This window comes from Thermobia domestica, chromosome 7, assembly GCF_964235325.1.
Source record: "Thermobia domestica chromosome 7, izTheDome1.hap1.1, whole genome shotgun sequence".
Taxonomy (NCBI): Eukaryota; Metazoa; Arthropoda; class Insecta; order Zygentoma; family Lepismatidae; genus Thermobia; species Thermobia domestica.
Window position 1 is genome coordinate 49169759 of NC_137460.1, and position 72089 is coordinate 49241847.

Here is a 72089-nt window from a genome sequence, read left to right on the forward strand (position 1 = left end):
CCGGAATTTTAAAATCTAGGAACATTGTCGCCTGAACCCAGCTAACGAATTTTATTGCTTGGTAAACAACTATATGCCGTGAAAAATACGACAATTTGGCGTCTTTGAGGTACGAATTCAGACATACTGGCGATGTTTTTCAAACTTTAGGCATTGTGTGAAAATTCCCTGGTATTACCTCTATAGAAAAAGAAAGAAAGAAATATTTCCTTCGATTCGGAAAGATGCCGACAAAGGAAATACCCCAATTCTTTTCTGCTTCTTTGCAGAGTGATGCAATGCTGTATTACAAGGCAAATTCATTTACTTTTTTTTCTCCCCCTATTCCATTCCCCTTATGTTAATGAATAAATAAAAAATATATTATATAAGTGCAGTACACATTTCCTGTATTGACAATCTTGCTTGCGAAGGCTTTTGCGCTTGCTTCTTTAGTGTTTTTCTTGATTTTTTTCTGTGTCTTGTTCAAAGAAGAAGATATCATATTCAAGTAAGTTTTATATTATTATAATTGATTAGATATATTTGCATAAGTATCGAATGGTGGGACTCCCCCTAGAAAATTAACACATATTGTTTTTTCTTATGAAAATAATTAACATAGTGTAGAAACGAACTAAGAGTTTGTCAATATGTTTCAACTTGTGGGGAGCATATCGAGCCCAAACAGGGGAACCGCGTCTGACTTATATCCCCGTCCGTGTTTGCCAAAACCGGGGGGAGGCATACATGGGGGCATAGTGCCCCGAACCTGAGGGAACCGCGTCTGACTTATATCGCCGTCCGTGTTTGCCAAAACCGGGGGAACCATACATGGGGGCATAGTGTCCCGAACCTGAGGGAACCGCGTCTGACTTATATCACCTTCCGTGTTTACCGAAAATTGGGGAAACCATACATGGGGGCATAACGCCCACTGGGTTTACCAACACCGGGAAAAGCTAGCTTCCTGAACGGCCACCACGAAGGAAGGAAATATTTGCTTTTTAAAAAGAGATTAGCGCCTTATGAATTGTTTTACGAATAATTAAACTGTTGTTTGAAGACTATGTTTGAGTTTTGATTCCGTTTCGGTTGCGTTTTTGGACAAGTTGACCACAGGAAAGAGTGAAGAATGGAACTAGCATTATTATTATTATAGTTAAGAATATGTGGGGGAATTTTACACGAAAAATATCTTGGCAGTGTTATTCTTTTTAGAGAAAAATGCGTGGTGACATCCCTTAAGAACCGTCAATGACAGATGGACTTATAGTTTACTGCAGAATTTTTTGGAGGTTTTAGAAATGCGTGTTGACATCCCTTAAGAATCGCCAATGACAGATGGACTTATAGTTTACTGCAGAATTTTTTGGCGTTTTAGAAATGCGTGGTGACATCCCTTAAGAATCGCCAATGACAGATGGACTTATAGTTTACTACATAATAGTTGGTATTTTAGAAATGCGTGGTGACGTCCCTTAAGAGCCGTCAATGAGATACTTTATAGTTTTAGAAATGCGTGGTGACGTCCCTTAAGAGCCGTCAATGAGATACTTTATAGTTTTAGAAATGTTTGGTAATGTGCCTTAAGACCCGCCACTGATGGACTTTACGGCAAAAATCAAGTGTGCAATTTCTTTGAATCTTTATAACTGAAATTGTGATTAAACAGAATTGCGTACTGTCCAATATTTTTTGATGGTAGATTTTATATAAATACATTGTGTCTGAATGATTTGTCATGAATCTGTATTCATATTGGGAAGTCTTTTCGGAAAATAAGCAATTTTCACATAAAGAACACTTTTAGAACACATACATATTCAATATTTACTACAGATAATGTTCAAAATATATTGTTTAGTGTAAAATAATTAAGTTCAACAGAAAAGATAGACATTTGTTTTGCTTGTATCCCTAATATTTAGAAAATCAGTCAGTATTAAGTGCACAGATGTATTCACAAAGTGTTCAGAACTGAACAAAAAGTGTTCAAAACCGAGAAAAAGTGTTTTAATGTGTTTTTATACTGAAAAATGTACTTATATAAAGAGCTCTTAGTTGTAGTGGATGCAATTTTCCAAGAGACATGCGAATATTGCAATTTTTACGTAAATGTGTAGACTTTTCTTTCCCACAGTTAGACTCGAAAGAAAAGAACTACGTTCATTGATTCATTTTGGATCATAACGGTGGACTTCTCCCTTTGAATTCGTGTTAGAATAGCTTGTTCATCACGAAACGTAGTAAATACTCAAACGGTTCTTTTTCCAAGACATGACAAATGAAAGAATGTAATTAAGTGAGAGAAATTTAAGGTAGATGTTCTTTATTTCTGAATAAGTGTTGGGAATATGAACTTGCGTATTTTTAACATGTGTTGCAGTATTCAAAATTTTAATCATATGGTTGTCACATGCTTTTTTTGTATACACTAACTCTATATTGAGCAAGGTAATGAGTGAGAAAAATAAATGAAATGAAATATCTTGTTAGGGGTGCAGAAAGAGAATCCAATGCAGTGTGAACGCAGTCTTTTGCGTAGGGAAGAGGGACTATACCCGGACTGAACTCCCCCTCACAACTTTTCAATTACTGAATGCACTCTTTTGCGTAGGGAAGAGGGACTATACCCGGACTGAATTCCCCCTCATAACTTTTCAATTACTGAATGCACCCTTTTGCGTGGGGAAGAGGGACTATACCCGTCTTTAAGAGTAATGCCTCCCATTACTGAACGTTACTTGTTTTATACATGGATTTTGCAGTGAGAGATCTCGGTTTTACTCCATCTTTTTGGCACTAGGATTTCAATGTAAACGTAATGCAGCAATACTAGTAGAGGGGTCCCTCACTGAAAGACTGGGCTTCATACCCCAGAAATGATGTGGTACCGCACCACTTAAGTAAATATTTGCTCTGTCACTGAAAGACATGGGTTTATATTCCTTATTTAACCCAGTAGTTTTACTTATACGTGTTTGATTTTCAATAGTTTTATAGAATATTAAGACCAACAGAATATACAAGCATATGTATTTGAATGAAGTGAATATGTGCTATGGTTTATTACACATTGAAAACATATATATACTATACTCACCTGAGAAATATACGGAACTCTGTCACTCACGCGTCAGCACTGCTCAACTTTCAACGCACAACTAATCTTTAATTATGACTTTTGCCGCTAGATGTCACTGGTAGTAGTGGTTGTGCAATACATAATAGGACATGATATAACTTGCATTTGGCGTGTGGGGGTATCATTTCCTTTCACGGCAGCGTACGTGTAAGATCAAGGACAAGCTTTAGCGCATCTTAATTAATTAACTATATAGTTTTAACAGTATTAAATAAAGTATAAAGAAATTGATTCAAGCCTATTGCATTCCAGACATTGAAGCTTTGCCGAACCTTGAGTGGTGGTAGCAGCACAAATAGAACACCCAGATATATTGTTGTTCAGCCTTACAGTGACGCAGAGTCAACATTTTTCTTCTTTTTCTGGTTTTGTGAACGAACAACTGAGGCTTGAAAGGTGTGTATTTCTTCACTTATTGTTTTTTTAAAAAAAAGAAAGAAATTATACATATTTGAGCTGTATTTAACCAATATTAATGAACAGAGAGAGACTTATTGTGTCTGGATATTTTAAAAGAATAGTTTACATCTGAATATAAGTGAATATATTTTATTGATTTTTTCATAAATTAAACAAATTGCTTTCTATTTACATATCATTATTTGACTATAGATTGAAAATAAGTGTTTGCTTTTTATGTACATATTATTAAAATATAACTATATGTTGAAAGTAATTGAATGTGCTCTCTCTTTTATTCAAGTAATATATTAACGTCAACTTGATAACTCAAAATAGTTTTTTCTTTGTTTTATTTCTTTCAGATGGATTTCTTCTGCCCGTCCGAAGAATTGAATATGGTTGATGAAATTTATCTCCAGGAATTGGTGCGCGGTTTCAACGACTACCCGAGGGTCTTCAGTACCTGGAAAGCCATCATGGAATTGAACAGGCTGGGATATCGGGGGTCGGGGAGATGCGACGCACTCTTACGCGCCCTTCGTGCCTTCGAAGGTAATGATACATTACTTCTCCAGCACTGCGTAAGCAGTGCTGATATATTAGATTTATTTTTGTATGGATTTTTCCGTACATGTGATACTTACGAATCGGCGCAGTCAAAACTCTTTTATTTATTATCATGTGGGGAAGGTCAGGTGGATAGGATAAAAGATACAGAGTTATCGGACTTTTTTGATTTTGGCAAGCGGTTTGATTTGGAACCGTGCTTAATCCCATCCACAAATAATGCCATAGTCATGCCCCCTCAAGAAAATCATAACTTGAGTCCTAATAATCTATATCAATTAATGAATGAAGATTTAGCTTTCTTAGATGAAGTAAATGGGATTGGCACTCAAAATTCCGATGAAATACCAGCTGAAGAAATGAGGAGTTTGGTTCAAAACGAGGACAATGCTGTGGTTATACCCACGCAACAAGTCCAGGGAGAAAATCCTGTATACAATCCACCTGAATACTGTGTACAGGATAATCATGACTATGGGGACCAAATGTTTGTTACTCCTCACCCTGACCCGTCATATGCCAATGTTCCAGCAATGGTTGGACATGGCAACATAAACAACAATAGTACAACTGGTACTACTAGTAGTCCTAATAGTGGTAGTACAGGTGGTAGTGGTAGTGATAATAATAATGGCGGGGATAATCAAAGAAACAGTAATTTCGAAGTTGTAAGAGAAAGCAGACAAAGGTTTCGTAAGTTCCATCTTACGGGACATGAAATTGCCGTCAGACCTGTGGGTGATGAAAGGAACATTAATAACCCAGAGGCTTATATCGAAAGTTTAATTAATTTTGCGTTGGAACATGTGATCTCCAATGCACGTCCCTCGGACTACATTGGTTTATACATAGAGAGTAGTAATAGTACCAACAACAAACCAGTGTACGTTCCGTTTAGAAGAAAGGGCAATTTCTCTGCTAGGACAGTCCTCACTTCAATCGAACGTGTATTAAATTCGAATGAAGTGTTCCTTTTGGGGCAAGAACTATTGTTTCGATTCCATATCGCTGAGAGTATGCATGGCCAGGGAAGAAATGCAACGAGTGCCGTTGACAAATATGCAAAATATCAAGATTACTTAGAAAAACGATTAATTCGTATTGAAAATAGAAATATTTACTGTCTCCCTATGGCAATAGTATATTGGATAACCAAGCATACATCTAGCAGGCAGAGTTTGCATCTTTTAAGAACAAGAGACCAAGATACATGGCTTCTTAAAGCAGAAGTTCTCTGCGAGATGGCAGGGGTTAACGTTGAAAGTAAGCAAGGTTGTGACTTTTCCGATCTGGACCTCTTTCAAACATATTTGAAAGGGGAATATCAAATCGTAGTTTATGAGGAGCATGAAAAGAATAACCGGGAATATATAGTGCGTTACCCGGGAGAACCGGCAGAAAATAAGATTTTTATCCTTTATCGAAGAGGTAACACTATTGGTCATTTCGAACCCATTCGCAACATTAGAACTTTCCTCAAGGCACGAAAGTATTGTTATTATTGTTTGGAAGCTTATGATGAAAGGTCACGTACACACAAGTGTAAAACTCGTTGTACTTAATGCGAACATACTCACGAACGTGATTATACCGCAAACAGAATTAAATGCAATGCATGCAATAGAGAGTTTGCTGAAGGTGAATGCTTTAATAATCATCTAACACGTAATAAATCGGCTAGATCTGTATGTGATAATGTAAAGCTCTGCATCAATTGCGGCGTCATCTTTGATAAGAGAGGTCGAAAATCTGATCACATGTGTGGTGAACATTTTTGTTCAACGTGCAGTGCCTATGTTGATACAAACCATACATGTTTTGTTCAGAGACAGCGACCTGTTCATACGAAAAGGTTTATGTACATCACCTATGATGTAGAGACGATGTTGAAGGCACCGAATGAGCGCGGTGAAAGGGAACACGAAGCTGTACTGGTGTGTTGTCGTCATGTTTGTCATGCCTGTATAAGAAAAGGTATCGATGAGCCTTGTAAAACGTGCGGTGACAATGTTGGAAATCGTTCGTTTTCTTTTAAGACAATGACGGCTTTTATTAACCATGTGTTAGTAGAGCGTCCTGTCATTCAGAAGATCGTGGCAATCGCCCATAATGGTAGTCGCTACGATGGCCTTTTCTGTCTTAGAACTCTAATAGAAGACCAGCATATTGTACCTAGTGTCCTTATTCAGGGTCAAAAGATTTTTAATATCAGCATAGGTAATCGTATCTTTTTCCGCGACTCTTTCCTTTATATTGGCGTGAAATTATCCAAATTACCAAAACCGTTAGGCCTTAGTCAAAATTTAAAGAAGGGAGATTTCCCATATTTATTCAATACTGAAGAGAATCAAAGTTATGTTGGTCCCTACCCTCCACTTGAGTACTATGACCCTGAAGGGCGAAGCACAGAAGAAAGAAAACAACTGGAAGCCTGGCACCAAGAACGTGCGGAAAGTGGCGAGGAGTTTAACCTGCAGAGGGATATGTTGGCTTATTGTGAGAATGATGTTAGAATTCTAACAGAAGCGGTCATTAAGTTTAGCGATATCATCGAAGAGAAAACGGAGGGTTTGCAATGTTTCATAACATCATCTACCATTGCAAGTCTTGCAATGCGGACATATCGTACCTTGCACTTACCGGAGAATACTATTCCTATCATTCCCGCGTTGGGATTTCATCATAAGAGCAAGTATAGTACAAAAGCTATGCAATGGCTTATGTATATGGAAGACCAATTAGGGATAGAAATCCAGCATCCTAGGAGAGGTGGGGAAAAGTATATTGGTAGGTACAAGGTCGATGGATGGCACGAAGGACTCAACGCTGCCTTCGACTTTTACGGGTGTTATTTCCATGAATGCCGCCTTTGTTTCCCCTTTAACCGTGACGCGGTTTTGCACGATGCCCAGGACTCGTACAATACGATGGAGAAACGATATGAGCAAACCATGCGCCGCCGTAGGTACCTGAAAAGTATAGGTGTAAACCTATACGAAATATGGGAATGTTCTTGGGACAATAAGGTAAAGACGGATAAGGAAGTGCAAAAGTTTGTTCAAGAACGTTGTACTAATCTACCTGATTTTCTTATTCCTAAGAACTGTTACAACGGTGGTCGCACGGAGGTCTTTCGTTCCTACGTCAATTGTGCGAGTGATGAGCGAATTTCCTACGCCGATGTAACTAGTCTTTATCCATGGGTGATGGCACGTAAACCTATGCCGGTTAAATCACCTAAGATTCACACGGGACCGGACTTTCCAGATGTGGAAAGTATTCACGGTGTAGTCAAATGCACAATCGTCCCTGCAAAGGACCTCTACTTTCCGATCTTACCATACGTTGCGGGAGGTCGATTACTTTTCGGCCTTTGCCGCACATGCATGGAAGAAGAAAACACTAGCGAATGTACCCATAGCGATGCTGAGTGTGCTCTTACAGGAACATTTTGTACACCAGAGTTACACCTTGCTCTTAAAAAAAGGTTACAAAATAATCGATATACATGAGATATGGGAATTTGAACTCTTAGATCCTGAAGAGGGGAATTCAGGAGGGCTGTTCGGGACCTATGTGAATTCCTTCCTTCAGATGAAGCAGGAAGCCTCTGGTTTTCCTGCTTACTGTACCACTGAGGAAGACAAACAAAAATATATCGATGAATATTATGCCCATGAAGGCATACGATTAAATTATGACAATATTAGGATGAACCCGGGATTGAGGCAATGTGCGAAACTATACCTCAATTCATTGTATGGAAAGTGGGGGCAACGCACAGACATGTCGCAGAGTATAATCGTTAGTGATGAGGTTACCTTTCTTAGGTATTTAACTACGGCAAGGTATGAAATTCAAAGTGTGGTACCAATTGATGATGACCATCTTATTCTCACGTACAGAGACATTGAAAATGAAAACGTTCCGTTGGAGTTTTCCAATGTGATACTAGCCGCATTTATTACTTCGTGGGCTAGACTTAGACTTTACGAACTACTGACGACTGTAGGACCTGACAGAGTAATCTACTGTGACACTGACAGTATCATGTACTTACAGAAGAAAGATGAGGAACCCTTGTTACCGCTCGGAAACTATTTGGGTGATCTGACGAATGAAATTCCTGAAGGTTGGGAGTTTACAACCTTTATTGGTCTAGGCTGTAAAAATTATGCTATGCGGCTAACAAACGCCCAAGGGGATCGGCATATATACAAAATTAGGGAGATAACACTAAATGATAGGACCTCTCAGAAAGTTAACTTTGAGAGTTTCTATAAAGTAATGTCTGGACAATTAGAGTCCACAGTAATAGAAAACCCAAATAGCATCGTTCGTAGACCGGGGTTCCGTATCTTTAGCTGTAGAGAGACAAAGACACACCGTGAGGTCAACAAAAAACGAAAACGGATTGACGAACCTGACATAGCCGACGATGAACCAATACGAAAACGTGCAAGTGTACCTTACGGTTATAGGCCCACGAATGAGTGAATGTGACTTGTATGATTGCCTCTTTCGTGTAATAAAACCCCGAACCAACATCGAATGTAAAAATATTTATTTTTTAATTTATTCTTAATTTATTCCTAATTTATTTAATTTATTCTTAATTTATTTTATTCTTTTTATATTTTCGTTTGCTGTGCAAACAATGTATAAACTAGTCACTTCAGCTTTTATCTTATATCCCAGTGATTTTTTTATCCATTTCATTACTATGTATACTCCGAACAATCAACGATTGTGAAAATATTAAAATTCCCATGAAAACTTGATATTCAATGTATGAGTGTGAGTGTGTATATATAAAGCAGAGTCTCTATTGTATGCATTCATTTGATTACAAGATGTTAAAGTTTCAACACCCCTCTACTATTTTAATCGCTGGTCCTTCAAGGGCTGGTAAAACTTGTTTTGTAAATCGTTTACTTAATGAACGTGATCAAATGTTTAGTATAAACTTTAATGATATTGTTTGGTGTTATGGTGCAGTAATACCAAAATTAGATGCAAATGCAAAAATACGTTTTGTACAGGGAATACCTGACATGAATAATTTTGAAATTAAAGAAAATTCATTATTAATACTTGATGATTTAATGTCAGAAACTAATGGTGATGTTGCTAATTTATTTACAAAGTTTGCACATCACAAAAAGTTAACTGTAATATTTATTATTCAAAATTTATTTTCAAAAGGAAAACATGCACGTGATATTAGTTTAAATGCACATTATATTATAGTATTTAGAAATCCACGTGATAAATTACAAATACAATATTTAGCAAGGCAAATTATGCCGCGGTATAGTAAAGAAGTCGTGAGTGTGTTCGAAGAAGTAACACGAGAGCCTCACACTTATTTATTATTTGACTTCACACAAAAAACAAACGATGCATTGCGAATACGTACAAATATTTTTCCGAATGAAATCATGTATGTGTACGCTAACGTAAAAGACATGCATACAGAAATTTTTGTTTAGTCAGCATCAAGATGTTGAAGGTGAAACAACACTACAGCACGCTCCGTGCGCTGTGCAAATGCAAAAATACCAAACGAAAACAAATTTTACAAAATGCTTCAGGGGATTTAATAAGAACAATATCTCAAGTAGCTAAAAACACAATAAAAGGAAACATTCCTTTAAATTCTCGTCAGAAGCAACGTTTACGTAGACATAAAAAGATCTTACGTGCTCTATCTCAGCAACATACTGCATTGAATAAAAAGAAAAAGTTGTTACTACAGAAAGGTGGTGCTCTTTTACCGTTAATCTTGGGACCACTTCTTGCAGCAGTGGGAAGCAGTATTTTTAGTCGTTAAGTATGTCAGAATTACGTAAAATGATTTTAGTTCCTGAAAATGCTGTACATGAAATTCAATCGAATCTTAAATCCATAGATTCACATCAGTCACGTTTAGATGAAGAAATGAATAACATCTTAAAACGTCGTGATCTTAGTGTACAACAAAAGTGGAAATTATATCAACAAGCTTTGCATCGTTATTTACAGTATACATCTTCTTCACATAAACCTATTACTTTACCTATCATTCAAGAAGAAGAAGAAGAAAAATCATCATCATCAACAACTTCCAAACAAGATAGCAATACTTCTATTTTACCATTTGTATCAGACATTTTACAATTAGTACCGAAAACACTTCGTAGGAAAACAGATCTATTATTAAAACAGTTGACAAGTTGTAATAAAATTCAGTGGGATAAGTCTGGTACAGTACGTATTCATGAAAAAACAATACCAGGTTCAAATATTATAGATTTAGTAAATGATGTTGTTCATACAAGAAAATATTCAAGAAATCCTATAGGTATTCATGAATTTAAAAATTTATTAGAAGATCTTAATATTCCTAAAGAATTTATTGGTACACCTATTAGCACACCAGCATCAAAAGTGAAAGTAGTAGTAGTAGTAGTAGTAGTAGTAGACAACGTATTCGTAAAGTAAGAAAATCTCCTAGTCCTGCAGTAGTAGCTAATTTATTTAAACATTGGAAAGAATATAGTGTGTAAAATGACAAAATTATCAAAAATATATTATGATTATTCAAATCCTGATTCTTTATCAAGTATACAAACATTACAACGCAAAACAAAGTTATCTAAAAAGAAAATTAAAAAATGGTTAGCTTCTCAAGATGCTTATACATTACATGCACCAGCTCGTAAAGTTTTGAACGTAAAAAGTATTATGTTAGTGCACCAAATGAAACATTACAAATGGATTTAGCAGATATGCAAAATATTGCAAAGTATAATAATAATTATAAATATATATTATGTTGTATTGACATTTTTTCACGTTATGCATATTGTGTTCCGTTAAAAACAAAGAAAGGTCCTGAAATGGTAAAAGCAATAACAAAAATTCTTAAAAATTTCAAGTTACCTGTGTTTAACGTACAAACAGATTTAGGTGGTGAATTTTATAATCGGCATGTAAAACAATTGTTTAAAGAATATGAAATTAATCATTATAGTGTTCATTCCGAAATTAAGTGTGCGTTAGCAGAACGGTTTATACGTACATTAAAAGAAAGATTGTATCGTTATTTTACTGCAAAGAATACTTATCGTTATATTAATGTATTAGATCAAATTGTAAAAAATTATAATCATTCATACCATTCAAGTATTAAAATGGCACCTGCACAAGTAAATGATTCCAATGTGAATCAAGTGTGGGAAACATTATACGGAAATAAAAAGAATAAGAAAAATATAACTTGTAAATTTAGTTCGGGTGATTATGTTCGTGTTAGTAAGTATAAACATAAATTAGAAAAAGGATATTTACCTAAATGGTCACAAGAAATATTTATTGTTGACAAATGTATAAAGTCAGATCCTGTCACTTACAAATTAAAAGATTGGAACGGTGAAGAAATTAAAGGAATATTTTATGCAGAAGAATTACAAAAAGTAATTATAAATTCAAAGAAAACATATCATATTGAAAAAGTATTAAAACGTAAAAATGGATGGATGTATGTAAAATGGTTAGGATATCCATCAAGTATGAATTCGTGGATTAGATCAGATTCTATTCAGTCTGCAAAATGAATTCGAACTTTACACACGACTTTTACGTTACTTTTCCTTCAAATGCAAGTAGCAATCTTTTTGATAATAATACAACATCATCATTTCGAGTTAAATTGGCACAACCTATTGATTTACGTGATGGGGAATGGGGTGTTGCATTAACACAAATTAATATTCCGTGGAGTTTTTACAATGTTGGTGAAAATGAAGAAATTATAATTACTAGTGTTATCGATGGTCGAGTTGAACGCCATCATGTTCCAATAACACCTGGATATTATTTATCAATTGAATCTATTCTAGAATTAATTCCTGAAAATGCTCGTATGTTACACTATTTAAAAAATAAAAATCAAATTGTTATTAAACATTCTTTGAAATTAGAAGATCAATGCATGATTAATGTTACATCAGGATTACAACACATTTTTGGATTTATTAATGAAAATACGTATGATGTTAAAAAAGTTATATACACAAAAGTTAAAAATGTTGATTTAATATTAGCACGTGGAAAATTTCCATGTGATTTAGATTATAATATTCCCAATACAATTAATGTTTGCATTGATATTGTAAAACAACAACAAAATATAGGACCATTAGTTCGAAAACTTAGTGTATATAATGTGCAACACGGCCATGTAAAATCTTTTGTGTTTCACTCACCACATTATGTTAAAGTTGAAAAGAAATATTTTGATACGATAGAAGTAAACTTAAAAGATGAACACGGGTTAAAATTACCATTTCGTTTTGGAACTTCAAACCTAACACTTCACTTTAAACGAAAATGATTTCTGAAAGTATTGATGATAGTTTTTACATTACACTAGTTTCAAATGCTAGTGCAGGTGTATATCCTACAAATAGTCCAACACATTTTATTAATCAATTAAAAAATAATATTCGTTTATTAGAATCCGATTGGTATGTAGGATTAAGTGAAGTACATATTCCATTAACATGTTATAATGTTACTGAAGGTGAAAATGTTATATGGTACAAATTTAAAAATGCAGAACCTATGAAAAGTAAAATTCTTGTTGGATATTATCCATCCATTCATCATTTACTAGAGGAATTAAACGCGATATCAAGTTTTATAAAATTTAGTTTTTCAAATGTTGTGCATGTTGAATGTGATGAACGTGTAGAATCAGTTACATTGTCGCCTACATTAGCTTTACAATTAGGTTTTTCTGAAAAATCAGATCTTGTTAAAGAATCTCGTGGATTCAAACAACCATATGTAGATATCGGATATCCACATCAAATTTTTATTTATACAGATATTATACAATATCAATTTTTAGGTGATACAAAAGCACCATTATTACGTATAGCAACAATCTCTGATATTAAATACGGAAAAGTTCAAACAATTACCTTTGAAGATATTCATTATATGCCACTTGCAAAATTTTGTTTTAACACAATTGAAATACTATTAAAAGATCATGCAGGGCGAAATTTGCCATTTCGTTCTGGGACACTGACCGTAACACTACATTTTAAACGCTCTCCTGCATCTGCTAAATAATAATTATAGAAAAAGATGAGAGCAAGACGTGTTACTTATCACCGTGGACGCGGAATACCATATTTTTCAGGACCTGTATATCAAAGGGGACATGGTATAGGTAGTTTCTTTAAAGGATTATTTCGTTTTGCTTTACCATTTCTTAAACAAGGTGCAAAAACTGTAGGACGTCAAGTGTTACAAACCGGTATGCAAGTTGCGGGTGATGTATTAGAAAATCGACCATTTAAAGAATCTGTTCGTGCGCGTGTAAAAGAAGCTGGTAATAGTTTAAAGACAAAAGCAATTAATAAAGTTGGGCAGTTGCTAACTGGTAACGGCAAGAGACGGTCACGCAAGAGGAAAGCTCCTGCAATTGTAAAGTTTGGACCACCAATAAAACTTAAACATATACACGACATCTTTTCATAATGGCACTCCTAAATTCAAGTAGTTTTGAATGTTGTACCAATGAATTTGATTTCTTTTCTATACCAATGACACAAACAGCTATTGAAGCAACTACAAATGCTGAATATCGTCCTATTTCCACATTAACCTCAGAAGGACCTATTGAATTTGTTATTCGAGGAGAAACAGGGGAATTTATTCATCCTGCATATCTATATCTTTATGTACGTTGTAAAATTACTAAAGCTGATGGTACAACTTTAGCTAATGATGATACTGTTGCACCAGTAAATAATTTCTTACATTCTTTATTTAGTCAAATTGATATTTCGTTAAATGATAAATTAATTAGTTCCTCATCAGGATCTTATCCTTATCGTGCATACATTGAAACATTATTAAATTATTCTCATGATGCTTCTCAAACACATTTAGCATGTGGATTGTGGCATAAAGATACTGCAAAAAATTTTAATAAATTAGATAATACAAATGCTGGTTTTCAAAAACGTGCTAATAAGGTGAAAAATAGTAAATCTTTTGAAATGTATGGACGTCTTCATACTGATATTGTAAGTTTAGATCGTATGCTTCCTAACAAAGTAAGTTTACGTGTAAAACTACATCGTAGTAAAGATAATTTTTGCTTAATGTCTCCTGGAAATACAAGTTATAAAGTTGCACTTGAGGAAGTTATTCTTCATGTACGACGTATTGATGTAGCTGCAGATTTAGCTATGCAATTAAATACACGAATGGGTTCGGAAACGGCCAAGTTACCTCTGACGAGAGTGGAGACAAGATCTTATACTATACCTGCACAAGTAAAGTCTTACAACATTGATAATCTTTTCCTGGGTAATGTTCCTAAAGGCCTGGTTATTGGTTTCATCTCCAACACAGCCTTCAATGGGAAATCACATCTTAATCCCTTTGAATTTCGAAACTTTAACGTTAACAAACTGCAATTACAAGTCGGCTCAAAATCATTTCCTCCCAACCCCCTCACTCCTGATTTTAATAACAATTTATATCTTCTAAGTTACTATACTTTGATTTCAGGTACTGGTATATATTATCAAAATTATTCACATACTGTTACTCTTGATGAGTATCCAAAGGGATATGCTCTGTATGCTTTTATTCTATCTCCAACAGGAACTTTAGACGATAACACGTGGGATGTGGTACGCGATTCCCCTGTAAATTTAAAAGTATCACTTTCAGAAACTTTAACTGAACCTGTTACATGCATTGTGTACGCACAATTCGATTCTTTAGCACAAGTAGACAAAGATAGAAATATTTATACTGATAACACCTTCTAATTTATTCAGTTGAGTACGATGAGGGTTGTTGTACACTTCTCGGCGTATCATGATAACGAAGATGACTTTATTGTAAAAGAATTAGCCATTGTAAATCCTGACGTTCCCTTTCTCCAAAATTGGATTTTTAAACCACCATTTCCTTTAAATAAGTTAGCTGAGCCGATCGTAAGTACAAACAAATATCTAGGTGAGAATGTGTATGGCATTACCTGGCACGAAGGCGATGTAGAATATTCCCATCTTAAGGAAATACTTCAATCATATTGTTCAAATACTACAACAATATACACCTACGGAATAAATAGAAAGTGTTTTCTTCAAGAAATTCTTCAAAGAGAAGTTACAAATTTAGAAGAAATAAACTGTCCAAAGTATACTGCATTAAGTTTTCACGTTCATCGGTGTGCACATAATAAGCATCGTTTCGGACAATATAGGTGCAGTGTTCATGAAGCATTACTGTATAGTGAATATGTAAAAGTGTATGACTATGTCTTACATGTGAATAACAGTGATAGTTACATACCTACTACAATTAAAAATAATAATCTTCATCATGTATAGTGACGAATTGTTAAAAGTGTTACTAAGTGATAAAGTGACTGGTGCAAGTGTTACTGGAATTTACCCTATTGACAGACTTCCTGTAACGGTAGAACCTCTTGCTGCACTTGTGATTAATCTTGATACATCTGATTCTGCTGGTTCCCACTGGGTCGCAGTGTACATCAATAAGAAAAAACATGGGTACTACTTTGACAGTCTTGCTATGGACATTCCCAAAGAAATAAAAAACTTTTTGTCGAAAAATACTAAAATGTACTTTACGAATAATCATCAATATCAACATGATAATTCTGTATTGTGCGGGTATTTTGTGTTGTTCTTTTTGCATCATATTATCCGCACTCAATCATTTCAAAAGTGTTTAAAAATGTTTAACAAGAAAAATTGGAAAAAGAATGATGATATCGTTTATAAACATGTGAACAAATTTTTTTAAAAAAGAAAACAGAAATAATTTTTTTTTATTTTTTTATTTTTTTTTCTTATAATATGTTTACAATTTTTTATTTTTTTATTATATATACAATTTTTTTTCTTAAATTTTCAATAAATTTTTTTTTAAAACTTACATCCCTGCATTTTATTTACAATTCCTAAGAAAAAACATTACAATCTTGATAATGCATTAGTTAATGCTGTTGATCTTTCATATTTCCACCAATAATTCAACTGTTGTGCATTATGATATGTACATCCTGATTTCTTTACAATATTTGTATGAAAATTACAATAATCATTAAATGTGTTTCCACATAATTCACTTAATGGTGGACAATGTTTTGTTTCTAAATCAATGACATTATCTAATGCAAATATTCTTTTAATCCAAAGAGATTTCTCTAAACCTTTACAATAAAAGGATGAATTCTTTGAACATAATTGATATATAAGGTTTCGTATGCATGATACAGTATATCCAGTTTTGCTATTCCATTTCAAACCGTGTAAATTTAAAGTTAACCAATCAATTTGTTTTTGACATCCTAATGATAATAAATTATAATCTATTGGTGATTTTACCAAGCAATGGAAATTTACTGTATCATCGCATGCAGTTAAACAAAACTCACGAATGATAAATTCATTATCAGACATTTTAAAAGCTTGAATATCGATAATATATTGATTTACACATGGTGAAATTTCATTTGTGTGATAAATGAAAAACGGAATAATCTGTCCAACAAATTCTGTATTTTTTAAAAGATCACAAATTTTACGCATAAACCATATAAATGAGGTTTCACTATGTTCTTGTTCAAAAACTTCAAAAAGTTCACTAAGAGTTTTATCAAGAGATAAGTACTTCGTTGCAAATGTTCCAGTATTATGAAGATGAGTACAATCATGAGGAAGATTTAACTTGCATTCCATGCATTCAATTGGATTGGTGTTACGTAAGTATACTTTTATAGTTTTTAATACACAGTTCACATTAATGTTTTCATCATTGCATAACACACATGAAACACTAGCACTATTCGAATACATTTTCTCAATCTGAAATATTCGCTTTCCGTTTGTCTTTTCTTATGAAAATGTCCAGTAATTCCGGAAGATAGTCTGTATCACTTAATAATTCCACATACGTTTCATAGAACTTTTCTCTTGTTAATATTCCAATAATATGGGTGTTTGCATACAAGTAAAACATATCTTCTTCAACACTAGGACTTGCAATAATACTCCATGCACGGGTTTCCAATGACTCTGGGTGTACATTCATACAATCATGCGCAAAATCATGAGGAGCTCCTTCTCTACATCCATCGCATATTAATGTATCGTTGAAATCCCATTTTTCAATAGCCTTCTTTATACATTCACGGTCCACCTTTTGACTATTACAACAACAATCTAAACCCCAAAATCATGATGTTCTTGATAATACTGCTGGAGATGACGGTGGTGTTGGTGAAACTGTTGTTAGCACTGGTGAATCTATTGCATCAAAATCATATTCTTCATCTGACGATGACTCGTATATTTCTGTTTCAGCATCGGATATTGCTTCAGTGTTAACCTCGTAGTGTTCTTCTTTCTCAAAGAGATGCATGGTGTCTCTATATATATTTTCCGCTATGACCCGTATTTAAAGTATTTTCATAGCCACAAGGTAATCACGTGTTCATGATTCGCCGCGCAAAACTTCTTTTCTATTACCAATTAGCATAGGGGCATGATTCAACATGTTTACCTGCCACAACCTCAATCTTCTTTGTATTCTTCGCCGACAATGTCTTGTGTTCACCTACCCTGGCGCCAAACTTGTTTTTATTACTCTGTCGGCACTCTGTGATGTGTACTAAACGTGTCGTCGGTTTTCCTTTGTATTTGTCTTCATGTTTTAACACGCACCTGTTACCCAACAACGCCATCTTTCCCTCTTGCCCAACCAGTTTCCAAAAAGCGCGCGAAAAGTTCAGTTCATGTCTTAAGTTTACCAGCGAAAGACGTACGAGAACCACGCTCTGTATATGTACCGGCATTGCATATCGTACCGCAGTATACATACATATTCTATACACGACGTCTTTCAGACGGAGAATCCACAATGTGTCCCGCATGAATAAAGTTTATTCCCTCCACCATTTTAATATGATCACAATCAAAGATTGTTCTGAATTTGCTATGCAAATGGTCAAATTAATTAATATATAATCACAATCAAATTTAACAACGTGTATGCTTTAGCATACGATCCAATAAATAAGGAGCTTGCAGGGCAAGCAATCCAATAGAAATTGTTCCGATTAATTTATTAAGAGAATGCAAATAAGAATGAGCTTCTAATGAAGCGATCCAATAAATAAGAAGCTTGCTTAGCAAGCAATCCAATACAAATTGTTCCGAGTAATTTATTAAGAGAATGCAAATAAGAATGAGCTTCTAATGAAGCGAATTAATTAATATAATCACAATCAGAGATTGTTCTATGGACTATGCTTTAGCATACGATTTGGGAAAAAGCGATCTAATAAATAAGGAGCTTGCTTAGCAAGCGAACCAATACAATTGCTCCGAGTAATTTATTAGGAGAATACAAATAAGAATAAGTTTCCTATAAAATAAAAGAATAATTAATTTGATCATAGCATAGCTGTTAGAAACAACCCTATCAAAATCACGTGATACAAGTCCTTCAACCTCTTTTCTAGAAACTACTCCATCCCTCCTAACACTCAACCTTTTCCAGGAACCCGTCTAACCACCTAACAAACAGGGTAATAAAACCACCTCCCCTAAAACCTCCCCAAGGCCGACACGGCCATATTGACATCAAAAGTATACAGCCATAAAAGCAATTAAGAGGGCAATAAAAGCTATTGTTGTTGACAAATCTAGACATTCCTACTTTCGGGTAAGTTTTTATTGAGAAACTTCTTGATAAGATGACGGTAGTGGGCAAGGGCGCATCCACGGGAGAGTGGGGTCCACCGTGTCCGGACACCCCCCCAAAAAAACTTGCTATCTCAAAATACATTTGTACACTTTCTCATATAATTATAATTGTTTAACAGAGAAATTATTGGAAATTTGATCTGACACTTCATCTGTGCAGTTTCTCTTATAAAAAAACTCTATTGTGCTGCCAAAATGTCTTGAGGCGTGGCAAAAATGCGAACTAAAGCTCACACCTCGACACACCCACGCGTTGAGCCAATAAGGGTTTAGCAGCTGCTAAGCGAGAGAGTCTTAGCGAAAGAGAGTGGAATTCCTTCAGCCGATAGCAGCGCCTGAAACGGAAGACTGGGTGTCAAGTCAATGTGGTATATTTATAGTTCTGCCATTTTTTTAAAAATATAAGTAAAAGTATTTTACAATTACTTATCGTCTTTTTGGGTACAGAATAATACCCGTTCAATACTACATAGACGTAGTGGCTTGTAATATTGGACCCGCCAACAAATATTTTGGGTGCGCGTGTGGTAGTGGGGTAGTGCACTATCTTGTTGGATATAAAACCTTTCTTTCCCATAGAAGTCTCTGATGGCATGCAAAATGGATGTCTCTAGCATCTGGAAATACTCCTCACCTGCAATTGTGCCCGCAAAGAAGAACGGCCTAATTAAACCACGATAAGATAACGCACACCATACAATCACCTCCGGTTAAATGTGCTAGTTTGTCCATGTAGATTTTCGAAATTAGAGCGGACCAGTACACACAATTGTGTCGGTTTACCGTACCACTGAGTTTGAATGTAGCCTCATCAAACCACACAATCATCTCTGGAAAGTCCCTTTGTTGTTGCTTGCAGCCACGTTGCATCACTTATGCACAAAAAAATGAAAATGAAACTATTATCGAGATGTAATGTAATATCAGAAAATCAAAGATTATGGTATCAGGTCAGATGCTCAAGTATGTTTTGCCCAACCATTAAAATGTGGGACATTTCCTCAAGTATCTTATCTAGCTATTGATCATGAACTGGAAATCCATCACAGGCGTGAAAATCTTGGCTAATGGCCAGAACGGGGGTTGAGATTTTAATATATGATAAAATATATGCAAGGTTGCCACAAGTTAGATATCATATTTTCCATATTACGAAGGCAAAACACTGTATCTGAGCAATTCAAGGTACAAAATGGATTTCTTTTATTGCTTAAAAGACTACAGACGATACACAGTATATACGAATTCTTAAATAAATAACATTAATTTATCAGGTTATGTCAGTATAATTCAAATGAACTGTATTGAAGGAGATTATATTAAATGTTCCATTGTTTGAAACAAAATGTTTTATGCGTAGAGTATAACAACGATTAAGAATAGTATTAGCCAAGAGAAGAGATTTAAGGCTGTTTCGTCTTGAAAAGGAGGCTTGAAAGTGTTGTCTTTAAAAATGAGTTTTTGGAAGAGTTCGGTGTCATCTCGAAAATTCTCTCTCGACATTATGTTGGGTAACACTAATTCCATAATCTATATAGCACTATTATATAAAAGATTGGAAGTGATTCGCTGATCATCGCCTAGATCAGCGTTTCCCAACCTTTTTCAACTTGCGGCACACTACGGGTGTAACTTGAATTTTCGCGGCACACTCATAGATATTATTACTATTATTTGCAAATATAAAATACCATGGTATTTTTTTTCTATGATTACTGATCTGCTCACAGAGATGAAAGTTCGTTCACTGGTTTTCCCTTATGCTAATTCATTATGCTTATTTTTATTCTAATTTTAAAATAGAAAACAATTGCAATGAAATATAGGACTCAGATTTTTAAAAATATGCATTCTTTTTCGAAAACTGTATCCAACCTTTCACTAACAAGCAAGGTCCACAACGAGGCACACTCAGATCCGACTCAAACTTCGCCCAGAGGACACATAATGGAAAAGAAGAAAAAATGAAAGGACGAGAAGCACCGAGATGATATCAAGATACCTGATATGGTATAACACAGACTTGGCCGCCATCTTGAAAGTCGTTATCGTGAATATGTCGTAAGGTATTGAAACGTGAAGGATGTCTTGTGAAAGATCGATGTCGGGTAGAATTAGAAACTGAAACCAATGCACAAACTCTAATAACGTATCGAGCATGGTATTAACGTGAAGAGGAATTCATGCGAGCAGAGTATGGAAAAACAGCTGAAGTTATGTTGTTAACGCGATGAAACATAACCAAATAACATAATATAATAACCAAATCAATATCCTCCTTGTCGCGTACATACTTCATTGTGACATATGACGTGATTTTACGGCTCACGATATTGTTTTGTTGTTTGAGTGCCCCAATCCATGCGTGACTAGCATTGAACGTACGGAGACTACACTTTAGAGCCTGCTCCTTTGCCCATAATTTAAGATCACTGTCATGGACAATGCGGTTAGCACGCGTCGCGCAGCTATAAATTGTTGCAGCACATGTTCTGTGATTTCGAGATACACTTCGCGTTTTGTTTTCAATAAGCCTTTGTCGCGTTGTTCTTTCCATTTAAACAGTGTTCTCACCGAGGGACAGTTGCGGAATCTGTGTTTCATCGAGCGATATGAACGATGTGCGAATGTTTGACGCCCTTTGCCTTTTACGTCAAGCCAGTAGTGTAGCATGTTAACTTTGTCCTATAGCGCATAATATTTTCTATTACCTTCGTTTCCATTCGGCTCATAGTCACTGTCGGACGAGAACGGTGTTGCCTGTGGTTCTGGCGAAGAATCACTCCAAGGCAGCGTGCTGTCACCACTATCCGCGGCATCCTCTTCACCTGTTTGGGTCGGACCGGGTTCGTATTCATCAATGTCGAGAGTCTCATCCACATTTACTTCTGTTACATCGTAGTTGTTCAAAAACTCCAGCATGTGTTCAGCTGCTTTTCGTTCCGCCACTGTCGGTTCTGTCGATTGAACGTACCCTTGTTTTGAAAGCTCCCTTTGCACAACTAACACCACATTGAGAGGGTTCATATTGCTGGTCTACACTGGCGTTTTTAGATGAACAATAGTGCGGGCACATTCACTATACAGAATATTGCGCGTTTTGACTCGCGTATGCCACAAACACACTATCACTTCTCACGGGCTAGCACCTGCTGTCACGCTCACTTCGTTCCATCTGTGCCAGTGAAACCCGTAAACACAATTCGAGTGGTCTCACTGTGTGGTAAATTAGCCCTCTCGTGGGAGATTGCAACAACTCATGGAACTCGACTCCGCAGTGCTGCCTTTCACTGATATTGTAATTCTGTTTGGGACCGTAGAAAAATAAAAAATGAAATGAAATCTTTGAGCTTTACGTCCCACGGTTATGCCGGTTAGGCTAAAGGAGACAGTGATGATGAGAGATGAGTGAAATGGTGGAATGAAGAAAGTGGGAGGAAACGGGAGAATCCCGAGATAACCCACGAACACGGTGTTTGTCCACCACAAAGTCCACACGGCGCGAGCTGGGATCGAACCAGGGACCCCAAGCACCAGAGGTGGCCGCTCTACCACAGAGTCACCGCGTCTCCCGTCGGAAAACAGTGTAGCACATTGCGCAAAAGAAAAGAAACATTCGTAAAGAAATGTCAGCTAGAACATGGCTGGGCCTTATCACCCATGCATACTTTGTTTCAAGTCCTTTGTTCTCACGAAACAGCAGGAAAAGTGAATAAGAAACGTACAAAACGTTGCCCAGGAGTGAGTTTCAATCCCAGGTAGGTCCTGCTTTTGGTAACCAATCCAATATCATATTACCTACTCTCCCGATGGAGCTGCCTTCATGCTGTTTCACAATAGATAGCCCTTTGTAGTTCCTGTAGTCTTCAAACGAACGCTCGTATCGCGGGTGCAACTGTGGTTTTTACTGTACCAAGCCGGGTCCCAATATCCTTGAAAGACATAATGCGCCACTGCGGAGACACTTCAATGTACAGACACTATTACGTTTACTTGTCGCGTACCATAGCCGTGGCATGTTACCCAATGCCGTGGCGTCTTCTGTCCTTCGCATACACGTTTGTTTTACCCGAGTCTTCTACACTTTCATCATTCCAACATTTCATTCATTTCTCATAATCACCGTCTCCTTTAGCCTGGTCGGCATAACCGCGGGACGTAAAACTAAAAAATTTCATTTTTTCTTCTACACTTCATCACGTCCTCACCATTACACATATGTTTTTCGCGATTACATCTTTGATTTTCATTTTGCATTTTACCTTACATTGATATATCACACATCCCACTTCTCATTTCAATACCTTACGCTATATGCAAGATCGTGGCTTTCAAGATGGCCGCCAAAACATTGTAATAACATAACAGGTATTTTTTTGATATCATCCCGGTGCTTCTCGCCCTTTCTGTTTTCGACATAAACGGGTATCTTGCGACGTTTAACTTAGAACATATTGTCGCGTTGTGCGTTATGTTGGGGAGCATAACTCCGGTGTTTCTGGCATTGGGCAGCTCCAATTTGGCATTTTTTCTTCTTTTCCATTATGTGTTCTCTGGGCGAAGTTTGAGTCGGATCTGAGTGTGCCTCGTTGTGGACCTTGCTTGTAAGAACGAAGATCACTAAATAACGAACTAACAAACAAATTTCTTGTACTTTAACTTTGCTGTTTTAACCAAAATCGGTGCATATTATTGCAATCACACAGCTTGCGATGTGTCGGTCAAAACACAGCTGTTGAATAAAGTGTTGTTCTGTCATTCACGTGCGAATGAGTGTTCTACGAACGTTCACATGACATGTATCGTACAAGTGCTTCCATTTGTCGGTGTTAGTATGACTCTCAATTGAAGCGCAGGGATTTATTTGTAACCAGGGAAGCCTGGGAATTTCCCCCCTTCTAAGTTTTGGCTTCCCTGTCCCTAGCTTTAATTCAGTCTTCCCAGCCAGGGAAGATATTTTCTCCGTTCCTTAGGCTATACAATCTGTTTTAAAGTACAAACCTATCACTGTTCTTCCCAAAGAAAACTCTTACCTTTTGTTGTATTTATTGCTCGGGCGAGGAATTTGGTCTTTGGACTTGTTATGGTAAGTTGGGCATGCAGGGTGTCTACTGACCTGGAAAACCTTGAAAACCTGGAATTAGCCTGGATTTTACTTTTGGACCTGGAAAACCTGGAAATAGACTGGAATTGGACCTGGAAATAGCCTGGAATTGGACCTGGAAGTTTTAAAATTGTTTCTAAAATATTGTTTTTGGTATTGGTATGGAATAAGTATATTTTTGTTAAATGCAAAAAAGTTATATACTACAGTATAAGTTAAAAGCAAATAATAACTTATTCAGTGGAGACGTAGTTGTGAAAGATAGATAGACACGTGAGCAGAGTGCAGGCAGTGAACGTTTTTGGAAAGTATGTTGAGGGTACAAGAAGTGACTGAATAAGATTTTATTTGTTTGAAATGGTCGTTGTGAATAACAGTGATTACAAAAAGAGCTAAATTAGTCCCCGATAATGAGAGTAAGATAATTGAAAAAAGTTAAATTTCATGATCTATTAAGTTTGTTGAGTTCAGTTGATTTTGAGTTTAATGTTCCGTTCAGCAGCGAGGCTATATGAGACGTGGACCTACTGAATAACGTGGAATCCGAACCATATGAGCTCCCGCCGGGAATCGAACCCGGGTCTCCCACGCCAAAGGCGCGTATGCTAACCGCTTAGCCATGAAGGAGCTCTCTATTAAGTTTGTGTCTTATACTGAGGGAATACTGGCACACAAACCAGAAGCTTTCTCTATAGTTGCTGCTTATTTGCATAGTATGAATTAAGATTATTTGCTGCTTTGTGAAGACGTTGGTTTACATGTTTCTGTATCAAGAGTAGAAGACAGGTCTGGAACAACATTCCGCTTATACTCCTGTGCCGAAGCATTTTAACAGGAGTCCAAGCCCACATAGTCCGGCACCTTTTAGCTCGGAAACTATGCGCCCTAGAGAAGAGTTAAAGAAGATTTTTTTTTTTTTTTTTGTTTGGGTGCCGAGAATCATTTCCCGAAGTTTGTCGGTTATATAAGGTTCACCCCTGTATGATATTCCTACATTAGGATATTTAAAGCTACTGCACATTTTTCTTAACCGGCCTTCTGGTAGGGTATATTTTAATAAAACCTTTTCTTGAGTAAAATGTTTTGAGAACCTACATTTCAATCAGTTCTTTTTTCATCTTGTCACTTAAAGAAACTATCACTTGCCATATGCATTCTCTAATTATTACTAGTTTTTGTTAAGAACTATATAAAATTGCTTTAACTTATACGTACGTATTACAATAAATGTCACTCTACTGAATAGACCTGGAAAAAAGGAAAAATAAACCTTGAAAGCCTTGATAAAACCTGGAAATTGAAAATGAACATTTAGTAGACACCCTGGCATGTTACAATGATACTATAGGGCTTTTACTGGATGCTGCACACGTCCTCAGTAGTAGGATGAAAAGTAGCAAGGTAAGTAGCGCATGTAATCTAACCAAATCTTATCTAACATACCTACCCGTATTTATCATAAATTTTTTTCTAAAAAAATGAAAAAATAATGAACTTGGGACCGTCTGCCAAAGTAGTATCATAATTGCAAAATAGGTAGGTTTAAAAATAACGTTATCCCAACCCAACTTTCAAATTGTTCTGTTATACGGAACACAGTCTTGCATAAATATTCCCCCTTTCTACAAAATCCACAAATAAATCACTGTTGAAGCGTAACATAGCAGCTAACTGTGGAAATGTGTACGAACCGAAATACTGTCTGCTACACAGTATAGATGTAGAATAATATATTACAATTACAGTAATTACAGTAATTAATTTTTTCCATGGTAGAAATTCATAGTAATGTGAAATACAAAAATATACATTTTTTTCCTATGTCTTGCAATTTGGTTGCTGTAGAATTAATAATTTTGTTTCGATTTCCTCGCGGTACACCAGCGGTCTATTCGCGGCACACTGGTTGGGAAACGCTGGCCTAGATCATGCTTCTTTAGGTAAAAATAAACGTGAATTTTTTGACAGAATATTCCTCGGGTGTACTCCACTAGCGCACACAGAAATGAAATAAAGTGCTTATGGTATCGCGAGCACACGATATTCGATATTGCGTTGTCATGTTTAGATTTGTTTTACAAATTAGGGTTATATAAGAGATTGTTCCTGTTACATAGAGAGGCAAATATCAAGAAATATAATAGACGTTTATTATAACACTATTAATTGCCACATTTTGATTTGTGAAAAATACGGGAAGATGTTTTGTATGAAAAGATAAATAGCAAGAAGTATAACATATACGTAATATTGTTATATAGTAAATTTTATAACCATGATATGTCTTTAATTGACATTTACCCATTTTTAGTTAACACCTATAAAAAAGAAAAAAATGAACATCACCGGTTAGCACCACAGTATAAGTGCCGCTAAATGTGTAACTTTCGTTAAGGGGAAGATTTAAGTTTGTTTGTGTACCAGTTTTAGACAATTTAAAATAGGATTCTTGAATTTCATTTATGCACAATTATTCTTTCTGTTTACTTTGAAAATGATACCATATGTTAATATTAGCAGTTTACTTTTTTAAAGTATATGCTGACAATATGAAAGTATAAAGACGTGACACGTAATATGTTGACTTATCTCCAAATTCTGTTTTCTTCTCCAGCGCGAAATAAATTAACTAATCTTGTGTTCAGTGATAATGGAATATTTGTTTCGAGGGTGGAGGATGGTGATTTTGAAAAAAAAAAATCACTATTTTTACAAAAACTGTTTTACACAATGGAGTATCATTGCATCATATTTTGTGCACTCGAGGTTTCTTATTTATGTCATGATCGCACAGAGGCCTTTATTTGTGCACTCCCGGCCTACGGCCTATCCCTTTTATTGCGGAGGTAAGAGATAAGAAAGGATTTTTAAAGCATGTATTCCAAGGGAAATAAAGAGGTTTTTAAAGTTTTTTCTTTTTTTTTAAGAATTTAGTATCTCACACATTCATGAAATTAGAGAGATGAAACTCAGCATATAAACTCTTTTTTATAATAAGAGATTACGTACTTTTAGCGCTTTCAAAAATGCCGCTTCTAACGGAGACATTTCTATAATATTCAAACTTCTCTCCCTTTCTTCAGAGACTGTCGAATGTGAAGATTCGCTTAAGTTGGATGTGAAATTCAGTACATGGATTTTTAATTAAAAATAAGGGAACACATGTTTCAAGAGCAAAAAGAAGGTCATATTTATTATATTGAAAATTCCTTTTATTTATGCATAAAGTGCCGAGTGTGACAATTTAAATTTCCGGTATTATATTTATCACACGTTATCTTCCTGTCAGGAAAACGGAAACTTCTGCTACTGTATGTATAATCAGAATACGATAAAAATATGTATTTAATATCTAGCCTTCGGTTGTCTGGGGACTTCACCCAAAAATTGCCGTGTTTCTTCAGCCTACGACCTCACACCTCATACACCTGCAAGCATACCGATTTTCAGTTCAAACATCAAGTTTCATGTTTCTAACTTTCGGGATCCCTAGATATGAATGTATTATTATAATCCGTAAAGAGGATTACGTAATATTTTATCATTTAATATTGAATATGGAAGTTATAGTATGGTTCTTTCAATTCCGGTTTGAGTAGAAAGATTAGTGTTGAAATGAAATATAGGCTATTCTTGGGACACTTAATTGATTAAAGAAAATTGCTTCTCGCTATCTATTACCATTTTTAATTTATAGTGATCAACATTATAACTGGAAGAGAGTAATTTCTACTTCCGGTTATTCTAGAATGTTAAGGATGAAGATGAATGTTGTACTTGAAACGTTTAATCGATTACGAAAACAGGTTTTCGCTATATATTACTGTTTTTGTTATATAGTGATCAACGTTAAAACAAGATGTGCCTGATTTCTACAACTTGCGGTTTCACTAGGGTGTTAAGGATGAAGATGAAAGTTGTCCTTGAAATTTGTAATTGATTTCCGAAAACAGTTTATCTTTGTCTATTTCCGTTTTCCCTCTATAAATGTGGAAACCGGAAATGGCTCATTTCTACTACTTCCGGTAGGCAAATCACCTCCATCAACGAACTCCTTCGAGATAATCACTCTATCTATCTATGGCAAAAAAACAGAATTTAAAAATTCGCATTTGTTCAAAAGTTATCGTGTGGAGTAACGGACGTATGTACTAACATTGTAATCTTATAAGTACCATTACGTGACTTCGACTAGCTAGGTGTTTTGCCCTCAGACTCTTGCATTTGTTCAGCCTACTGTCTCGCACCTCATAAACGTACAAGCACACCGAATTTCAGTTCAAATACTTTCATTTCTCTAACCGTCCTGAATGCCGAAATACACTGATAATTTCAAGTATCATTAGACTTTGTCCCCAAACCTGCGTTCGATCGGCCTACGGGTTTGCATCCCATGAACCTATAGAGTACCGAATTTCAGTTCAAATACCAAGTTTCATGCCTCTAATCTTCAGGGATCCAAAAATATGAACATCTTATTGTAATTGTGATTCTCACCTTTTTTCATTCCTTCTAAGCCAAATGTAAAAAAATACGTATAGTGACATCTTATTATAATAATTGCATTCCCTACCTTTTCCCCCACCATTTTTCTTCCTCTTTTTACTAAAATATCAGATGTTTTTGACCTTCAGAGATTCGAAATATCGATATATAATAATTGCAAACCTCCACTTCTTTTTCTCTTTCCATTTCTTTTCTTACCCTTTTAGTAAAATACCAGAAAACGCTGGAAAAAACGTATCACATTATTTTAAATGAGAAATCTCAATACCAAATTTCAAATCTGCAACTTTAAGGAATTCGGAAATATGGCCATCTTATTAAATTAATTTCCATCCCTATATTCCCCCCTTCCCCGTCGAATTTCCAAAAATTATTTTTAGTAGTACCCTATGTCATAAATCTTACATATTGTCCAAATGTCAAGTTTATAGTTTGAGCAGTTTGGTCTGTGGGTTGATACATATTTGAGAAGTTTACTTAAGTGCAAACTTTTCAGTCCAGTATGTAGGGGTCTGAACTCGAAAAAAAATTAGTAACTTGATTAAACTTGCAGGGCAGCTTCCTTCCATCAAGTATAGGCATATCCTGGAAGTGCGCTTTAAGCTTCACCAAATATGGCTGCCATACCTAATTTGGCCGCCTTCGTCTATAGAAGAATGATGCTTTCCTTGATTTCTTGCCTTACGTTCAATTCTACGGTCTTGAAAGTTATAACAAAATATTTTGGAAGTAAAATTTCATTTTGTTTGATATATAATACATCTCAGTAGGCTAGATAGATATGAAGTTACAAATGATAGAGTAGGCTTGTGTCTGTTTCTTTCAAGAGTAAATTCAGAATTTTCTGATTTTTTAAAACTCTTTCATAAAGAAGGCAGATTTCATCAACCAGTCAAAATGTATAAATACATGAAATTACAGGAGGAAGTATGGGTGATGTGATACTGTTTTCACATTAATTTTCAGGAAGTGACACGACTTTGTCTCTGTTCCAGAAAGGGAAGAAGACTTGTTAGAAATTACTTGGGAAAAAGTTAATTGCAATAATTTGTGAGTATATTCAACAAATGTACTTCGAATCCGAAATAACATTTCCAATTACACTTTTGTGCATCTATGATGAAAACGCACTGGCTTTGTATCTATATTTCGTATACAGAAGATTTATTTCACACCAGTCACCCATTCCTCAGTTTTTACCTATAAGAGCAAGTTCGAGCAGACGACACGTATTGAAGGTGTACCATCAGGAGAAAACTTGACTAGAGCAAGATATTCCAGCAATTGATTGTAGATCGGAGGAGTAAATGAAGAATATACTCAATTACTTGTTTGGACACACCAGCACCGAACTTTTTTTTCTGAAGCTTGTGTATTGCAAGTGTAATACTCTCATGCACTTAATCCAACTATTATGTTAGTAATCTTCGAGATTGTACATGTCGGCGTTTCATTCAGACATGTTGGCGCTATATTAGTGTTGAACTACCCTCGAATTATACGTTACTTTTATGGATCTTTCGAAGTTCCTTCTTTCTTTTTCTTTTTAATTTTTCAGAGTAATAGATAATTTTCCTGTTCTGAAAGAAGCAGAATTTATTATATGAAACCTAACTTACTAAAATAGAAACGCTCTGCTTAAAACTCGTCGTTTCAACAACTTTTTCCATTTGAAACAGCAGTGGGTCTGATCCAACTCAACTGTACCGCTTATGTCCCAGCAGTGCACCTTACCAGAGATTGGTTAATTTATGTGTCTCTTATGTACTACAGACACTTTTGTAGTTTATAAAAAACTGAATTTTGCTTAAATAACGTTTTCTCTTCGGACTATTTGCTAGATAAGTTTATAGAAATTTTCGCATAATACAACATTATTTTCAAATGTATCCTCGTCGCCAAAAGTGCCTTTACATCGCTGTGACGGGTATGTGATCGCGCAGTACTGCAAGGAAGGGATGGTTGCATAAGAAATTGTGATTAATTTTGAAGAGTTTTTATTTTGACTAGGGAATTAACATAGGTGAAGGGAGAAAAGACACAGATTTGAAGCATCAGTGCACTGTTATTGAAGCATCAGTGCACGAAAAGATTCGTATTCTCAGTTTTTCTATTTATTGTTTTATATGTTAAGTTAAACACCACAATATGTATCACTGATATCGCAGATCGTATTATTTTTAAAATCGTGTTTGTAACCTATTGTCAAAACATTCATCTCCAGACATGATGTAGAGAGAAGAGAAAGAGATACGACATCTGTAATATATGTATATGTGATTCACTAAGTAACTGTAGAAATTAGTTCAAGGACACATAAGAGAGCGAAAAGCAGGTCTAGAAGTCTGAACTTTTTAAAAACGTCCTAGATAGGTGAAAATATAGTTAAAAATTGCGAAAGGTATCATGTAATTTACCTTTCTTTTCTAGTATACTTTTTCTTTCACATCTAAACATCTCTATTCAGAATTACGAGATAAAGGTGAGGAGAGAAACATTTCCATTTCAAGAATTATATCAGGAAAAAAATATTTTGACTTAAACTAGTTTCGAACTCGCAACCCTTGAATCCATAGCTCAGCGCTATACCGATTGAGCTAACAACTTCTGCAGCAAAAGCTTGATTTCTACAACTACCGGTTGCTGAATGGTGTGTATTAACCAAGTTGGCCGAGATAATTGCTTCATATAGCTATTGCAATGATAATAATAATAATAATAATAATAATAATAATAATAATAATAATAATAATAATAATAATAATAATAATAATAATAATAATAATAATAATATAAAGCAGAAGAACAGAATTTAAAAAGTCGCATATGTTAAAAGTTTGACGTGCAGAGTAAGTCCTAATATGAGATTTTATTAATTATATATAATCAATGTAAGCGTGGTTTATTCGTGCATGCTACTCAAACTGCGCAACTCACTACCGTAGTCCCATAAGGGTTGTACGCGCATGGTACCGTAGCCTTGCGTCCTCCAACAGTGAAGAATGTTTCGGTTCGAACCTATGCGTATCCTAAGAGGAAGGAGGAGATTGAAAGAAAGAAAAGTGGTTTAGAAATTATGCATACGTAGAATATCTCACGAGGTGAGGTGATATAGAGTTCAGCGTGTCTTTCAGCTACTACTCTATACAAGACATGCATCTACGACTTAACGTGAAACCCGAACCACACGACTCCTGACGAGAATCGAAACGCGTATCACCTCTAATTCTATTATGGGAGACACACGAACATGTAAAAATAATCGAAAATGAACTATATTAATGTTAAATCCATAGCTTTGAAGTACCAAATTTCTCAAAATTAAATCCCCACGTTAAGCGGATTTGCATATCCAGGCTCCTAACTATGAAAACATTTACGATCACTCTAACCCCAATCATTTCACAGATTCAACCTGTTGTATATAAGTTATTAGGACGTAAAATTGAACATAATTTATACGAAAAAGACTTTTATGCATTGCAAGACCTGTAACTGCCAAATATTCACCACAAACTTATAGTCGTATCGACATAAACAAAAAGAAGTGTGAAGCAGGAAACTACTTTACCCAAAAGTCAAAAGAGACGCACTGAAGACATAGGAACGGGTCGAGCGGTTTGGGTCATTCTTCTTTCAATACAAGTTTATGTGTTCAAACCGTGAAGTGTGTATTCGTTTTTTTTTTCTTTCTTTTTTTTTAAGGTGTGTTCCTATTTTCATGAGAGAACTGAGAACATTTCTTTAAATAAATCTTTGGCAACTACTTTTCTCTCAAATTCCATTAGAAGGGAACATTATATGAATTGCAAATCTAAAATCCACAGCTGAGAACAAAATATTATGTTCAATATTTCATTATTATCCTTTGATTTGTAATGAAAAACTAACTATAAGCATTGACGATTTCAGAAGATTCTCCCCCGGTAATGGTCAATATATGAATGAGAGAAAACTGATAAAACATTATTAGTCCACTTTGAGCATGATCGAAGATAACTTATGGCCACGAAGGGGGAAATTTATGTCGACAGAGTCTCAAATTCTCCCACAGGTCATGCCCTGAAATCATCACTGTTTGAAAGGTTTCCTTAACAAATAGAATATTACATTTATTTCTCGTTCTACGTTTTGAAATGGAAAAAGGATAATTTTAAAGTGAATTATAATACGATAAACATAAAGATTTATAGAACTAATGAAGTAAATATTCTTGTGTAAGTTATCGATTTCTAATCAGATTAAAACTCGAATATTCGTTTGCATCTCACTTTAAAGTAAATCCTCTCTATATATAATTCTTACTGGAAAGTATGTTTAACTCCAATTACTTAATCAATATTTTTAATAATATATTTTTATTGTAATACTTTTACTATTCAATGTTGTATACACTACATTTCCCAAAGCAAAATCTCGCAAATGTATAGTAGACTAGTGAATATTATCAAATAAATTATCATTTTGTTTACGTAAATACTTCATCGTCTCATTTGCAACTTCGTACTTTAAATAAAAATAATAATAATAATAATAATAATAATAATAATAATAATAATAATAATAATAATAATAATAATAATAAAATCATAACCATACCTTTATCAGAATTTCAGGCTTAGTCAATAAATGAATTCAACGTGGTCTCTATTCGAAGTTCTATTTAATCGAAACCGCTAGAAATACAGAGAGAAACTTCGAGAACAGATTATAAGAGGAGTTTGTTTACGTGACGAAAGCCAGATATAATAATACTGGGATTCGAACCTTGGATCTCTCAAAGTCTCCTTTGCAATTTCATTGAAATACACAAATTAGTAAAATGACATAAAAGACTGGCAATAAACAAGTATATTCACTCCTCCACGGTCCTAGGATTCGAGCGTAGCACTAACTAGAGGCATAGGCCGTTTACCCACCGTCGCTGCTGAGTCAGCTACAAGGTATACCAGTTAATACCTGTGAAGGAATACAAGGTGGGGTGGCCATTTGAAATTTACGCCAGATGGATAGTGGGAGACGAAAGTAATATTTGTTCTCCACTGCTTAGAAATACCTTACCTGTTGATAAACACTTTATGCCGCATACACTTTAACTTATACACATTTTAACCGCTAAAAGAAAACATGACTTGTTAAACACATCTGGTTAACACTATCATCGCTTTCGGAAATGAGAACAAGAATTGTAAATAATTTTGTATTAAAATTCACTTCACTTTGATTACATCAACCACATATAATATAAAACAATACTAATATTTTCAAAGGATTGATAATTTTTTTTCACTTGGCCCTTTTTAGAATGATTTCGATACGATATTAGAACGCGCGCGATGACCACGCCGGAACATACGAAATCAGATTTACGAATGTATCGTTGAATAATGATGAGTTTGTGCGTCGTCTTCAAGTTTCAAGTGCATTAAATTTCTTCCATGGGCTTCTTCAGTCAAGCTTGTCAACTACGATTATTGAAAATATTTCACTAACTTGAAATCGCAAAAGTTATAAAATAACTATCGGCGTTTTATATTCCATGTTGTTAATGTGGTTTGCACATATGTGAGAGTGAGTGTTCAATATATCCAAGTTATTTGACAGGTGTCGACGCTCTCTCTTACATTACAATGAATACTCTCTCCCTTTTTGCTTTGAGGATATATACACTTGTTGTTTCACATATTCAGAGAGAGAGTGAATGTCCTCTCTCCGGTCCTCTTCCTGCGTTGCACTTTGCATTTGATATACACAAAACTCAAATACTATTCACATTTGTCGTAAACTTTGAAATCAACTTATTTCGAGCATATCTTGAATACGTTCAATGTACTTGGTGGGAAGTGACGCTCTCCTCTTTTCTTCGCACATCACACCGTTGCCAGATCATAGCGCAAGAATACACTGACTAAACTAAAATATAGTTCGTAGAGAGCATTGAGTTTTTGCATTATTATAATGTTAATAATATATAATGAATGGTTCATAGGCTAACAGAAATCACATTAAAAACACTGATTGTTCCAATAAGTTATGGAACTGACGATTTTTGGTAATTCCTACATTGTCACATAAAAATCTATCATCATCATGAGAGTTCACTGCGTGGGCGTTTCTTTCGAGGGTAGCGAAACTCCTCAACCATATATGGGCTGACGGGAGGAAGCAGAGCTGTCTGGATAAGTGAGGTACCTTTTGGGTGAGAAATTCCTAAGCATTGTTCTCTTCCAACTGTTCGCTGGCTGCTTTCATTTCTAAGAATTGAGGCTGGGGAAATACGAGGGTTGATTTAAAAATTCATGCCAATCCATACCGTTACAACTGGCGGCGAACGGACTGTCCACTGAAGGTATCACAGAAGTGGGCAAGAACCCTGGAATCCAAATCCTCCTAACCATACTGCAACACAACAGCAATCACAGCACTCCATTAGTCTGTAGAGGGTTAATGTCATTTTGAGTTCGTTCTCACTGAAGAATAACAGTTTGTAGCTTCACTCGAACGCACATAATCGCGAAATTCGAAAAATAACGAACGCGAGGGCCATTTACGATAACACAAGGGCCATTTCGTAAATGTCTTTTGAGTCCTTTCATTTTTATTATTTGTTTATATTTTTTGTTTATTTCAATTATTCCTTGAAATATAAACACAAGATAGTTTCAATATTTGAATATAAATCAATAGTTGTTTGTAATTCAAAATACTATTCAACATTATACTTCATAATATTTTTCAAAATTCAAACTAAATTACACAAACATATTAATATATTCAATAAAACATATTGGTAAGGTATTATATTCAATAAGGTATCGTATTCAATGCCGTATGTAAAATGCACAATAACACAAACTAAATGTATACCAATAAATTTGAAATAGTAGAATTACTTAAAATTCTGCAATAATACTTCTTAATTCTCGGATAAAATACATAGTATCATTCAAAAATAGCATATACCATTAAGTAATTCAACTTATCATAATATTATTTTTTACGAAAATGAGATATTCCTTCCTACTATATGTGTAGAGAATTTGTTATATTTGAAACATCAATATTACTCATAAAATTCAAAAGTGTATGTTCATTGACATATTAACACAAATTATTCACTAGAACCATTCAAAATAACACAACACAACTAAAACATGAACAAAGTTATTATTATTATTTTCTTTCAAAATATCACCTTTACTAGTTGAATAACTAATTACTGGTATTGTTTACGACCGAACACAAAAATATTGTCTTTACAAATATGTTTGATAATTATTGTAATCTAAAATATTTACTAATATAGTGCCTTGTACTCTTAAACGTAACTTGAATTAATTATCTGACTTTTATCAAAAAACATTCATTTTCAATATTTACTTTCATTGAAAACTACTTCTAACATTCTTGAAAACTAACACAATAACTGTATATCTGTTTTCATTTATTATTATTATTAGTAGTAGTATTATTTCAATTATCATTACTACTAGGAGTCGAATATATGGCACACAAGTTAAATTCAAATGCAAGCACACATAAATATTTTTAAAATATTGGTTACTGTATGAAAATTATGACTTAATTCTACGGTAACACTCAATATTACGATGTTTACATTTATTACATTCTGGTTAAAACTTGACCAAGAATGGACTGAGCAGTGGATGGTTTGTCAGACCATTACACTTTTCAAAGTGTCTGCCCTCCGAAATTTCGAAGATACCAACCCACATTAAAATATCATTTATTTCCATCCCCGAAGCAAAGTGAAAAGATAGGACGTTTGGGTAAAATTTAAAAATAATACAGAGGGGACTAATAAGAAAATTGCCTACTCCGGGCATTACATAATATGGATAACCCATAATAGTGGAGGAACCTTTGCTTCAATGCCTTCAAGTATTACCTGAAATGTTTTCGTATTCAACGAAAAGATTACTACAAAGTGAATGCAACAATAGTTGCTAATAATTATCACATACACAACTTACTTGGTACTCCTTTATAATAAGATGTCTCATTATATATTCGTTTCATCTGAACGACGCGTCATGAAGGTGGGTACAGGTAACTACCATAACTTACCACACCAAAATTCAAGTATCCTCAGCTGATTAGTAATCCCAGAGGCATACTGATTGGTTAAAACAAATAAATTGGCGTAACACATCGTAAGTATACATTACTATTAATTGATGCATGATTGTGGTTTAAAAGTTGAAATCTTTACTGCATTAATTTAAAATATGCTTATTCAAGTTTATTTCCGAATGGTTTCTCACCAAAATATTTAAATTTATGATTCAAAACATTTTAATTTTGAAAAATTGCAACACTGTGATGGAATATTCTGTAAAGATTTCCCACATCTTCACTATATATGAAATTTTCACTGCGCAAATTTACTCTTGCACTTCGAAAAGAAACACTATATTTTCCATGATTCAAAAATTAAATTTCGTGGTGAAGCATTAACGAAAAAATATGCTATTACAAATGATTTCATAGCAGGTATTTTAGAAATATCAAAATTTTAAAAATGGTATCTCTCCTTCAACATTTTCAATATATTATGAGGTGCAACAATATATGAAATGAAAAAAATTAATATTCAAAATTTTTCCTGAATCTATCGGCTACAGCCATTAACGTGATACATACAATAAAATATTATTGGTTTTATTTAAACATTCAAAATTTTGTAAACACTAACAGTGTTAAAAAATATTTATGGTATGAAAAATAATTACTAACAACAAAAGAAATTTGTATAAAATTTTCTGCAATGTGACCAGAATTTATTTTCATTGCCATGTTAAAAATATGGAAAATGGGCAATCCGGCTATGTAATAATGTCGTTTACCCTATTCCTTTTCGTATTGGATTTAGTACAACATCGTAGAGTAAAATTCTCATGCATTCAAAAATTCTGAGTTTAACTTCCATACTCGGCATCCACTTATTTTTGTTAATATGAAAACGCAACATTCTGTAAGCAGTAGATTTTTGTGTTACCTTACTATGAGAACTAGCAGTTACCTTACGAATGGTTTGTACACTCGGGACATTCATTATTTGAGTGTCATTACAAATGTTGGTAGCAAAGAATTTACACTTTCTACGTATGTGTAATATCTTACTTACTTTACGCACCTTTCTGCGAATCTTCAAGTTATTTTTCATTTTTGCACGGTGGAAAAACCGTTGCTTACCTTGTTTACTTTCCAAGCAAAAATTTCTGTTTCTAAATTTCTTAGTAACATTTCGAGTTGAGTACAGAATATTGGTTGGTGGATAATCAATCTGAACGTTTTGACTTAATTTAATACACTTTTTCTTACCTCTTCTGAATCTCAATTTCATAGATTTACTAGTTGCACGATGTTTGCCAAGCGAACATGGAATGGTTTCATTTCTGTTAAAACATACAATTACGAATATGCATACTGTACCTTTCAGCAACACTAAGGATATATTACCACTGGAAAAATAATGCAACTCACCAATCTGAATTGGTTGCCTAATACAGCTTACTTTAGGGTAATTCGTAACATGCCGTGTATACACCATAAAAATTACAGGACTTACAGACAAACATTTTTTATAAGCAGGTAGCATTGAGCTGGGGGGGGAAACAGCTGATCCACCCACTTCCTATCACATAAGGGACAAGTGCAGACATTAATCTTGTCTGAAAATACTACAACAGTATCACCTTTTATTTCCCTAGTGGTGGTTACGTTAACCACGCTCGTACTACTATTGGAGGTAGCCTCCATGAAGTCAACCTGCACGGCGTTTACATTTACACTGACATTTTCATTACTTACTTCATTCCCTTGAAAAAAGACATCATTACTCTGTAGAACAGACATATTTTCCAATTGGCTTTTGATGCTTTGTAATTGTACGGAATTATTATCCAACAACTGAAACAATTCATTCCACTTAATGTTTTCACTTTCATTAATTTGAACAAAATATGATTCTTGGACTTCAGATAACCTACCTTTCTTGACAAGATTTGGATATAAATCAATATCATCGGCAACATTTTCCAATTTCCTCTTACACCTTTTAGTTCTAACCTCAGAAGGACTACTATGACAAACATGTGCTAACGGGTACACGTTAAATTCATCAGTAAATCTAACCTTTTTAGAGATTTTATTTTCCTTTTCGGTTTGATCCACATTACATGACATAGTATGTAAACTAACATCCTTACTACGTTTTTTGAGGATAGGTTTAATACCACCAAGAGCATTTTGAGGAGATTTTTCAACATTATTTGAAAATAATTCTTTTTCCTCTTCATTGAACGTACTATCATAATCACTAAGAGAGCTGACATCATTGGAATACTTTTTCTGTAGCCGTTGGACTATTATTTCAATAACCTTATTCTTGACATTAACGTCATCACACTGGAGTTTCAATTTTTTTGCTACATACTGAAAATATACATTTTTGCCGCGAGCACATTTATCTTTCAATTTTTGGTACTGGGCAGTTTTTCTAATACCACGTACGCGGAGATTAACCTCCTTTTCTAGGTTTTTCCTATATTCACAATTAAAATTGAATACATATTCGCAAATAGCAAGTTTCGCTACTCTATTGAAACTATGAGTTTCTACATCAAGGCCTAAAACATTTTGAAACTCTTCTAAGGAAAATGGATCAGTACTATACTTATATTCATTTATTACGTTAGCGTACTGTAATTCTATCTGTGCCCTAACATTCATTAAATTTAGCGCTAGCATTTTGTACGTGGATTTATGAATTATATATTCTAAAATGAACACAAAAATGTAAAAATGTAAATAACACTACATGTGAAAAAAATGCAAGGAACTGTTTCTTTCGAAAAACATTAATTGCTAGGTTTACAATTTAACTTTTCAGTGGTTGTTTCGCATTCTTGTATGCATAAACTGGAACCTACCTGCGCTTGTTCAGCAGTGTTTGGCTGACTTAACAGCTCCTGAGAATTAATTGCAACCTTTTTGTGCGTTTCATACTTTTCTCGTAATTCAACTACATCTGCTTTTATGTTCTCAAATAGTTTAGTCAACACTTCATGATTTGATTTTAATATTTGGTTAGTTGCAGCCAAATCTGCAGATAACTTTTGTACTGCTTCAAGGAGTGTTTCCATTTCACTAAGCGTTGACATTGTAAAATATTATACTACAAAACACAACACGCAAATTATTATGATGGCATTGAATACAACAGTGAAGTTCAAAGATTTGCTTTCTTCCCACTAAAACATCTGTCCCTGTTCGGGCGCCATATATAAGAGGAGTTTGTTTACGTGACGAAAGCCAGATATAATAATACTGGGATTCGAACCTTGGATCTCTCAAAGTCTCCTTTGCAATTTCATTCAAATACACAAATTAGTAAAATGACATAAAAGACTGGCAATAAACAAGTATATTCACTCCTCCACGGTCCTAGGATTCGAGCGTAGCACTAACTAGAGGCATAGGCCGTTTACCCACCGTCGCTGCTGAGTCAGCTACAAGGTATACCAGTTAATACCTGTGAAGGAATACAAGGTGGGGTGGCCATTTGAAATTTACGCCAGATGGATAGTGGGAGACGAAAGTAATATTTGTTCTCCACTGCTTAGAAATACCTTACCTGTTGATAAACACTTTATGCCGCATACACTTTAACTTATACACATTTTAACCGCTAAAAGAAAACATGACTTGTTAAACACATCTGGTTAACACTATCATCGCTTTCGGAAATGAGAACAAGAATTGTAAATAATTTTGTATTAAAATTCACTTCACTTTGATTACATCAACCACATATAATATAAAACAATACTAATATTTTCAAAGGATTGATAATTTTTTTCACTTGGCCCTTTTTAGAATGATTTCGATACGATATTAGAACGCGCGCGATGACCACGCCGGAACATACGAAATCAGATTTACGAATGTATCGTTGAATAATGATGAGTTTGTGCGTCGTCTTCAAGTTTCAAGTGCATTAAATTTCTTCCATGGGCTTCTTCAGTCAAGCTTGTCAACTACGATTATTGAAAATATTTCACTAACTTGAAATCGCAAAAGTTATAAAATAACTATCGGCGTTTTATATTCCATGTTGTTAATGTGGTTTGCACATATGTGAGAGTGAGTGTTCAATATATCCAAGTTATTTGACAGGTGTCGACGCTCTCTCTTACATTACAATGAATACTCTCTCCCTTTTTGCTTTGAGGATATATACACTTGTTGTTTCACATATTCAGAGAGAGAGTGAATGTCCTCTCTCCGGTCCTCTTCCTGCGTTGCACTTTGCATTTGATATACACAAAACTCAAATACTATTCACATTTGTCGTAAACTTTGAAATCAACTTATTTCGAGCATATCTTGAATACGTTCAATGTACTTGGTGGGAAGTGACGCTCTCCTCTTTTCTTCGCACATCACACCGTTGCCAGATCATAGCGCAAGAATACACTGACTAAACTAAAATATAGTTCGTAGAGAGCATTGAGTTTTTGCATTATTATAATGTTAATAATATATAATGAATGGTTCATAGGCTAACAGAAATCACATTAAAAACACTGATTGTTCCAATAAGTTATGGAACTGACGATTTTTGGTAATTCCTACATTGTCACATAAAAATCTATCATCATCATGAGAGTTCACTGCGTGGGCGTTTCTTTCGAGGGTAGCGAAACTCCTCAACCATATATGGGCTGACGGGAGGAAGCAGAGCTGTCTGGATAAGTGAGGTACCTTTTGGGTGAGAAATTCCTAAGCATTGTTCTCTTCCAACTGTTCGCTGGCTGCTTTCATTTCTAAGAATTGAGGCTGGGGAAATACGAGGGTTGATTTAAAAATTCATGCCAATCCATACCGTTACAAGATAAAAGAAAAATGTTACCTTGGTGGGACTGGAACTAACCTTTAAGAGTTCCTTTCAATTTACAGACAAATGCCTTAAGCACTTTGTTTCTTTTCTTTAAGTTAACTGATTCACCGAATGTATCTGAGTAACTTGTCTCGATTTTCTGGTCGGTTATATACGTTTTATAATCATTTCCGTTAATCTTGAACGACAGGAACACGAATACAAAAACATCTAAGAGAATTAAAAATCCAAACTCCCCCACCGGGAATCGAACCCGAGACCCCATATACCTAACGCACACGTGCTAGCCGCTAGACCAGCGGGGAAAGCTAGTGAAATGTATTTTGTAGTGTCTGAAGTTTACACCTATTTCATCCTGCTGTAATAATGTTTACCGTATTCGTTACTTTGAGGAATGATATATGTTATTCATATAGGTTCTCTTACGTATTCGTCCGTAAATATTATATAAATTATCAGAATTATTCATGGTCTTCCATGGAAATTCACTGGCGCATGCACAGTAGACAGGCAGTGTAATTGAAAGGTGAGTTCAACAGATATTATATATTTCGCCGACATTATTTAATAGCTATGTAGAAGAGATAGCAAAAAATGAGTTTTCATAATGAAGATGGAATTTCGGTAGGAGATAGAATGATGAGGTGTATACGGTTTGGGGTTGATATGATAGTTGTTGCAGAATCTACAAAGAAAATTAATAAGATGTAGAAAACTTGAGAAAGGCTTCTGAAGAATATGGAATGAAAATAAATGTTAGAAAGACAAAATCCATAGTGATAGAAACGAAGCGATCGGTGTCAAATATAGAAGTAGGAGCGAAAAAAAACAGGTGACTAGTTTTTGATGTCTGAATAGTATTCTTAGTGATATGACATGCGAACGTGAAATAAAAGCAAAGATAGAAATGGTGAAAGAAGCTTTTAGGATGAAGAAAATACTATTTTGTGGGGCCTTAGAGTTGAAAAGAAAAGACTCATAAAATGCTTCGGGTACTGTATTTATAGGACAGAAACATTGACATTACGCAGAAATGATGAGAAACAATTGGAGGCTTTCGAAATATGTGCGTGGAGAAGAATGGAGAGAAATAGCTGGGTCGAGAGGAAGACGAATGAGATGGTTGGAAATGGAAGGAGAAAAATATTATTAAGAAGAGGAAGAGAAACTGGTTGGAATATTGGTTAGGAAGGAACTGTATCATGAGGGATGTGCTGGAGATGGAGGGGACGAATTAGACTATATAGAAACACAATTAGGCTATTGGCGATATCAAAACAGAAAAATCGTATGTGAAGATGGAGAGGTTAACAGAAGATTGTGGAGCATGGCAGCTTCTCAGCTACGGTAAGTGACCGCTGGTAATGGCGGAATACTTCTGATATAATGATTCTGATTATGCACAGAAGAAACAGGAAGATCCACTTTACTGTCATTGCTAATACGAATCACAATGCAAATTTCTACAAGTTGTCAAAATGCCTAGCTCTAAAGGCTGTAGAGAACTATCTGTTAGTCTGCGAGGAGAAATTATTGTCGAGTAAAAGTGGAACAAACTCTCATTCAGATCGCTTGGGTTTTGGGCTGCGACGAGAAAGCAGTGAAGAAAGTGATTTAGTGGTATGAAAAATAATAATAATAATAATAATAATAATAATAATAATAATAATAATAATAATAATAGTAATAATAATAATAATAATGATAATAATAATAATAATAATTTATTTCACAATTCATTTCTGCCAGTAGCTTTCGCCCTCTTACTCCCACTTCATGCTTACTCAGGAGGAAGCTGCGTGTCCCCAGGTTGGGAACCACTACTTTCCAATAAGAAATTCTGATAGCCTGTTAGAAATTTGCATTCTGACTAATATCAGTAAACTGCATTCTTCTGTTTCTACTGCGCATTCACCAGTGAATTTCCATGGAAGATCATGAATAATTCTGATAATTTATATAATATTTACAGACGAATACGTAAGAGAACCTACGGTAAACATTACTACAGCAGGATGAAATAGGTGTAAACTTCAGATACTACAAAATGCATTTCACTTGCTTTCCCCGCTGGTCTAGTGGCTAGCACGTGTGCCTTAGATGTATGGGGTCCCGGGTTCGATTCCCGGTGGGGGAGTTTGGAATTTTAATTCTCTTAGATGTTTTTGTATTCGTGTTCCTGTCGTTCAAGATTAACGGAAATGATTGTAAAACATATATAACCGAGTAGAAAATAGAGACAAGTTACTCAGATACGTTCGGTGAATAAGTTAACTTAAAGAAAAGAAAAAGCTGTCTAAGGCATTTGTTTGTAAATTGTAAAGAACTCCTACAGTCGGCGAGAACTATCTTGGCAGTGACGTCAACGCTCTCAGTTGCAAGGCTACCAACTTACGCTATTCACAGATAGTGCTTAGATGGTACGCCCCGTCGTAACTACAGTTTAAAATAATGCTGGTAGCGAACCAGAGAGAATTTAGATAACAATGTATTTGAATAATGCTAGCATATATATGTGCATTGTTACGACAAAGAAAGAAAAAGTAAGATTAGATCCTATATTTATGTCGTCAAACGACAATATCTTTCCTTTTAAAAAGCAGTTTTCTATTTCCAATAGATTTTTTTTTAAACCTAAATCCCAACATGCGCAGTATTTGTTGTAATGCCCACTCAAAACCTTTGAAGTCAATGCTTTTCTTAAGTTCGCACAATAATTTATTTAAGGTGGCGACAATGTCTTCAGCATAGAGATTGTGAATTGTTCTACGAACTACTACTTCATCGAAAGAATCTAAATTTATTTGTCTTTTCTGTATATTTGGCCTTGCTTTACAGGGTGTTACGACGGGTTGTCCAGACTTTACTCCTTCTCTTTCACAATTCGCCACACGGATCTCTCACTGACACATGTTGCTCGAGAGGTTTCATGAACACTGTCAGATTTATTATTGTTTGCTGCAAGAAAAGTTGTAAACATTAAAAACAATGTCTCCTGCATCACAATGCAACGGCTTGCCTTTCTTTAAGGTACTATCACCCATTCTTATACACTAAATGTCGAGAACGAGAATAAAACAAAGGATTGACAACTTTCACCAGTCAGCATAGACTGTACAGCCCTACACAAAGAAAACACGCGCTTTTCAGTTCATTTCATTTCGCTTTTGTTTTTTAATTTGTTTGTGTGTTTTTCCTGGAATGCTGTTCTTATGTCCTATTGGTAAATGTTATACTTTTCGAAGCTACACTCACTAACCCCCACGCTCTGTTTCCGCGACCAGGAAATATATTCATATATCATCCTCTAACTCAAGAACCGTGATAGGTAAAGACATGGGAGTTTCTTTAAAATAAACTTTGGACTCCCCCTTCTCATTTCGTCCACAGCATGTTTGTGTCTATCTTCAATAGAATGAAAGTTTGTAGCATGTTGAAATCTGAGTATTATTAGAACAGAATAAACATAAATGGCAATCATTTAAAATTATTTTCTACGTACTTATAATATAACATTCAAATATAAAATAACCATGTTCTTCATGAAAATTATATAAATATAATAGCAAAAAATGTAGCATTTATGTCTCCTCGAACTCCAGTTATCGTTATACAAAGATGAGAAGTATATTTATCAAAAACGAATCTCCCATTTCGGTTCATTTCCTTTCGCTTTCCTGTTGTAGAGAACGGAGCGTGCTTTTAAGTTGGTATTTCTGTTCGCGCATTTTCTCTTTCCTGGGATTGGACGTTAAATTGAACGAAGCGTCTGCTTTAACCAATGGGATAGCATTTGAACAAGAGCGAAGTCTACATCACTGCCAGGATAATTCTCGGGCACTGTAAAAGTTACTTCCAATCCCACCAAAGTAACATTTTTTTTTTTTTTTTTTACTTGTTCTCGAAGTTTCTCTCTGTATTCCTATCGGTTTCGATTAAATAGAACTTCGAATAGAGACCACGTTGAATTCACTTATTGACTAAGCCTGAAATTCTGATAAAGGTATGGCTATGATTTTATTATTATTATTATTATTATTATTATTATTATTATTATTATTATTATTATTATTATTATTATTATTATTATTATTATTATTTAAAGTACGAAGTTGCAAATGAGGCGATGAAGTATTTACGTAAACAAAATAATAATTTATTTGATAATATTCACTAGTCCACTATACATTTGCGAGATTTTGCTTTGGGAAATGTAGTGTATACAACATTGAATAGTAAAAGTATTACAATAAAAATATATTATTAAAAATATTGATTAAGTAATTGGAGTTAAACATACTTTCCAGTAAGAATTATATATAGAGAGGATTTACTTTAAAGTGAGATGCAAACGAATATTCGAGTTTTAATCTGATTAGAAATCGATAACTTACACAAGAATATTTACTTCATTAGTTCTATAAATCTTTATGTTTATCGTATTATAATTCACTTTAAAATTATCCTTTTTCCATTTCAAAACGTAGAACGAGAAATAAATGTAATATTCTATTTGTTAAGGAAACCTTTCAAACAGTGATGATTTCAGGGCATGACCTGTGGGAGAATTTGAGACTCTGTCGACATAAATTTCCCCCTTCGTGGCCATAAGTTATCTTCGATCATGCTCAAAGTGGACTAATAATGTTTTATCAGTTTTCTCTCATTCATATATTGACCATTACCGGGGGAGAATCTTCTGAAATCGTCAATGCTTATAGTTAGTTTTTCATTACAAATCAAAGGATAATAATGAAATATTGAACATAATATTTTGTTCTCAGCTGTGGATTTTAGATTTGCAATTCATATAATGTTCCCTTCTAATGGAATTTGAGAGAAAAGTAGTTGCCAAAGATTTATTTAAAGAAATGTTCTCAGTTCTCTCATGAAAATAGGAACACACCTTAAAAAAAAAAAGAAAGAAAAAAAAAAAACGAATACACACTTCACGGTTTGAACACATAAACTTGTATTGAAAGAAGAATGACCCAAACCGCTCGACCCGTTCCTATGTCTTCAGTGCGTCTCTTTTGACTTTTGGGTAAAGTAGTTTCCTGCTTCACACTTCTTTTTGTTTATGTCGATACGACTATAAGTTTGTGGTGAATATTTGGCAGTTACAGGTCTTGCAATGCATAAAAGTCTTTTTCGTATAAATTATGTTCAATTTTACGTCCTAATAACTTATATACAACAGGTTGAATCTGTGAAATGATTGGGGTTAGAGTGATCGTAAATGTTTTCATAGTTAGGAGCCTGGATATGCAAATCCGCTTAACGTGGGGATTTAATTTTGAGAAATTTGGTACTTCAAAGCTATGGATTTAACATTAATATAGTTCATTTTCGATTATTTTTACATGTTCGTGTGTCTCCCATAATAGAATTAGAGGTGATACGCGTTTCGATTCTCGTCAGGAGTCGTGTGGTTCGGGTTTCACGTTAAGTCGTAGATGCACGTCTTGTATAGAGTAGTAGCTGAAAGACACGCTGAACTCTATATCACCTCACCTCGTGAGATATTCTACGTATGCATAATTTCTAAACCACTTTTCTTTCTTTCAATCTCCTCCTTCCTCTTAGGACACGCATAGGTTCAAACCGAAACATTCTTCACTGTTGGAGGACGCAAGGCTACGGTACCATGCGCGTACAACCCTTATGGGACTACGGTAGTGAGTTGCGCAGTTTGAGTAGCATGCACGAATAAACCACGCTTACATTGATTATATATAATTAATAAAATCTCATATTAGGACTTACTCTGCACGTCAAACTTTTAACATATGCGACTTTTTAAATTCTGTTCTTCTGCTTTATATTATTATTATTATTATTATTATTATTATTATTATTATTATTATTATTATTATTATTATTATTATTATTATTATCATTGCAATAGCTATATGAAGCAATTATCTCGGCCAACTTGGTTAATACACACCATTCAGCAACCGGTAGTTGTAGAAATCAGGCTTTTGCTGCAGAAGTTGTTAGCTCAATCGGTATAGCGCTGAGCTATGGATTCAAGGGTTGCGAGTTCGAAACTAGTTTAAGTCAAAATATTTTTTTCCTGATATAATTCTTGAAATGGAAATGTTTCTCTCCTCACCTTTATCTCGTAATTCTGAATAGAGATGTTTAGATGTGAAAGAAAAAGTATACTAGAAAGGAAAGGTAAATTACATGATACCTTTCGCAATTTTTAACTATATTTTCACCTATCTAGGACGTTTTTAAAAAGTTCAGACTTCTAAACCTGCTTTTCGCTCTCTTATGTGTCCTTGAACTAATTTCTACAGTTACTTAGTGAATCACATATACATATATTACAGATGTCGTATCTCTTTCTCTTCTCTCTACATCATGTCTGGAGATGAATGTTTTGACAATAGGTTACAAACACGATTTTAAAAATAATACGATCTGCGATATCAGTGATACATATTGTGGTGTTTAACTTAACATATAAAACAATAAATAGAAAAACTGAGAATACGAATCTTTTCGTGCACTGATGCTTCAATAACAGTGCACTGATGCTTCAAATCTGTGTCTTTTCTCCCTTCACCTATGTTAATTCCCTAGTCAAAATAAAAACTCTTCAAAATTAATCACAATTTCTTATGCAACCATCCCTTCCTTGCAGTACTGCGCGATCACATACCCGTCACAGCGATGTAAAGGCACTTTTGGCGACGAGGATACCATATTTTTTATATATAAATTCTAATTATGGCATGTTTCTTTCATTCTTTAATTCATCAATGTCTCCTATAGCCTTTGAGCGTAATTGAGAGAAGTTAAATTTGACTATAGGCTTATATACTACATAGGCTTTGGCAGAAATATTCGATGAGAGGGGATATGTAATAACTGTGATAATAATAATATCTTCCTATTGTGTTTCGTAGAGCGCATGTTCACTTCTCTTCCTGACACTCCCCCTCTCCACATAAATATGAAGAGTACGTGGGACGAAGTCTGAAAATCATATTTTCACATTTCTGAGATACTGTTTTTTTTATTTAATAATAATAATAATAATAATAATAATAATAATAATAATAATAATAATAATAATAATAATAATAAAACTGACTTATCCAGCATATATTTGAAAACTTGGTCCTAACGGCGTCAACCCTCTGGTTCGTGGGGTCCCTGATTCAATTCCAGCCCGAGCAAAGTAGGCTTTGTTGTGGACAGCGTGTGCGTTAGTTTTCTCGGATCCTACCGTTTTCTCCAACTACCTTTACTCCAGCATTGTAATCCGTCTCATGCTTGTGTCCTTTAGCCTAGGTGCATAATCATAAGACGTTAGGATAAAAAATAAAATAACGGCGTCAATAGAAATTCGATACTTAATCAATATAACTTTTGTTTTTGCTTCGTTTTCACATTGAGATGATTTAGTCAGTACTTTTAGGTTGTGATTTGTTTTTAAAGAAACGTCCAGTGAATTTATTGTAATACAGACATTTTATATTGTAAAGTCTTAGTTTATGCTTCTTTTTCAGTTGAACTGGTTTCAGCTATGCTTAGTTTACCATATTTTTAAAAGCAACACAATTTTATGTGACACTCTGCAACCCTGTCTATCGGAGATATTTCATAACAGCCTGCAGCGAAACCACCCATCCCCTTTCTGGTATTTGCTACGAATGCAGCAGGTGTCCCTTCTGTTTCAGTTGATGATCATCAGATTAAGAAAAAAGATAACCACTGTAGGAAATGACTCTGGTTTAGAGACTTGAGGAAATAGACACTTGGGCAAATGACCCTATTTCAAGATTATAACACCACCGAAAATGAGAGTTGCTATTCACAATACATGATTCTCAATTAAACAGTGTATACATTTTTGAGTCACCAGAAAGCAATTATAATAAATAACATGAGAAAAAGAAGAAGACCATTTTCATTTTGAAATTTATCTCCAATTACATAAATGCCACTGGTCTCTTGAGCTTTCCTTTATTTGAAGTTTGCAATCTTAACTGTGCACTACATACTTACAGATCAACAATAAAATCCGTTTCTCATACCACAGGTATGTATCCTCGTCGCCATAAGTGCCTTTACATCGCAGTGACGGGTATGTGACCGCGCAGTACTCCAAGGAAGGGATGGTTGTATAAGAATTTGTGATTAATTTTGAAGAGTTTTTATTTTGACTAGGGAATTAACATAGGTGGAGGGAGTAAAGACACAGATTTGAAGCATCAGTTCACTGTTATTGAAGCATCAGTGCACGAAAAGATTCGTATTCTCAGTTTTTCTATTTATTGTTTTATATGTTAAGTTAAACACCACAATATGTATCACTGATATCGCAGATCGTATTATTTTTTAAAATCGTGTTTGTAACCTATTGTCAAAACATTCATCTCCAGACATGATGTAGAGAGAAGAGAAAGAGATATGACATCTGTATATATGTATATGTGATTCACTAAGTAACTGTAGAAATTAATTAAAGGACACATAAGAGAGCGAAAAGGAGCTCTAGAAGTCTGAACTTTTTAGAAACGTCCTAGATAGGTGAAAATATAGTTAAAAATTGCAGAAGGTATCATGTAAATTACCTCTCTTTTCTTATATTCTAGTATACTTTTTCTTTCACATCCAAACATCTCTATTCAGAATTACGAGATAAAGGTGAAGAGAGAAACATTTCCATTTCAAGAATTATATCAGGAAAAAAATCTTTTGACTTAGACTAGATTCGAACTCGCAACCCTTGAATCCATGGTTCAGCACTCTACCGATTGAGCTAACAACTACTGTTGGAAGAGCCAGATTTCTACAACTACCAGTTGCTGAATGGTGTGTATTAACCAAGTTTGCCGAGATAATTGCTTCATATAGCTATAATAATAATAATAATAATAATAATAATAATAATAATAATAATAATAATAATAATAATAATAATAATAATAGTAATAATAATAATAATAATAATAATAATAATAATAATAATAATAATAATAATAATAATAATAATAATAATAATAATAATAATAATAATAAAGCAGAAGAAGAACAGAATCTAAAAAGTCACATATGTTGAAAGTTTGACGTGCACAGTAAGTCCTAATATGAGATTTTATTAATTATATATAATAAATGTAAGCGTGGTTTATTCGTGCGTGCTACTCAAACTGCGCAACTCACTACCTAGTCCCATAAGGGTTGTACGCATATGGTACAGTAGCCTTGCGTCCTCCAACCGTAAAGAATGTTTCTGTTTGAACCTATGCGTGTCCTAAGAGGAAGGAGGAGATTGAAAGAAAGAAAAGTGGTTTAGAAATTATGCATACGTAGAATATCTCACGAGGCGAGGTGATATAGAGTTCAGCGTGTCTTTCAGCTACTACTCTATACAAGACGTACATCTACGACTTAACGTGGAACCCGAACCACACGACTCCTGACGGGAATCGAAACCCATATCACCTCTAGTTCTATCATGGGAGACACAGGAACATGTAAAAATAATCGAAAATGAACGATATTAATGTTAAATCCATAGCTTTTGACTGCATGAATTATGTATGATACACTCTATATCGTTCACATCAAATTTTAGCATTATCTGCATGGAGGTTTAATGGGAGGGGTGAAAATTAAAAATTCCTAATTGAAATATATGAGTGTCTATTCAATAGCTTTCGGGGTCGCTGAAATGCATAATTACACTCCCGATACTATTAAAGCCCAAAGCTTTACTCTTTCGTTGGTAGGAAGTTTATTCATTTACTTAACTCAGGACACCTTAAAGTTAAGGATATGAAACTCGATGCATATATTTCTAATTCAAAATTATTAGATAAGTATTGTAGCTTAGACTTCTAAGGAGGGGAAGGGACAATTTAGGCAATGATTTCCTTCACATTCGAATAAAATACTGCCCCATTATATTGCAAAAACTCATTTCGAGTGGTGTCATTGCTAATAGTTTTCCGTATTTGTTTATATCCCTACTCATTTATAACAGTATCTCACTTTTCCTGTGACGGGAGCAACACCTAAGCGAGCATTCAGTAAAGTAAATGCCATTAAAATCTATATTCATAGCACAGTGGTGCAAATAAAGTTGAGCTCTTTGGCAATCTTTAGCATGGGAAGCGAATAAAGCCACCACATTGGAAAAGCAACTAATGAATTCCTCTCCGAAAAAGATCACCCGCACATTTATTTTACAGGTGCTGGTTTATAGCTATACTTAAGTTTGTTGAAATTGCTCCAGTGAGGCGAGACACTGAAGTCATTCGTAATAAGGGGGAAGGGACATGTAAAAGTAGTCAAATATGAACAATATTAGTATCGAAATCATAGTTTTCGTGGTCGCAGATGAATAGTGACGCTCTCGATGTTGCTTAGGTAGAAGTTAAGCCTTGGTTGGCATGGAGGTCAGAGTGGGAGGGTGACAGGCAAAAAATAAACAAAATAAAATCGAAACATCCTATATTTGTGTCAAATATATATTTTTCGGTATATCTGACATAAATAGTAATATTCCAGATGTGGTATATGACCAAGGTCGGCCCCATTCGCATGCGGTTTCAGAGGAGAGAATCGGTGAAGATTTCAGAACAGTTCCTTTGACTTAAGTTTCAGTACACTGAGAGGGAAGAGTGGTAACACACAAATACTGGTGTCACATCCGGACCTATCAGAGGTATGATTTCTGGGGAACTGTCGTTGCTCCAGGGAGGCATTACCCCCTGATCAGTCCCTAACATTCTTACTGCTTTACAGGGGCGTAGGCAGGAATTTATTTCAGTGATCGAAAGCATTTTTAGGGGTAAATTGTGCACCCTCCAGGAGCCCATGTAGCATCGTACGTTCAACAGTACTTTTTCTGAGTCAAAACTTTGTCTCTCTCTCTCTCTCTCTTTATATATATATATATATATATATATATATATATATATATATATATATATATATATATATATATATATATATATATATATATATATATATAACAGTAACAGGGTCGGTTGTAGACATTTCGTAACTGTAAGCAAATAATATTTAGGCGCCCCGCCTATATGATAATAAAAGAATTGAATGCTGTAATGCACAAAAATTCTTCAGATAATTGTTACAATTACAAATTTCTTCAATATATAATAATTCAGTCTTCCAGTGAGTATTAAAGGAAAATGGCAAAATTAAACCTAATTAACTGTGGATGAATCATGACCAAAGTTCCAGTTTTAATAATTCATTATTATTATTATTAAATAAGCACAGGAAACAACTAAAATGTATACCTAAGATGTATTTTGACAAATACAGTTGAAACATAAAAGTCGAAATAGAATAAAACTAATGAGCTTCAAGTCTAACATCATCACAGGTTTGATTTTGACAAAGAGATATGCTCTTACACTTCATTAAAAGCATATTTAAATAGTGTTTTCTAGTGATACAAATATGGTAATTAGCTTAATTTCTCGTTTTCTTTGTTACTGTAAAGTTCATGTTATAAAGACACTTTTCTGGCTTTCAATTTGGCAAAATCTCTTATTATTGCATCCATATCAATTTCATTCAGAATGTCATCTTCAATGGCCATCAAAGCTAGTCCATTTAATCGTTCTTGAGATATACTTGATTTCAAATAATTCTTTATTAATTTTAGTTAAACTAGTTCAATGCACAACAAATGACAAAAGTGTGTCTTAATTTATATGTAATTTGTCCCCGATCAGTGGCAGAACTTTAAAATCAGGTTTCTCCGCAAAAATTCTTTTCAGGGCCCCTTATGCCTATAGAACAATTCAATTCTTTCATGTTTCTTTCCAACATAGACGTTCGAAATCAGGCAGTAACACAATGTAAACACAAGTAATGATGCACCCATTGAGGTCCGAAGATTTTTTCGGAATAGCCTACAAAATGCAAATAATTTTGTGTATTTGCCCCCTGAAATTATGCTAATTGGGGGATCCAGACTCTCAGACTGCCTGTTCAGTGTTTCGTCCACACATATTTTAGGGGGCCACTCCCCCCGGGAGGAGATCAAAATAATACGTCTATAAAATAATAATAAATAAAAGAGTACTAGCAGTGGCCCTACTAAGTGTGCTCCCCGGAAGATGTTTTCTGAATAGAAAACTGCACCTATTAGGGATGCGCACGATACAAGATTTGTGGCTGTCTCGTCTCGAAAATGTGCTGTAAAAGTGATGGCTCGACTCGAAAAATGTATATTTCTCTATTGGAAGAGCCGTGTCTCGACTCGAATTTTGTCTGGAAAATTCTGTCTCGACCTGGCCCCTTGCGCATCCGTAGCACCTATGTCGGTACATCCCTGAACACAAGTAACTAATAATCAAAACTCTACTTTGCATTAGAATTATTACTAATTTAAAATATCGCTCCATCTAAATTTATTAGCAGAGAATGGATTAATAATTATTGTTATCTGTCATAATAAAACGAGCATCTGTATACGCTGCTGTGATTGAAAGTGAGAGTACTGAAAAAAAAAATACTTGTCATCCAAATGACCTTTCGTCGCTTTCGATTATATCCTTTCAAGTTCTATACTTATATGCCACGTGAAAACTAATTGTATTCAAACAAATTTTGAAATACATGAAATTTAATTCAGACCCATAACCGAAATGACCGTATCGTTCCATTTTAATTCAACAATTAAATTACTGCAATCAGGTTAAAATAAATTTGTCAGCTTCAAAAGAATGTCGACCTGCAAATGCTTCGTTAACAGTGACTGATATTGACAACTCCCCACCTCAATATTTGTCTAATTTTGTCCAGCACTCGAAAGAAACTCTTTTAGAGCCTTCGGTTGCCTCTTATCTTCTTTCACGTATTGTAGCTTTCTTTTCCGATAAAATGCTCACTTGGTTTTATATTGTTGGTCATTATTATTACATGAAAAACAAAGTACTATTAAAAAGTGAAAGCACACATCATTATAAATTAAAAATATAAACAAAAACGAAATGACTTAGGATATAAATGAAAATGTTGACGAATGACAAATGACTAATAGATATTAACAAAGTGAGCATTAAGCACTGGACAGCGATTGTGAGTCATTAGGAACTTAAGTTAAAATTTCCCTCAGAAATGATTTTTAAAGAACCCATTTGTACCGCCCGTCTTTTCTTAGTATTCGCTCCACTCCCTGGACGAATGGACAAGAAAGGCTACTTGCTTGCATGGGGGCCCGAAGAATGTTTTTAGGGTGGTCATCTCCCTCGTTACTATATTACGTTTGGTATTTTTATTTGTATTAAGAAAATCTTAAGAAATTATACATATACATTATACTTGTCGTAAGCCAGGTGGGGCCTGGCCCTTTCGTCCCCTTTTGGGTGCCCATGCTTGCTTCAACTTTGATAATGTGCATTTTATTTACGGTGATCTTTCTCAACCCTTAACTGTTGAGAAAGGAATGAAGAGTCTGTTATATTTGTATTTTGTGCATATGGTGGGATTGTGGAAAGAATACCAGTCTTTAGCTCTACGGTCATAGTGCTTAATACAACATCTATTGGAAAGCTAAATTTACATTGATTTTATCTCATATTCGTAAAATATCCCTTTTCCCTCTTTAAAAGATCTATCCTGTGCCATGGAAATTTTCCTCAAACTAGCATCTCTTGTGAGTGTCGCATTGGCATCAATTTCTAGAGGATATCAGGCTTAGCGCCTATTTTGAATTCTCCCTGTATGTTGTTATTGTTCTTCAAACAAGAAATTGTAATTATTAAATAATAAAGAAGAGACTTCCCTATGTTGTCACCTCATCCCAATACAAATTCATGCTTACCATTCTCTTTCTAGTTTCCGTAACTTCATCAAAACAAGCTCAGCCACGCCGTTTCAGCAATTAACAAACTTCCCTATTGACCTAGATAATTGTGATGAGCTAGTCATCCACGTGCGGAGCACCAGGAAGAAGCGAAAGCAAAGAAGTAGAACAAAACCAGGGGACACGGGACCCTCGAGGTGAGAAGTGTGACAGAAGCCGCCAGAAACACACTTTGGACCCCTATTCAGAAGAGTCGTCGTAGCAGCAATTGAAAGACGGTCGGCACGCCTGGGCCCTCACCAACCATTGCATGACAGAGGTGTCATTCTGAAGAGGCCAGGACATCTGGGAGCTGTTGCCCTGAGGTCGAGAGGTTCTTCACTCTCGAACGTGAGGTCCGGGATCGATACCAGACGGAAACACTCAACGAATTGGAGGATAAGGCTTCACCCGATATTTGAAGAGGCTCATCATATCGAAATGGCTGAGGTACAGTAAAACCCTTTCCTTTCCTAACCTTTGTGTCTGTGATTTCTTCTATTAGAAAACATGCATTTCATTTCATTCATCCCCAATTAATTACTTCAGCGCTGTACTACTCAGATCCCCACGTACTTTCTCTCTTGCCATGCGAAGTGCTATCCCCACATTCTTTCAGTAAAGAACTGATAATTGAGCAAATAACTGTAGTTGTAACTCCACAGTACAGTACAGCAAGACATTGATGTGCGAGTCCATTTCATTTGTAAAGGGGTGTTTTACAGCCAACCAAGCGAAGATTCGACTTTATTGTCCTTTTGATGTATTTTATCTGTATCTCAGTCTGTACAATATTTATTCGAAGCTATATGAGGAAAATTTTTCATCATAACATTTTTAAAATGAATATTTACATTTAAAACAAAATTCATTTTTCTAATTTGGCGCCCTGTTCACCTGGCGCCTCCTGCGAACGCGTAGTTCGCAGGATTCAAGATCCGGCCCTGCAGTAACAATGGAATTCTGTATTACCGCCCGACTATCGTTGTTGTGAAAACATTCATCATAATATGACGTAGGAAAATGAGTTACATTAAGGTCTAAGATCTAATATCAAAGTTGAAACATCGCAAGTAAAACAAAAACATATAATAGCAAAAAGTTTTGAAAATAATTTCAGTTTAAACTAGCTGCGACTACATTTAATTCAAAATTGAACTTCTGGAGCGCAACATATGAGCGTAACTAAAAGAAAAAATCAATAAGAACAGTCGGGATTTGAACCTAAAGAAAACAAGTAGGAGTCCCTTATACTAACCATTCATCTACTATATTTTGTTTACTAAAAATATTTTCCATGCAGCAAAATGCCATTTCACACTGAAACATTAACAACATAAGAACAAAGTTTTCATGAAAATTTGGCAAAGCTTATGTATTAAAAGTATCCCGGTATTCGCCCAGTGGTACTGCAAAATCACTAGTCAGGATACCTCGTATCGAAATTTGAACCTGGAGACTCCCAATTACAAAGGTCAACGCTAACCAGTAACCTACGTTCGCTCAGTAAATGTCATGAAATTACTTTTCTGTAATTATTTTTGGAAAATGTTTATTATTTTCATGAAGCAAAAAGTGCATCTTCTACTTGGGTTGAGAACTATATACTATACTTCTAAGAGTCAACTAATAGTTGATGTTTATTATTTCCGTCGATTTTCTACGTCTGCTAAGTTATTTCAATTTTTTTTTAAGTTTTCCCTTCCGGTTATGACAATGATTAGAAATGAAGAGTCCTCTTCTTATACAATTCTTGATCATTGTAACATTTTTTAGTCTAAATTCTGAATTATTGAAAATATTTAAATTAGTTAGAATGAAGAGGATAATACTAAGAAACATGATTAGAAAAAAAAGAAACATTGTTGTTTAACGAATTGATAGAATCAAGCTTTTTCAAAACATAAAAAATACTGTATGGTATGGGATGGTCATGGAAAAAGTAAAAATAGCCATCGAGGACACACTAACCAACCACTGTACGCAGGTAAGTCAAGGTTCGTTAACTTGAAAATGAAATGAAATGAAATCTTTGAGTTTTACGTCCCGCGGTTATGCCGATTAGGCTAAAGGAGACGGTGATGATGAATAATGAATGAAATGGTGGAATGAAGAAAGTGGGAGGAAACGGGAGAACTCCGAGAAAACCCATGCACACGGTGTTTATCCACCACAAAGTTCACTTGGCGGGGACTGGGATCGAACCCGTGACCCCAAGCACCAGAGGTGAACGTTCTATCACTGATTCGTTAACTTGGTAGACGTATATGAAGAAATCAGTAACAGAAAATAGCTGATAGCTTTACGCCTAACCATCTCAGCGACCTCGAAACTATGAACTCTACATGAACATCGGTTGTCGTTTCCGATCATTTTATATGTTACTACCTTTCAAGGTCGCAAGGTGTCTTGCCCCTTATCCCAATGCATGAAAAGCAAATGATATTTTCGCCAGAAAGGGGCAGGGAAGGAAGAACGCACACAACTCGCTGTATAGCTTTAGGGCAAATGCCTAAAGGCACAAGCAATAAACCACTTGACCAAGAGCAATGTTGCAAAACATAAGACAAGGTGAGCCCACGCTCAGCCTGTTCGACACAAAATCACTGACCCTTCGAACAAGATAACATTATTGCGCTCTCAGAGTCAGGTTTTAATTGCATTTGTGTTGAAGTTTGTTTTCTTTGATTTTTAAACATTTGATGAATTTCTTACACACTGTTGTGTATGATATTTTCTATGTGGAATATTATTGAATATTTTCTACTGTACACATTGTGTAAATAGAACTCATCTGTATTTCTTACATTGACTTTGAAAACTTTAGCAATGCCCTCATGCGCTGTGTACGGCTTTAAAATGAACACACGAAATAGAAAAGTTGGTGAAGCGAATGTCAAGTTCCGTTCATTTCCAAAGCAGGGAGATTTACAGCAATTGTAAAGCAATAGGGGTGTAATTTGTCATCTGTGGTTGGACCCAAAAAGCCGTAGGTCCACGCTGCTTATGCCCTTAGCAGAGCTGAGCTGATTTTGAGTTTAACATCCCGTTCAGCAGCGAGGCTATATGATATGTAGACCTAATGGTTAACGTGGAATCCGAATCACATGAGCTCCCACCGGGAATCGAACCTGGGTCTCCCACGCCAAACGCGCGTACGCTAAGCTTGTGCCCTTAGTTTTATGAATTTTACCAAATGAATGAATATCTACATATTTTAACACAGTATATGAGTTCTTTGCTATATTGCTTTTGTAGTAATATTTTTGTCATTAATTTGCTTATTATGTATCTTTCTATATAAAATAACAAGTTCTGGCTGGCTGATTGATCAACGCTAGGCCAAACCGCTTAAGCTAGAAACTTGAAGTTTAGAAAGGGCATATGATTTGTAATGTAAGGTCCCACTAAAAGAAGAATATTTGGAAATTTGAAGGGAAAAGGGAGAATGCCCATACCTTGGAATCTTTGAGTGTTAACGACATGAAATTTGGTATATGGACTTCTCATTTAAAATAATTAGATATGTATGTAAGCGTTTTTATGATATTTGCCCTAGAAAGGAAGAAAATAGGGTAAAGTTATAATTGTTATAATTGGATGGTCATAACTCGAAAATCTTTAAGGTTATTGACATGAAAATTGGTTGAGTTGATTTTGAGTTTAACGTCCCATTCAGTAGCGAAGCTATATGAAACGTTAACCTACTGATTAACATGGAATTCGAAATATATGAGCTCCCGCCAGGAATGAAAATTGGTGTTTAGGTTTTGCAAGTAAACCAAACCGCTTAAGCTAGACATTAAAGACATGTTTCTGCGTTTTTTCATTTTTCCATAGAAAAAAAAGGTTTAAATTGTAATTGGTAAAATAGAATGGCCATATTCCAAAATCCCTTAAGAGTAGAAACATCTTGATTAAAGATGTATTTCAGCGTTTTAGATATATATATATATTACAGTTAGAAGAAAAACAGCAGGAAGACAAAGTTGGGAGTTGAAATTGTTACAATAAGATAGCCATATCTCGAAACCACTTAAGATCAGAGGTGTTAGGGATGTGAGAAGTGAGAGGTCGGAGAATGAGCAAATGCAAGCGTCTGGGGGCGGACTCCCCGCCTAGCCCAAAGCAAGTTATGCAATAAAAAAAATTTGCATCAGTTAGACTTTACACGGCGGTTTCTGGGTGTTGGTTTTTGAAGCTCCAAGTTAATCACATAACTTCAATTTACATGTCTTTATTTTCTAAAATTCAGCAGTTGTTTATAAGTGGGTATTTTGGACTCAAATTTTACATTTAAATTCATATGTTTTTTCGTTATTTATATCTGGTATCAACTTTGTTTTCTTTATCAGAAAGATAGAAGAAATTTTCGATTATTTTTACATGTTCCTGTGTCTCCCATGATAGAACTAGAGGTGATACGGGTTTCGATTCCCGTCAGGAGTCGTGTGGTTCGGGTTCCACGTTAAGTCGTAGATGCACGTCTTGTATAGAGTAGTAGCTGAAAGACACGCTGAATTCTATATCACCTCACCTCGTGACATATTCTAAGTTTGCATAATTTCTAAACCACTTTTCTTTCTTTCAATCTCCTCCTTCCTCTTAGGACACGCATAGGTTCAAGCGGAAACATTCTTCACGGTTGGAGGACGCAAGGCTACTGTACCATATGCGTACAACCCTTATGGGACTAGGTAGTGAGTTGCGCAGTTTGAGTAGCACGCACGAATAAACCACGCTTACATTTATTATATAATTAATAAAATCTCATATTAGGACTTACTCTGCACGTCAAACTTTCAACATATGTGACTTTTTAGATTCTGTTCTTCTTCTGCTTTATTATTATTATTATTATTATTATTATTATTATTATTATTATTATTATTATTATTATTATTATTATTATTATTATTATTATTATTATTATAGCTATATGAAGCAATTATCTCGGCCAACTTGGTTAATACACACCATTCAGCAACCGGTAGTTGTAGAAATCTGGCTTTTCCGACAGTAGTTGTTAGCTCAATCGGTAGAGCGCTCAGCCATGGATTCAACGGTTGCGAGTTCGAATCTAGTCTAAGTCAAAAGATTTTTTTCCTGATATAATTCTTGAAATGGAAATGTTTCTCTCTTCGCCTTTATCTCGTAATTCTGAATAGAGATGTTTGGATGTGAAAGAAAAAGTATACTAGAATATAAGAAAAGAGAGGTAATTTACATGATACCTTCTGCAATTTTTAACTATATTTTCACCTATCTAGGACGTTTCTAAAAAGTTCAGACTTCTAGAGCTCCTTTTCGCTCTCTTATGTGTCCTTTAATTAATTTCTACAGTTACTTAGTGAATCACATATACATATATTACAGATGTCGTATCTCTTTCTCTTCTCTCTACATCATGTCTGGAGATGAATGTTTTGACAATAGGTTACAAACACGATTTTAAAAAATAATACGATCTGCGATATCAGTGATACATATTGTGGTGTTTAACTTAACATATAAAACAATAAATAGAAAAACTGAGAATACGAATCTTTTCGTGCACTGATGCTTCAATAACAGTGAACTGATGCTTCAAATCTGTGTCTTTACTCCCTTCACCTATGTTAATTCCCTAGTCAAAATAAAAACTCTTCAAAATTAATCACAAATTCTTATACAACCATCCCTTCCTTGGAGTACTGCGCGGTCACATACCCGTCACTGCGATGTAAAGGCACTTATGGCGACGAGGATACAAAACTAAAATCAAATTCCTCTCTTGCGCCGAGAATGGAGTTCTGTCAACGGTTTATCCATAAATATGATATTCTACCGTACATTCCATCATGTGTTTTGTTCAGAGAGTAGACTCCTTCTACACTTAATGGTATTTTCTAGGGATGGCCAGAACCGGTTTCTGACGGATTTGGTTCTAAAAGATCCGGTTCCGGAACCGGTTTTTCGTATGCAAGCCAGAATCGGTTTTTCGGATCCAGATCTGGTTCCGGAACCGGGTTTTCGGATCCAGGTCTGGAACCGGTTCTGAAAACCGAATCTCCAAGTTCGTGGCCATCCGTATGCTAAACCCGAGCTGCTGGCAGGCTGTGAACAGTGTGCTAGATGAAATGGTGGAAGCAACAGGCAGACGCCCAGGCGGCGACCACTTGTCTCATTTAGCTAAACAAACTGGGCAACTAGCAAACTCATTGGCTAAACAGGCAAACTGGCGAACTCATTTGGCTAAACACCTACGGGTGGACCAAGATTTCTTTCTGCAGGGCACAAGCAGGTCTGGGCGGGGAGGGTACAAGCGCGTGGCCCTCTTTGCATTGTTTTGAAGGTGAACTTTGTGCCTCCTTTATGGGTCTTTAGGGGCTTTCGGATCCAAGTCTGGAACCGGTTCCTAAGATCCGGTTCTGGAACAGGGTTTTCGGGATTTAGGATTTAGATTTCTGGGCATTTAGCCCGTCACGTTTTGAGGGATGACGTCCCTCGGCGAGCACACTATCCGGGGAAAGGGAAGGAGAAAAGGATTAGGGAAGGAAGGAAGCGGCCTGGGACCTATAAGTTAGGTACCACCCCGGCATTTGCCTGGTGTGGAGGAAGAAAACCCAGGAAAACCTCATTTAGGGTGACTGGCTTGAAAAAGCGTTTCACGCTTTTCGACCGAGTCCCCCACCGGGAATCGAACCCGGGATCGCTCGCACCGAAAGCAAGAGCATTAGCGACTAGGCTACGCCGGGCCACCCGGGTTTTCGGATCCAGATCTGGAACCGGTTCCTAAGATCCGGTTCTGGAAACCAGATCTCCAAGGACCGGTTCCTCGCGGAAGGAGACGAGAGTACCCCGAGAAAACCCACGGACAAGATGTTGTCTACCATAAACTTACTGGGCCGGGGATTGAACCAAGGACTTTACGCATCAGTGGTAAGCGCTCTACCACTCAGCCACCGTGTCCCCTGCTGTTCCTTCGAGATGTACTGCCGAGACTATATCTCTGAATGTCCGCGAGATGATGCATGGATCATGACGACACGCCTCCCCACCTCAATATTGACGCTCGTCATAATTTGAATACCAACTTCCCTAATCCTTAGCTTGGTACGGAAGATCCCATCTGGTGGCCAGCGCACTCGCCAGATTTCACCCCTCTCAATTTCTTCTATGAAAACACATCGAGTTCTTAGTGTTTGATTCGTTGGTAGAATTAAAGGACTTACAAGGGGACTAGTTGCCTACTTGGTTGTGCAACATACACCGGGGGCATTTGAGATGTCTGCAGTCAAATTTCATACGGACTTGTTCTACATATGTTGAGGTTAGTGGTCGCCACTTTAAACAGTTGCTGTGAGTTTTTTCTACGTACAGTGAAGCAGTGGTTTGTTTGTAAGAACAGTTAAGCATAAGATGTAATGTTTGCGGTTCCATTAACATAATAAACAATATAATTGAAGCGCTTGGAGGATAAAGGTATTAGGTAATAAATTGAATATGACAGGAAAATTTTCACAACTTTGTCAGTTAACATACCGCCTTCATCATTTGTAAATCTGTAAAGTACTCACTAAATGATGTGTTACGTAGCATGATTAACATATAACATCTGTATGAACCGCCAGAATGCAACGTTTCAAAAAATGTAACATCACACCTTTATCCTCTAAGCGCTTCAATTACTGTATACCCCTAACTTCTTACTTGTACCAGATGGCGTGCCACTTGCCATAAGCGTTTCCGACCTTAGGTTCGTAAGCTTAAAATACCTATAGTAGACTCCTCTGTCATCTGTATAAATTTGCACCAAGAAATAAGAGGCACCCTGTATATTTATATATGAAATCAACAAAAGAAGTTATATGAAGTTGGTTGATTCAGGAATAATCTTTTATAAATATTTGTTTTTTATGTTCCCATAAATGGCTACGAAATTTGTTTTGTTTCTTCCATACTTTTTCACACTCGCCATTTTATTCAAAATAATAACTTCACATTCTGTCTGCAACACTGGATTTAAATAACATGTACAGAACTCGCTCGTGGTGGTATTCAGTCACATTCATAAGTAATAATAATAAAACTGGTGGACAGCTTGGTCATAATTGCTGAAGACAATTCAGAAACCCGAAATGTTGTCCTGCTCAATGCATCTGTCGTTCGGGTTGTAGTAGAGGTGAATGGTCCGTGCTCTGTTTTTAGTTTATTGGCCATTAAAAAGGCTCCACATGTGAACGCTTTGCTCTGTTACGCTCGACGGTTTGTTGATGAAAAGTGAAATTTATAATAATCGTTAAGAACCGCAAATCTCGACAACCATTGTGGTACTCTGGCAAAGAAAAAAAAATCAACTAACCATAGGGGAGGTACATTTTTTATTCTTTTTTTATTAGATCGAATGTCAAATCTCTTCATACAAATTACAGATATAGACCTACTTCGTACGTTCACTTCGCAAAACAACTTTCAAAAAAGGTATGGTACGGCATAAGAATCACCAAACTAAACTTTCTCGCTCCAATTTCTTAAACTAAATCTGGTTTATGCTTCAGTTATTATTGAACTATTTATTTTGTGATTACTTTTGTAAGTGCAATTTTATTCCCATCCGGAGATGGGCGGGCTGCAAAAGATAACGCCTTCTCTAGGGCCATGAGTATTCATTTATTGGTAGTATCATTCAGTGTTTCTTCTAGACATGTTTTTTTTGGGGGAGCACTGCACCCCCGGAACTCTGAGAGCGCCCCCCCCCCCGAAGTGTAGAATATACTATTATTAAGAAGTATATACCAACCTGGGTGCACAAATGCTTATTTTCGGAGTTATAAGCTGCCGAAAACATGAAAAAATGAACTTTTAAGATCCATAGCTCCAAAACTATGGGACCTACCGTAGTCGGGTCAAGACTTCACTAAGGAACTAGTATGTACCCTATCCAAAACTACATGTTTGAGAATCCTGCGGTAATTACGTAACAATGTTTATAATGGGAGTTTGACTAAGGGCATATAATTTGAAGTACTCATCAACTACCTCTGTAAAAACTGTTGTAGAATTACCGCAGGATTCTGAAACATGTGTTTTTGGATAGGGCACATACTAGTTCCTAACTGAAGTCTTGACCTGACTACGGTAGGTTCCATAGTTTTGGAGCTATGGTCACTTAAAGTTCATATTTTCATGTTTTCGGCAGCCTATAACTCCGAAAGGAAGCATTTGTGCACCCAGGTTGGTCTATACTTTTTATCTTATCCTGGTGTCAGGAATTATCTCCGAAACGTTGTTGGTGTTGTTTTGAAACACCCGGTATACACTGAGAAAAATGATTGGGTTAAAATTGACCCTATTGGTGCATGTTTTAACTCAACCAGGTGGCTAAAACTGCCCCGATCCAAATAGGTTCAAAGCGTTTAGTTAAATTGAAATAAATTCAACCCAACGTGTAGTTAAATGTAGAAGTCCAACCCAACGACCCAATTGGTGTAAAATCGCACAACCGGTTAATACGTTTAACCCAACTTGGTGTAGAATATGACCCAACAAAGTGTAAATTCCATTAACCCGTTAATACGTTTGACCAAACGTGTAATAAAAAGTGAACAAGCGTGGGGTAAGAAATTACCACATTGTGGGTTTGCTTGTAGAAGGGAGTTAGTGCAGATAACTCAACAATGAGGTAAAATTGACAACGGTGGAGTTAAAACAAGACGAAATAAATTTTATCTTTATTTATTAAAATCTGTAAATAAACACAGGACTTAAGGGTTTTGCAGCCTTAATATTTGGATTGGTAGACATCCAAATAATACAAAGATAACGTATAATATACGTAGAACACATTATATAACATAGTAGGAGAAAAAATGCAATACGTATAGAAAGAGGGATGATAAATCAAGAAGCGATGGTTAAAGAGGTAATGAGGGTTATTAGTCAGAGGCAGATCGAAATTATTTAAACACTAGGTCAAAATAGTATCGATTGGTACGACGATGGGGGCGAGAGATGAGATTATGTGCAAAAACACGCTACAACACATAGGAAATGTTAATTAGCCAAATGAAAGTATCTTCTTGCCTAGGGGTGGCTCTATGCTACGATGTGGACAGGGGGAGCCCATATTAGTGATAGAGGAGAATCACTGTGCAGTAGATGGAGTTATGAATGGGTGATGAAAATGAGTATGGAAATCATCGAGGAGATTTAAGTCTAGGCGATTCGGTGGCAGTGTGTAACAGTACAGTATAAATAATAATAACAAGGGCGTATGCATATAACGAGAAGGCATGGGAAAAATGAAATGAAGTCCCACGATTATGCCAGTTAGGCTAAAGGAGACGGTGATTATGAGAAATGAATGAAATGGTGTAATGAAGAAAGTGGGAGGAAACGGGAGAACCCCGAAAAAACACACGAGAACAGTGTTTGTCCACCACAAAGTCCACACGGCGCGAGCTGGGATCGAACGAGGGACCCCAAGCACCGGAGGTGAGAAGGCATGTGATTGACTGCTAACTTGTGCATTGCATCAGTAAGAAAAGAATGATGATCTCGGTATCGTTTGGTAAGGTAGGTAATCCTGAGTTCTCTATATGGTGCTGTAAGATAGGAAATGTGATTACACTGTAAAGTTGTTGGGTAGGACTGGGTAGTTCGATTTCATGAGCGATTCGGAAGGCATGACATTCAAGTACTAGAAGTTTCTGGTAGAAACTAGTTTGAGGGGATACCCAAGTTGTATGTTCATGTGTAACAGTTGGACGGAGAAATGCTTTATAAGTTGTCAGAATAGTGTCAGCTTTTAAACCCCAGGTAGTGCCTGTTAGCCTGGTAAGTTTAAGCGATTGTATGCTTTACAAGAAATTGATGCAAGATGTTGCTTCCGAGTGAGCTGCCGATCGACCATTACACCTAGATATGTTGCTGTCTTACTAGCCTTTATGGGAACCTGATCAACCTGGATGGATAATTATTGGGATTACGGCGAACTCTGGTTGAGTGTTTAGGTGGTAAGGAAATCCTGGTTTAAGTGTTTAAAGCATTAATACGGAGATGCCATTTCGTGCACAAGTCACATAAGTTATCTATAGTAATCTGCAAAAGCGTATTAATATGTTGCATGGTATTACCCAGTGCAAGGAAAGCAGTATTGAAAAGCATGCACTCTGTCTGGTAGTGGAGACATATCAGTGACAAACAGAAGATACAGAAGTGGCGATAATGCTGAACCTTGTGACCCCAGAAAGAAGAAAAATGGGATGAGATAACTTATCATTGATAGAAACATATACAAGCCGGCCAGTCAGAAAATTGTAAATGATTCGAATGTATAGGATAGGAATATTGAGTCGAATAAGTTTGTAAATGACAGCCAGATGCCAAGCCTTGTCGAAAGCTTTTTCTAAATCGAATAATACGAGACAAGACGGTCTGATGGTAGTATAATAATTGGTAATGAGACTAGAAAGACGAAACAGTTGATCATTAATGGAGAAAGCTGGTCGGAATCCGGCTTGATAGATGGGAATAGCGTTCGGTGAGATATGTATGAAGGCGTTTGACTGAGATCCGTTCTAAGATTTTATTGAATGTTGAGATAAGCTGTATGGGACGATATGAGAAAACGTCATCCAAGGGTTTTTTCGGTTTCGGAAACATAAGTTTTTCGATGTTTTCCAGGTGTTTGTATAACACCCAGTTCGTATAATAAATATAAAAGGTTGCTTGAAGGATTAACAAGCAGAGAGGACTTTCCTTGATATGGCGATACGTGATATTATCATATCCTGGTGCAGAATTACGTTTCCGGTTGACTACGGTTGTGATGTCTTTAACAGTAATAGGAGAAGCTAATGGTGTCAGGCGAAAGGGAATGAATTATGCTGGGTTGGAACTGGTAAGCAGCGAGATTGATCTTTCCGACGGGATGAGATGCATGCTCAGGGGGTTGTGGTGTGAATATGCGTTGAAGATTGTCGGCAAATGCGTTTGCTTTATCTACATCGTCTTGTGCAGGTGAGCTTTGGAATAACAGAGGATATGGGGTCCTGGTGTATTTGCCACACAGCATTGAATCCTTACCAGTACTTGGAATTATTATTAGTATCTGAGAGTCTGTTACAAGTTTTTACCCAACATCGAAGTTTATAAGCACGTATGTAGTTGCGTACTGTGCGCTGTAACTGTTTGTGATGACGCAATGATTCTGGACTTTGGGTAAGAGTATACTCACGATAAAACTGACGTGAACGTGTCATCATTGTGAGGTAATGAGGTAAAATGGTTTGATATGGTCGAGATGTACTGGTAGGTATACACAAAGTCCATCTTTCTGGATGGAAGATGTGATCATGTTTATGGCAGCGTACATATCGTCTTCTGTTGAGGGTGCTGTAATATGAGCGGTGGAGGTGGAAGGATGACTCCTGTATCTGTCCCAATTTGCTTTATCGAAGCGAAGGCTTGTAGAAAGAGTAGGTTGAGTCTAAGTTGGGTTTGAACTGTGAGTGTTGATAGAAAGTGTGATTGGGATATGGTCGCTGCCAAGTGGATCCAGAACTTCTATGATGCTGCGTGAGGCAAGATTTGCTGACATGATGGCTATGTCTGGCGTTGTATTTGATATGGGGCGAGTCGGTTTGGGAAGATCGTGAATAATACCAGTGGTATGAGTAGTTAGGAAATTTCTGAAGTTAGTTCTGTCCTGCTCTATCCGACTGTGCATATTAAAGTCTGCTATAATGATATGATAGTTGAAGTTGTTGGAAATGAATTGAACGAAAGCACTAGGTAATGAGTGATCAGGTCGTATGTAGATTGTTGCAAGAATGATGATGATGTTTCGAAAATAGAGAGATGTGATAACGTATTCTGGAAAATAGGGAGCAGTGCAGACGTGTTGTCGGTGAGGAATCTTATGAAGAAAGCCTATGGCCGTACCACCATGAGCGCATTGAGCTGGTAATTTGCAGTCATTGCGTATTAAGGAATAACCTGGTATGCGGCTTATTATAAAGGGCGTTAGGAATGTCTCACTCAGCAGAAAGGCATTGGCATGTTATTCCATGAGCAATGGTTTGAAGAGCACTTTATTTATTTATAACTAACTAACTAACTAACTCTATGGCCTATGGAACCCGGAGGTTCAGTGCCGCGTTCACAAAAGCTCTCCACTGACTTCTATCCTTAGCTAATTGGATCCAGTTCCTACTTTGTATTCCTATCTCTGCGAGATCCATCTTAATATTATCCTCCCATCTGCGCCTAGGTCTTCCTAATGGTCGTTTTCCTATGGGTCTACCAGTCAAGACTTTGAAAGCGTTTCTACTTTCTTCCATTCTAGCTACATGACCTGCCCACCTAAGCCTCCTAGACTTGACGACCCTAACAATGTTGGGTAAACCGTATAAACTATGTAGTTCCTCGTTATGAAGCTTCGGCCATTCCCCATTCTCGTTCCTCTTGGGTCCGAATATTCTTCTCAGGATCCTATTCTCAAATACTTTCAGTCTATGTTCTCTTTATTTATTTATTTATTTATTTATTATTTTTTGAAGAGAACGGATGTTAAGAAATAGGAACACCAGAGCCATGAGAGAGAATGGTGGGAGGTGTCAGGTATGGAAGTATGAAAATGAACTGTATTTCCAGAATAGGTGGCAGTAAAATTAATATTGAAAGTAGATTTTGCAGCTTGAATGATCTGTTGAAGTATGCGCGATCGTTGAAAGGGTAGAATGTTTTGCATTGTCAAAGTGAAAAACGTCAATAATTGATTAAGAGTTATTGGAGCGTCAGATGGATGATGATGAGTGACAAGCTGCTCAAGTGTACGAAGTGGAATGACGAGCTTGGGATGATCCTTTTGTGGTGCGGGTTTGCCTTTACATCTATAGCTGTATGCAGGGTGTTGTTCTTGACAAGTGGGACACTTCGGAGGTGAATTGAGATTCGTACATTCACGTGGAGAGTGAGCTCCGGAGCAATAACCACACTTATGTGTGTTGCGACATTCAGCAGTAGAGTGCGTATTATACTCCTGACATTTTTCGCAACGAACTGGCAATGGTAGTGAAGAACGTGATGGTTCCACCCTGTGCTTGTGCTGATATATAACAGCTCCGTTAGCTAGCAGGTCATCAATCGTTTCTTGGTCTGAGGTCAATACCCGAACCATATAGGTAGGGCCTCGATCGTTCTTGATCCTAATGGTCTTGTGATTGTATGTCCTTCGAAGTTCAATTCTTCTACAATTCTTCTAGGATTTCATCAGTGTATGAAGGATCTACTCCCCGGATGACAACTGAGAGCAAGGGCGTATGCCTAGGAGGAGGTGCCTGTCTTCAACGGGTGTCCTGTAGTGATGTTAATTGAGCATTCTTTTCGAAAGAGTCCATAGGGACCTTATTCCTGATAGTTGAAAATACAGATGAATCTATAGTTTTTAGCATGATATCACTGCCAGTATGAACTATTTCCGAGATGGCTGTACGTGGTAGGTATTTTCTTAATTGAAGCACAATAAATTTAGAGTTAGAAAATTTAGTATCGAAATTGGTTAGGAGCATAGAATAAATCGATTTTGGAGTAGTACGAGATTCTTCATTTACTGGATCTGCGATGATCATTTCATCTGTATTGGAATGTGAATCAGAATGCAAGTGCTGCTTTTTTGCTGGAGGTGAAGTAGTGAGGCGGGCGGTATAGCTATCTTTCCCCTGAGGAGATCTAAATCGTAGTGAGATAGTAAAGACAACAGAAGGTGTGGATGTTTGTGAGATTTTCCGCTGTCGTCTATTTATAGCACAAGAGACCATCCGTGGTTCTGCCTTCGCGGCACAAACGGATGGTCCGGCTACTACGTGCGGGAGATTAGAATGTTTGCCGTTAGTCTTTGATCCGGTTGCCTTGCCAGAATAAGCCATAGTATTGAACCAACCAATGGGCACGAGCCCAGGATAAAGAAAGAAGCAGTGTCAGATGTTTTAAATGAGAAAAGAAAAATGAATGATGCAGGTGAGAGTACCCGTTTGGATAGTACTCAAGGTAGAGTGAAACTCCTAGACCCTTGGCTAGATCAATCTGGACTACAGTGTTCGAAAAAATGGCGGGGAGAAACACCCAGGATGAGGAACAGGAAGGTATTCAAAAAGCAGATGTTCTGACGTCTGGTACGTCACAGCTGATAATGATCTATTGAACAATCGGTCGGAAGTATGCAACACCAAGTGGCAGTGGTAGTGGCGTGTCTTGGCGGATTTTCATTGCTGATGAAGTTTCGGGACGAAGCCCATGCTTTCAATCTGTGCTGTTCCTTGTCGTTGGTTTCGTTAACGTATTGGTGTTAGGGAGTCGCAACTGTCGCAGATCCCCTTGTGTTTCATCCTGGTTGCAGTGTTATGGCGGTGGCTGTGCGGGCATCCGGTAGAGATGTCTCGTTGGTTGACGTGTACCCTGGTTGTTGACGGTCGAGTTGTCTGTCTGTCTGACATTCCTCCAGAATTTGGCCGAGTGCTGGTTCCGTAGATCCTCTAGCATTGGGAGTTCTAAAGTCCCGTGATGACTTTATTTTGAACCACTTGGAGTCGGTGGAGGTAGGTTTTGTAGGTGTGTTGCCATGCGGGATGAGCGTACATGAGGATACGGAGGACACACATTTGTTAAGTATGGCGTTTCGTTTCCAAGCTTAGCTGTGGGCTTAGGAGAATGGGAAGTAAGGCTTTAAGTTGTATCGTGGCTCGCTTGACTATTGCTTCCAGGTGGTCTGCGAATGTCAGACGTCACTCCAGGGTGACTCCCGAGATATTTAGCTGTCTGGTGGGGACGAATGTCAGCTCCGTTGAGGGTGAAATGGTAATCCCTGACCGTTATATTTTTGGTGAAGTCCACCAACTTGGTCTTCTCTGCGTTCACTTGGATCTTCCATTTGTTGGTCCAGGTCTCCAGAAGCTCTATGTGGCGTCGGAGGTACAATTCTGCAAAGCAGAAGTTGCGGTGACTATCAAAGATTGCTGTGTCATACGCGAAGGTGGCAGTTGTTAAAGTCCTTATTGTTGGGAGATCTGCGGTATAGATGTTGTAGAGTATCGGGGACAGACAAGATCCCTGGGGCACTCCGGCTCTGATTCTCCGTTGACCACTGACGTACTTAGCATGGGAGACAGGGAAGGTCCTATCGGTCAGGTAGCTTTGCACTGTCTTGATCTGGTACAATGGGAGTTGTGCCAGATGGCGCTTGTGAAGTAATCCGTCACGCCACAGTTTGTCGAAGGCCTTGCCTATGTCTTGGAAAAGCCCCAATGTGTAGCCACAATCATTGATCTGGTACGTTATTTGCTCAGTGACTCGTACCAATTGCATCGTGGTACCATGGCCTGAACGAAACCCATATTGATGATCTGGTAGGATGTTGGCACCTTCGATGGTCCGCATCAGTTTCTGTTGGAGTATGCACTCTACCACTTTGCTAGTATGGCTGAGCAAACTGATGGGTCTATAGTTCTTCGGTTCTACCCTTGCTGAATTCGACTTCGGTAGCATGATGACTTGGGCTTCCTTCCAGGCTGGGGGGAAGTATCCCATGCGGAAGATGGATGGATTACTTTCCTGGGTGCGTACTTTACAGAAAATGGACTGATCTTGTTTGGACTCAATGCTTTGTGTGGGTTGAGCTTCTGGATAATCTTGCTGACTTCCCTCGGTGCGACAGCTCTCCCAAGCGAGAGAAAAGTTTTAAAATTTCCATGTTGTACACCAACCTATGGTTGAGGAGAACAAGAAGAAAAAGGACATAAGAATAACAGATA